The following is a 72,089-nucleotide window of genomic DNA, read 5'->3' as shown; positions in this document are numbered from 1 at the left end:
CCGTAACAGCAGCAGCCAATAGACGGCCCAGTATCGCGGAGGAAAGCGACGGTGGATCCCAACCCGTCGCCTTGACCAGTCGTGTCGTCCTGTGTACGGGCCCCTTTTCATCTCTCCGCTGTCAGTCTTTTTATATCCAGTCCAATTGGGGCTCCACCAATCTGGGTTGGCCACTCAATCTTGCTGACAGTCTGCAGCCGTGTCCGATTAATTGGTCCTCGCACAGCAATCGCGGAGTGTCTATTAGCAAGCGGATAAAAGAGCAGAGCAGCGGAAAGCCCGAACCCGTGCCGGCATTGCACAGTTTGCTCCACAACACAACCATTCCCATCCCCATCACAGATCATCCACATGCATAGCCCACCCCTCAAAAACAAGACAAAACCCACACGACATTTGTACCTAAATTTCATTCCACAGGAAGGTTTCTAACCTATCTCAAGATTAAAACTTCACTTCTAAATCTATTTAACATTTGCATTGTTATCAATGAAACAGTTACATCTTTACTTCTCCTTGTTTCTCAAAGTCCAATTTGCTGAAACGGATGCCATGATTGTGTGCATGATGATTGTGTAATCTTCTCATAGAAAATGTAGTGTAGTTGATCAAAACGGCAACCTCAACGCACTGTACTATAGGCACAGCGCAGAGTTTTTCTTAAATTTGACTTCAAACAAAATGCACGCTTGACTCACATGTACCATGCCATCCTCTCTGAAACTAGCCAGGAATGACCTTGTTCACCTTGGGTCATTTTCCAGGACTTAACGTGTCAAATCTGTCACCACAATCCAGTCTCCTTAGGTCAGGGACCTCTCACTGGATTGAGACAGCATCACTCTCCTGTCTGCAAATTTCAGAACAAAATAGACTACACAACAATTAAAATTACATTCTCACAGAGGTCAGTTGAAAGCAACTGACTCGTCATCAGCCCATTCCTGAATCTTTACAACATTTCTTTAGCTCAATAAAGTTCATGCATATCTTGTTCTCACTCAAATCGGGTATGCTAAAAAAGTTTTTTCTTAAAGTTTTCTTGAATAGTTTGCAAATCCATATGCTGTGAACACTCTTTCGTTATCACTCCCTCCTGTTGAGACATGATTAATCTCATGGCTCAATATTATATCATAACGAAATAGATTCTTCAGTAACATAAGTTCCTCCAGTGAATTTACATAACCTACAATTTTGGTGACACTACTTGCACATCTCTCAAGACAGTCTCATCCACATTATGCCTTTCCTAGTGTTAAGAAATCCCGTATGGCTGCCTCTTTTGCTGCCACATCTGCTTTAGCATTGCCAGAAAAATAAAATCAATGTTATCAGTATGAACTTCAAGTTGAGCAAACAAATTCTTCATAATCAATATCTTTCCTTGTAGATAGTCACTGAGGTTAAAACATTGCATCTTTTAACCATAGCAAACAGTAATGAGATGCTATTTCATTGTTCAGTAAACAAAAAACTATTGTTATAATGTTGAAGCACACATAATACCCTGTGTAATCTATTTAATAAGCCGGAATAGCACTGTGCCTAGTTGAGGTTTAGCTTGGCGCATGCAAGACAGTTGGACCTTTTTTGCGAGTTTAAACATTATCCATTCCAACCACTAATTTTCTGTCAGTAAATCCAGTTCTTACTACTAGTGTGTTCTGCTCGTCTCAGCGGTGTTGTCTTTATCTGTCCTATTGTTTCCACTAGGGATCATACAGGAGCAATCACCTTTTCAAACCATAGTATAGGGAAGACTATTATGAATATTAGCAACAGTAAGCTAAATATGGTACCACGGATGTCACAATACTACGGACAAGGAAATGGGTGATCTTTTCTACCTTTCCCTGCTTACTGTCTCCTATCTTTTTAGCCTATTTAGTCTACACCCTATGTCTCTGTTGGCCGTTGGTTTCTTCACTGAGGTTGAGACGCGCCTTTCTTTAAGAGAATGACTCCCCTTTGTAGTCAGACTTGTGCCTCAAGATTGTGGTGCGTAACTAATCAGTCCCTGTATCAATGTCCCTTACTTTCTTACAATGTGACAAGCATATCCAAAGTGTCCTCTCTGCTATTTTGACTGCAGTGGGTGTGGTGAGCAGTACCTGTTATGGTCCCTCCCACCTGGGCTGGACCAGTTCTTTCTTTTAATAACTTTAATCAATACCCAATCTCCTGGTTTGACTCATCCACGCTTTGGTTTACTGCTTCACCTGGAACAGAATTTAGCAGAAGATATCTCTTTTCTAGTTAGCATTTTGTATAAAATCGGTTAACTTTTTGATCCACCTCTTCAGGAATTCGGACTAGTTCTAGTAAAACCAACACAAGTTCTTCAGAATTCTTATCTTTCCAAGTGATCATTGCCCTATTTATCCATTGTTGAGCAAACATATATACAAGACAATACCTCATCATTTGATATTCAACTTCTAATACTTATGTCTAGAATTATGTTTCTTTGTTCCCTTTTAAACAAAATCAACTGTTAGTCTAATTTCTTTCAGTCCAAAAACCTTTCTTTGTTTAAAACCTGTTAAGTTTAAGACCTATATCATTTTAGATTCTCTGTTTAACCAAATCACACCTCTTTTTGTCAAGATATGATAAAAACCATTGTCATCCCAAACCAGAATTTATTCTATATGTTACTCAAATGAAAATATAAACCACATAATATTCCCAATGTAGCTTTTAACAAAAAAAAATTCCAACTATATTTTCCATAAAGGTCAGATAGGTAGAACTTCATAACCTGCTTTGGCTGCAGTCCAAAACAAGCTAATTAGCACAAACCATCATAAGCACAATTTATCAGACTTAATGAGTCTTTCCAAAAGATTTTAGAACAAAGGTTATAATAACCCTCCTTATGCACTAATACCATTCAATAATACAATCTCACCACAGACTAACTGTTTATCCCAACCATTGTGTCATGCTCTTGACAATACATAAAAATAAAACTTAGAGCCAAATGACAATCAAACTCAAAATAAAAGTTATTTTAGTTATTTTCTCTTTCTCATTTGTAACCAAATTGCATCCAATACCTTTATCAAAACTCTTAAAAATCCTAGATTTTACTATTTTGACTTAAAATGTTTTCCCATATACCTAAAGTATAGGCGATATAGTTCCCTTTTCAGAACATCAGTGTTTAAACCAATCATCTCTTCACAACCACAAAACGTTCTCTTGTTTCATTTCATAACCTTCCATGATACTCTTAAACCAATCTTTTATGTAACTTTCTAATTGCTTTTATACTCAAATTTCCTTAAACCAAATAAAATATTTGTAGAAACACAGCTTCAAAATAACCCAACTGAAAAAGTGCGATCAATTGATTCCATGTCAATGGATATTTGTGGTGCACGTGGTTATTAAAACCAGATAATAAAGTTACAATTTCAAATCAAATCCTTAAACAAAACACATTCCTTCGCCAAATAAAAACAACCTGCCTGTCTGAACACAAACTTCCCATACGTTCCCATAACACACAAGGTTTCCATTATTGACTTAATTTCACCTTTGATTTCAAAATTAGCCTTCCACTAATTCTCTGAGCCACATTTTAATTTGCTTTAAACTATTGTTATCATAATGTTGTTTCATCAAATCAATGTTCGGACAGTTAAAACTGCTCCCAGACTTAAAGTCACTCATGCCAGTATTACGCTCCGTAATCACGTCAACCAAACAATGCCCTTAAGACAAAATAAAATATAAATTCTCCCCTTTTCTGTTTCAAACCTTTAAATTCACAATTTGACAAGAGTAACATAAGCCCGTAAAACAAAACCGTATTCTTTAACTTCTCAAAAGTCTTATCAAAGCATGTAATACAGAGTACTCCTTTGAATATTCTTATATTTACCAGCCATTGTGCCCTCGGCATGCGTAATGCACAGACAATTCTTCAAATCTCAATTTTGCGGACCAAAAACCCTAAATGAAAATATTGAATTAGAATATTTTATAGTTTGTATTAAGATTTAATGCAACACTCTTGTTACTTTCTCAATTACTCTTAATCTTGAATAACTCAAATCTATCACATTGTTTCCATCAGCGCCCGCTTCAAACTCGAATCAATCAAACAGCGCGCTCTGGAATAAAGCAAAAACCTTTTTTTTCTTCGAACAACACACGCTCTCATAACGCGCACTACGCGCTGTGCGTAGGGCACCCAGTCTTGGGGGGGCACCAAAAAATTGCCAACTGAACAATTATCATAGTTATAATAATTATAATGCCAATATTATTTCAGTATAGAAATATTAGGCACCTTTTAGGCATGTATATCACAACATAGGCAGAACAAGAGATATATTTAACCTTTAGAGGAGTGAGTTCTAAATATTACCAACGCTGCCACCAGAATGAGTTATTTTTTCAAAACGAAAGCTAGCTAGCTTTAGTTAGCTTCCGTTACCTAGCAACCTAGCATTATACTCGTAGCAATGCTACTAACTGCTAGTTTTACTTGTTAGCCTCCTAATTGTAAATTTTGAAGCCATACTATAGCGTTTGTCATATAGTTTTTGTCTATCGGAAAATAGTCGGTTGTAATGTTCAGAATCACATATGTGTGACGGTACTCTGTGGGGCCCGCTTTCGAACGATCACATATACGTGACGCTACTAATTAACGGGTTAATTGCTCAAAAAAAGTTACGATGGTGCCCCCCCCCCCCAAAAAAATAACTTCCCAAGCTCACCGTGGGTGCCCTTTCCTATCTCAGTGGCCTGACGAACTTTGACAATAGGCTAGGTCAACTATTCGAAAATTGCCTCAAAAAGACAAGAGGAGTCAGGGGCAGAAAAAAGAAAGATAAAGAAACTGCGAGATGATGCCCATGCATCACTTTCAGGTAAGTCCATGTTTATTGATTGTTAAATATGGGAAATGTGCTGCTAATTTAATGGTTAGCCTATGCATACACCTCGAACTAGCTGACGTTATTGCAATGTTAGCACACTCAAATATGTTAGGTGCAAGCTAAATTGAGATTTTACTGTTAAACATTATCTATACGTTTTACAAGTAACTGACGCCAGCTAGCTGTTACTTTACTTTACATTCTATGATGCTTTTATATTAAATATATCAAATAGTTTTAAAATTAGTAATAAAGGTGGAGAGCTCCTTGGCTGCTTTCAGTTGTAAATGTTTTGGAAAACCAGGCTGAGAAATGTAAGGGTGGGGCTGAAAAGTTAAAGCCGCTTGCACACTGCCCCGACAAACGCCGACCAACTCCAACCAACGCCAACTGTCGGATCAGTGTGCGCCGTCAGTCGGTGTTAATCGGTGTTAGTTGGTATTGGTCGGATGGAGTTTTTCGAGTTTGACATGTCCAGTCGGGTCTGGTGGAGTCGTGGAAAGTCTGACCAGTGTGCGCTGTTTTCCAACTAACTGCAACATTCTGAGAGTATATTCCCTTGACAACTAGCCCATATTCGCGTGCGCAACGTCAGCGTGCACAATTTTCTTTGATGTCAAAAACTGTAGAGCCAACTGTCTATTACTGATACTGTTCGTTTGGTCAAATATTTTATATTTAAAATGGCTGGGTTTTGGACACAGGAACGAGAAGAACGCTTGATTGAGTTGTGGGAAGAAAAACCCCAACTGTATAATATTAGCTCACAGGCATTTTCCAACCGCGACAGCAAGATCAACGCTGTGAAATCCATCGCGGAGAAACTGGGGACCTCTGGTGAGTAGCTAAAGTCATCTAAAGTCAGGGGCGGTTTTAGGCACGGGCAGACCGGGCATTTTCTCATGTCACGTGGGGGGCGCACGAGCATGAAAAAAAAAGAAATCTCTGCGCGGTTTTCTCTTATTGATCATTTCAATTTGTGGGGAATTGGCATATTGGCGCCCCCTTCAGGCAGCTGCAGGCACCCCTGCTTGCCATGCAGCAGTTTCGTTTACGTTTGTCGCAGCCAGGTAGTAGCGGTGCTCGTTCTGAGGGCCCTTGCCCTGGGCGCACAATGTGCTAGAACCGCCACTGTCTAAAGTAACAGCTGTTATCTTAGCTAGCTAGGGCTAACAACATTGTATTGTAAAAACAGTTTACGCTTTAATTAGCGTTACGAATGTCTCAATTAATATGTCATTACGTTTATTTTAGTCACGGGAGGGAGGAGGAGGGGGGCACTCTGAGATGTAGCTCGGCCTAGTCTAAACTGTATCCGATCCCAGATGGTTATTTGTAACATTCACACCCAGGCTACTTGGAAATTCAGTTGAATATTTAATGGTCAAAATGTAGCTATGTACCTGGCTATATTTGATATACTAGCTACTAACTACTGATAGAAAGTAAAGAAAAAAGACATCTTCTGTTGCTTCGTCTGCTGCCATGTAGTATGGTAACTCCTTTTCTGTTTCAAGCAGAGGAGCAGGTAGGGGGATGTTGGCTGTTTGCCGCTCCAGGGACTCTGAAGTGTGCATCCCCTGAACACTCCTCCGTCTGACACTCTGCCATTACATCCAATGTCCACATATATACATTTATAGTTGCTGTCGACCAGGGCCATGAGTACTATCGAGTTAAATTGCTTGTAATTATAAAAAACTGAGCCACTATTTGGTGGGGGTCGAATTGCCACATGTTTTCCATCCAAAGCACCCAGACAGTGGGGGAACTGCCACTTTTTCTGGAACCCATCAGCAACCTCCAGCCATTCAGATGTTGTGTTTGGGCACTAAATGGAAAAAGTATATTAACATTAATATTTTTTTTACAGGACACTTCATCTAACACAGAAACAGAAAATGAGAATGAAGAGGACAACCGTTCTAACGATTCTGCCAACAGTGATGATATGACAAACAGGGGAGAGGAGGAACCAGCCCCATGTGACAAGACACCGCCATTGATTATGTGCAAGAGGAAGTCCCCAGACACACAAGCGCAAGATAAAGATATCCAAGTGCTGGAGATGGTTAATGCTACTCTGCACACACTTACTGGGAGTGCAGTTGCCAAACGTTCTGACAACATAACAGCATACTGTCAATATTTAGAGCATGAATTTAGAGCCATTCAAGAGTCCGACCCACGTTATTTTAGATATGTACAAGCTCAGATAGGTCAGCTCATCTATAATGTGCCAAGCCCTCAAAACCATTTGTCGCAGCATGACAACCCTTTTGCATTTAATTAATCCTTTCTTCTTGCAATAATATCTGCTTACTCTATAAATTATAGGCTACCATTCATATGTTAATATATTTATTCATAACCTTTTTCTGTTTATTAAACTGACACTGTCAAGTATATTTTCATGGCTTTGTGTGTTTATGCATCATTTACATTATTTTGATTACATATTTTGCTGAACGGTGCCTCAAGGGTGTTTCTCAACCCTGGTCTTGGTGACCAACTGCTCTGCATTTTGTAGTTGTTTCACTCTTCCAACACACCTGATTCAAATGAATAAGCAGTTATCAGACATAGTATATGAGATAATAATATGAAAAATTGTTAATGCTTACCTTGAGATATTTTTCACAGAGAACTTGATAGATGGCCACACAGGTTTCAGGAACAAACAAACGAATTGTTGAGCAACCAATACGAAATTGGTATGAAAGGCTCTGGAAGGTTTCACCTTGTAAAACAAAGCCATGTTAGGCATTCATGTTTTCCTATTTAAAGTGTATTGTAATTTGTACAAATAAATTAGCCTATATTGACACTTTGTAGCCCCTCACCTGTTGCCAAGAATCTTAAAGTAGCCATAAGGCGTTCACCAGGAGAAATGCAGTCTCTGAAATTTGTATTTTTTCTAGCAATGAGTGGAGTAACCATGGTTAGTAGATGCTTAAAAGCTGGAGGCGCAAAACGGGCAAAGTTTGCAAAAGCTGGGGCATCTTCTGAGTTGAGCTCTTTGCATAAATTAGGATATGCCCCGTTTTTCACGTCGCATTAGCCATGGTTTACTCCACAGTCTCCTCCTGGCTCGTCTTGATCGCTGTCTCTCCTGTACACGCCCAACAGCTTTGAAAGTCAGGTAGACCATGACTACTTTAACAACATTGATTAATCCCTCTACTTCGTCCATGTCAAACAAGGCAACCTGTTAACTTGTCTTTAAAAAAAATAGGCAACAAAAGTGTCTTGTTGTTTACAATTGGATACAGTCTGGGCAGTGTGGAACTGGCAGTTGGTTTTCTGAACATTCTAAAGACTGCAACCAACTACTGCCAACTTAGAATGTTGGGGCTAGTTGGGGATTGTCTGAGCAGTGTGCAAGCGGCTTAAGAGACAAAAATACATCAACTTTACTAGACAAGGTTTTACCAATTGAAAATCGGCTGTTTATTTTACATGAAGCTCAAAAAACTATTTTGCGCTGAAATAAAGGCCAACGCTTGCGCGTGTTGCGCGCTCGCATTAAGTCGGGAACTCCGTAACTAGCATCATCAAACACAGAATGTGGATGCATTGGCAGCAGGGTTGCCAGGTCTGTGTGACAAAACCAGCCCAATGGCCAATCAAAACCAGCCAAATATCAGAACTCAAAATATGCCCCTGCTAAACCATATACACTGCTTTTAAAGTCCAACAGCATTACTTTCATTGCCAAATCTATTGTAATATCTACAAAGTAACACCAAATGTTTAGTATGCCAGCATTAAAACCAGTTTTTAGAAGATCTCAGAAGACTGAGTGCATAAGGCACGTCTGCACACGCAGAGTGCGTGTGTGCATGTGTGCGTGCCCCATGTCCATGTGTGTATGTGCTGATCTGGAGTCAGTTTGGTAGGATTAAATAAATAAATTATTTCATTTAAAATATACATTTCTAGTTAAAGATATTAATGTAATTTGCATGCAAAATATGTGTACCCAAACCAGTGGACAAAAAACTCAACCCGCGTCAACACTTCAAAAGTAGCCCAATTCCGCGGGAAAACCGCAGACCTGGCAACACTGATTGGCAGGGCAGCTGTGGTGGCGTATACGGGGCCGGTTCTGGGGGGCCGGTTCTGGATCAAAGTCCAGGGCCTATTTTTACTCCCAGTCCGTCCCTGCCAAGCCCTGATGAACCACCCTCTACCAGCTGTTTATGGACAGATACACAGCAGAGAACCACCACCTCTCAATAGGTGTTACATTGTGATGCAGCTGTTGTGTTAGGCTATTGGTATTGAGGTATTTGTATAGTAATAAAAAGTTAAACTGGCAAAAACAATCGTTTTTTCGGAGGGTGGGGGTGGGGGCATCATAAAGGAATTATGCTTAGGGCACCAAAATGGCTAGCAGCGGCACTGACAACACAGATGGTTGTCGTTTACCTTCTATTCACTTAATTTAGCTCTATAACTCTTCTGATTGTAGGTATTAGAACCAATTCATAAACCAGGGGTGTAATTTCTGCATTCTTATTGAATACCTTCACACAGATATGCCGCTTATAAATACAAGTTCTGGTCGAAAAGGTTTCAAAAACCTCCCTGTTTGGCTAGGAATTACAACAAATGTTGATCACGCATTTGTTAACCACCAAACTTCGAATTCATCCAACGAACACATCTTTCAGCATTAATACTCACATAATTATGCAGAATTACCCTCTGGGATCACCTTTCCTCGGAATTTCGGAAACTCATGTACAATGTACTCAAACAACCAAAAACCTTGTTAGCAAATATTTCAAAATACTCATCACGTAACATATTTTAAAAAGAAACCAAGTTAATATCAAATTCGCCTATTTCTCTAAATGTGCGTCTTTTCAATCTCTCAATTTCTCAATTAATCTGTGCATGCGTCATGCGGTTACTCATCCTTGATCTCATATGTCAAGCTGCTATTCCTTTACTAGCCTGTACCCGCCACCATCGCTGTTGATTCTGTCTGTAAACTATGACAAATGCTTTTGCCATTTTTCCTGTCTCTCTGGACACTCACGAAACCACAGCCTCGATCTTTCCGATCCAAACGCTGTCTTTCTGCCAATTTTTTCTGACATTATTCAACAGACAGCGGACTGGCAAATTCCTAGAATCACGTCAGCCTTCTTTGAGATTCATTTGAGACAAATTACCACATTCTCCTCACTCTTTAACCTAAAAAACGGAATTCAAACTTCAATTTCACCATTGAACCCGAATTTTGGTTTCCATATTTCTAAGCATTTCACACTTCCACTGTACAACTTTTAAAACAAGTAACCATGGCTATATTTACATAGAACCTCGATATTTACAATTCTATCAACTCTTAGTACTATTTTAATAACAACATAAAAATTAGGCCTTAACAACAATCGCAAATTATTTATCCTTGTATACACTACAGTCCTTCAGACTGGATCTATTTTACGGGTGCACGGAGATATCTTTTACCTGTAGCCTTCTCACAGGCTGTGGACAGCCTATACCCGCTTCACTGGTATTCTACAGAACTTAGTAAAATAGGTTACTAACGCTGCTTCCCGGACTCCGGCACCACATCTTAGCGAGTATGACTCTGTGATTAGTCTTCACTATCTCACAACTGGATTTGAATTAAGCAAATGTAGGTGATAGAACTGCACGTCTAATTTAACTTTAACTTAAAAATCGAGAGTTCAAATTACACTGAAAAGTCCTATCTTTTGCTCACACATATATCTGAGTCCTGGTCGCCCAGGCCTCAACCTGTTCGTTTGTCTAGGATTTAATAACACATGTTTGTAAGGCACGTGTCTACCACCAGACCCAGATCTATCAAAACAAACACATCTCAGCATTAATGAACGCACAAATGCAGAACTCTACCCTCCAATGGGATTCAACCCTTTTTAACATGTGTAAATTACAATTCCCAATTCATCAGTAATAACAATCAGTTATTATGTCAATTTCAACCAATATACATTTACAGGTCAGGATCCATTTAGAGTTTTAGTGTACAACTTCACAGTGGAGTATTTCATCCCTCAGTTTTACTGCAATGGCATTCCCACATAAATCAGCAATAATCTTTCCATTTGGTTAGGTATTTAACTACCACCAAACTCAGATATGTTTCAAATATCTCAATTCTGGTCGGTCAGGCCGTAACTGATTCTGTTTCCCGGATCTCCCGGCGCCATATTCTTAGCAAAACCTACAGTCTATTTACTTCACCGATCTTTCTTCTCCTAATACATCACAGATCACGGGTCTCAGTAAATATGACGCCCTACTCGCTGCACTGGGCTTTAACCAGATCTTAGCTGATAGGGACCAGAGTGCACCTTTAACGACTACACTATGGAATTTGTCTCAACATAGGCCTAAAATAAAACAAAGTCAACTATATATATACAATGTATTCTTACCTTGTCCATCAAAAGCTGTGCCTCTTAGCTAGTCCAGAATTCTGTCACCTTTCCACCATCCCCTCCCACCCCAAAAAAATTGGCCTCTTTTTAAACAGCCATATTTGCTGCGAGGTTCTCCATCGTCATGCATGTCTGCACAATTTTAATTCTTGGTTCTTGGGTTCTGGATGGTGGAATGGATGTTGGAAACCGGCTCTCGAAGGACCATTGTGTCAGAAATATTAATCTATCATGCATTGCACAGTTAGTCGATGAACAAGTTTAAGAAAGCTTTATTGCTTGCGGCCGGCCCACAAGGAGACAAAAACATCACACGCCATTGTGCTACAAAGTTTGTCCGCTAGCATGTTGTGCTAGCTAGCTATTTAAGCAGAACCGCTCTTTACAGTCATTGGTTAAGACAAAGGCATGCAAATGTTCCATTGCTCTTCTTCATTGGCTCCTTGCATAGACCTGGCACAGGCGTGTGTGCGTGCGTGTTTGAGTGTGTGTGCCTTTTGACCCCTGTAAGCTTGATCACATGATTCACCCAACACAGGTAAGGCCAGACATCTTTTATGGCCTCTCCAGTAAGAGAGAGTGGTCAGCCCAGGTCACCTTGTTTACATATGCCTCGTGTTCCCCAAAGTTCAGATTTGGGGGTAGGCATCTCTCTACACACAAGGAATGCTTAACACAGAATCATTCTTATACAGGATAAATGTGTTACATCTTCAATTTTCCCAACACCCTACATCAATATAAATAAATTTCAGGTCTGCATCTACGAGAGCCATGAGAACTATTGAATTAAAACCTTTGTAGTTATAGTAATGAGACCCTGAATTAGGTGGTGGAAGGATGTTGACATGCTTGCCATCTAAGGCCCCAATGCAATGCGGAAAGTTCCACCTCTCCTCAAATCTGGTGGAAATGTGTTTCCACTCCTCTTCTGTGGATGGCACTTTGAGGTAATCCTGTTGTAATGCCTTGTATAGAGTCTCACAGGTCTTGACTACTATCTTGGAAATGCTGTGCCTACTAACCTGGAATGTGTATTCCAGAGAGGAGAAGGTCTGTCCTGTGGCCAAGTACCTCAATGTTATTGCCAGTCTCTCCCCAACAGGTATTGCCTCCCTCATCACTGTGTCTTGCCTTCTTAATGATGGTTCCACCAGGCTCACCAGACTATTAAATGTGTTTGGCGCCATTCTTAAACAGTTTCTGTAACCAGGAGCATCTTCGTCAGCCAGCTCCCTCAGTAGTTGGCTGAACACCCCCTCTTCCTCCTGAGCAGCCATCTTCTGGTCCATGTCCTTTTTTCTGTTTTGCTGAGATTAATTAAGTTGAAAGGTTACCCGATATATGCTATATATACACACACACGACATTTAAGCAAAAGAAAATAAGAAAAGATGGTATGTATGTATTTGTAATATGAATTAATTAATTTAATAAAATTGCAAACGTTTTGTGTTATAAGTGATACTTACTTTAGTAAAATTATTGTTGAAGAAGCCAAGACAACAGTGACAGCTGCAAAAGTTTCAGCATCCATCTTTGTGGTGTCTCCATGGCAATAGATTTGCTCCTCTTAAAAATAAAGAAAGACATGTCTAATGAGTAAATTCAATATTATATAGCTAATAGAATATTGAATCTGCAAAAAAATGTGGAAGAAAAAAATCTACGTTGTCTAAAGTTAGCTGATAGGCTACGTATTTCCAGCTGGGCGCAAGTTACTTGCGCCAGAGAATGTCTAATATAGAGAGAACTGCCACTCTCGGGAAACTTCCGGGTTCTGAACTGGTTGAAGTTCCATGTGAGGGCGCTAACGAGCGAGTGTAGAATAATTGGAGGTCTATGGAGCTATACCCCTCAAAATCCACTTTTCTCAGGATATAATTTTTTGTCTATTAATTTGAATTCTGAATTTGAAAGGGGAGGCAAAAAAAATACACACTGCTGGCTGTTAGATTGTTTTAAAGTCGCCTTTCTGTTCTAAAAAGCTTTTGAAAATGTAATTGACGTCATACACATCGTACGACCAGAGCTACTGCTTTACGGCAAGCTCTGGTCACTTACATTTTTCTCTCAGGGCATCGACAACACAGCTGACAGGTTAGGCTCTTCCTGTCAATACACATGCTAGAAAGAGTTTTGGCTTGCTATTGTTGTTGCTAATGTTGCTAATGCTCTGACATTCTGATTCTGCTTCGGATGCCATCATGCAAGAGCTGTGGTCGTATCAGTCCTTCACTAACCAATCAGCATTCATTAGCAGAATGCTAGCGTGTTATAGGCAACAACGACTCACCCTGTAAGAAATCAAAAGGACATAAGTACTCGTTCATTCAACTTTCGACCTATAATCCATGTTGGACATGCAAAAACTACAATCAAATCAGAGATTTCTCAACGACAATCAGGCAAAAGAGACAATTTTAGCCTTTTAGCTCCATAGACTCCCATTCAACATGCACTCGCTCGCGATCACTCCCAGTGGAACTCTGGTGGAACTGCAACCAAATTCGGTACAATGGGGCTTAATAGTATGGAAGTTTATTAGACTCTTTATTCAAATGGCAATGCATTTGTCAAATGGCAATTCAATGCGCAAAGTGACAATGCAATCCGCAATTCAAATGGTAAAGCAGTTGTCAAATGGCAATTCAATGTGCAAATGACAATGCAATCCGCAATTTAGTTTGTATTATTTTGAATAACAATTTGAATTAACGCTTATTGCATTGCATTTCATATTGACACGGTCTTTTCGACTCTTTATTCAAATGGAGATTCAATGTGGTAGCTAAACAGCACCCCCAGTCTACTGCATTAGCATTTACTTGTCATCACGCTCTTTTTGTTGCAAAATTCAAATGGCAATGCAATCTGTCAGTCCCCCCATCAAGGCGGGTCCCCACCCCTATTGAGGGTAAGACCCAACTCTACTCTGCTTCTGAGTGGCTACCTCTAACACTGACAACCCAGTAAAACAGACAGATAAACTTCGTTGCTACTGTAATCAGTGTTGACAGGTCCGCGGTTTTCCCGCGGAATTGGGCTACTTTTGAAGTGTTCCCGCGGGTTGAATTTCTTGTCCGCTGGTTCGGGTAGACCTATTTTGCATGCAAATTATATAAATGTCTATATAAAAATCCATATTTTAAATGAAATAATGTATTTATACCCAAATTCTACCAGACTGACTCCAGATCAGCACGTACATGGGACACGCCCACATACACACACGCACTGTGCGTGTGCACACGTGTCTAATGCTCTCAGTCTCCTGAGAAAACTGGTTTTAATGCTGGCATACTAAACATTTGGTGTTACTTTGTATATATTACAATACATTTGGCAATGATAGCTATGCTGTTGGACTTTAAAAGCAGTGTATATGGTTTGACAGGGGCATAATTTGAGTTCTGGCTGGTTTTTGGGCTGGTTTAATTGGCCATTGGGCTGGTTTTGATTGGCCATTGGGCTGGTTTTGTCACACTGACCTGGCAACCCTGACTGTAACGCTAACAACAATATGGCGACAGAAGGAATTGTTGCAACGCTCACTGCCTTAGCAGACAATGTAGGTAGAAATCGAGTGTTAGCTTAACTGATATGTTGCGGATTGAATTGCCACTTTGCACATTGAATTTCCATTTGAATAAAGAGTTTAAAAAAACGTGTCAATATGAAATGCAATGCAGTTAGCGTTCATTCAAATTGTTATTCAAAATAATACAAACTGAATTGCGGATTGCATTGTCATTTGCACATTGAATTGCCATTTGACAACTGCTTTGCCATTTGAATTGCGGATTGCATTGTCACTTTGCGCATTGAATTGCCATTTGACAAATGCATTTTGCAAAAATGCAAAAATAAAGAGTCGAAAAAACCTTGTAAATATGAAATGCAATGCAATAAGCGTTCATTCAAATTTGTATTCAAAATAATACAAACTGAATTGCGGATTGCATTGTCATTTGCACATTGAATTGCCATTTGACAACTGCTTCCCATTTGAATTGCGGATTGCATTGTCACTTTGCACATTGAATTGCCATTTGACAAATGCATTGCCTTTTGAATAAAGAGTCTAATAAACTTCCATATAATAGGGAGTGGCAAGGCTCTCCTTAAACAGGCTCTGGTTTCATTCAATCAACTACAGTGGCCCACAGGTGCACACCACATCAGCGGTGTTCTCGGCAGATGTTGGTGGTGTGAACCAATGCTGTTGTGTTGTAAGTCGTAGATTGTTTTTGAAATGTAGCGTTTTTATAAATGTTTCGTTTTTGTTAATGTCGTTGTGTTGTGTGTTAATGTTGTTGTGTTTTCAACTTTTGTTTGCTTCACTAATGTTGCTGTGGTGTGCACCCGTGGGCCACCGTAAACAACACATTGGATCCTACTAAGAAAGCCGAGCAAACGCACTCAATGATAGGCTACATCTGCTACTGATATTACTATCACAACTAATTTCAGCTGTTAAAACTATAATATTCTTGTTACGACAAACTAGCATATAGGCCTACTTCTTCTTCTGTTTAACAGCTTTCAGCCCTTCCCGCATTGTATGTTACTTAAGCTATTGTTAGATGATGCAGTTCAGCTTCCACACTGCCTCTGGAAATTCAACTATTTCTTCGATTGCTTCACAATATTCAAACTTGTGCTACACACTTTTTTATTTACATTTAGGCTACATTTATTTAGCAGGCTGGTTTTCAAGGAACGTAAATTATCCTATTGTTTCGTAATTAAGCATTACCTGTTCTAAAATTAGCGCAACCATGGACTTGCGGGGCTTATTGCTTTTCTAAAACTGCTACTACAAATATTTGATATGGTTTTATAAATAAAAACAATCAGAAACAAAATAGTTTAATAATAAACCGTAATTCTTCCACAAATACAACGTATAGTTCCTACATACAGTGGCGGTTCTAGCACATTATGCGCCCATAATGAGAAAAAAAAATGCCGCCCTGGGCGGCTGCCCGGTCTGCCCGTGCCCAAAACCGCCCCTGCCCACATACATCGTTGCCACGCAACAGCCAATGGACACCTTTGCAGTGTTTTTTTATTAGAAATATTTGATGCGCAGTAATATGGAATGTTACAGAATGTTATGAGGACAACCTGTAAGGTTATGCTGGATTTTACAACGGCATGGAACGCGATATAGCCAATCACAATCAAAGATGGGAACAACCAGTTTTAGAATATGTATTTGAAACGTATTTGAGACATCCCAACCTAGCTCTATACCTAGAAAATCTTCCACCAGACGGATAAGACGCATCTACTGAAAATAAGTCACATGCAGCATTTAAAATGAACAATTATGTTTTCATGAAACAATGCACAACATTACTAAGATTGAATATTTATTGCAACAAATAGGCCCAAGCTACCAATTCAGAGCTGTAAAAAACCCAACTGAATAAATAACTATAAACATAATTACAATGAACATTGAACATGTATTTATGCCAAAAAATAACTATATACACAATTCCTATAACTATATACACAATTGAACATATCGATAAAATAAATCAAAGAAATCAAAATAAAATATTTAAATTTTCGCTATTTCTTGCATCGTGTTCCCAATTAACTTAATTTTGATTTTCATTCAGTTTCAAGTGCACTTTCATTTAATGTATGTACGTCAACAAGTAAACTTCTAAATGTAATTTTACTATTATTTACTAATGTTGAAATGTTAATGGGCCCCTCAGATCTTGGCGAGAACAGGGACCTCGTAACAATTTACTGCAGATTCGTAGCTCTTCACTACATACTCCAAAACGTTTGTCGAATCCAGCTCTTCTTACCAAATGTAACAGTCATTTAACTCATGGTTACAATGGTAAACCAGCACAACAATGACAATTACCACGCAACAAAACTCTACATTCTAAGCAGACACATTTAAAAAACGAAATTCATGAAGTTACATTTGTATTTCGAACAAACGGCAAACTTATCAGCAAATCTTAACACTATTTACCGCCTTGCATCATGGGAATTGACTAGCCAATGAGCCACACTATCTTCATTATTTTACATCGTTATTTCGTTCTTCAGTCAGTTTGACAGTATAACCTTCAAATTCTCAAGTAGCTTTTTCGTTTTTTTCCAGTAGTAATTAAGGTTACAGCTTCAGTAACAAAAAAAGATTCAATTTGCAATGCATTAGATTTTCATAGACATGAATAATTAGAATGAGATGGATCTAAAAAATGTAACCTGTAATGTACTTTAAAATTATTTTGACTGTTTTTGCTGTATAATAACAGAAAACATACATCCTACTCCAGAAAAAATGTATACCATTTTCTGTTTCTAAGCATACTTCTTAAAAGTATGTTATTGAGTACGTAGTGAAGAGCTACGAATCTGCAGTAAACTATTATTAGGGCCCTGTTCTCGCCAAGTGAGTCAAGATCTGAGGCATTTGAGGGGCCCATAAGCATTTTAATACATTAGTAAATAATAGTAAAATTACATTTAGAAGTTTACTTGTTGACGTACTTACATTAAAGTAAAGTGCACTTGAAAGTATTGCAAAGTATACTTTGAGGTTCTTTAGGAAGTATACTTGATGAACTGAAAGTGCACTACACAGGCTACTTTAGAGTATTCCAAAGTATACTTTGAAGTACTTGAGGAAGTATACTTGATGAACTGAAAGTGCACTACACAGGCTACTTTGCAGTATTCAAAAGTGAACTCTTCAAAGCATACTTAAAAGTATATTAAAAATAAACTATGTTCTAAGTATACTTCTTAAAAGTATATTAAAAGTGAACTATTTTCTAAGCATACTTCTTAAAAGTATATCAAAAGTGAACTAAAAGTGTACTATCCATATTTTAGTATACTTATAGTATACTTTAATATACTTCTTTTTTGTAAGGGTAGTACTATTTGGATCGCGATTCCATCTGAGATAGCTACTGCTGGTAACGTGGTTGTTAAAATAAGCTTCAAAAGTTTTTTTTTATTCATGAATGAATGCAATATGAGTAGGCTAAATGCCTGAAAATATCACGAGAAGGGAAAAACTTACAATGACGTTTAAGTCATAGAGATTAGGTCAATTTTCTCACCGGTCTGCCAAATGTATTAGTTTTGATTAAACTATGAGGTTGCTGATCACCATTCCCTCTTGCAGGGGAAATGAAAAGACAACTATTTCATTCTACTCTTCACTCTTAGTATTTTGAGTTGTAAATTAGCAGAAAAAAATATGCTTATAAATATATGTAATCTTTATAAATAAGTAGGCTATGCATTTTTATATTAAATATACAGAAATATCAGTTGTAAACCCCGTGTTCACACTGCAGCGACGCAAATCGCTTGCCATCGCTTGCCTTCCCACAGTTCATCGCGCTGGGGGGACATTTCAAACTGATTATGTAGAATGTAGTTCTCTAAAATCACTGTTGTAGTTGTCATGGCCAATTGTGCAGACTTGGGTTTACGTACTCGCAAAATCGATCAAAGTACAACTTATACTCAAAATACAAAACTGTTTCATAAACATACACGTTGACATGTGTAAAAATGTTTTATTATATTACTCAAAGTCTCTGCTAATCTGTCGATACGACTAGGGAGTTCCAGCCGGGCTACTACTGTACAGTAACTAGCTAGAACAAAGTTACGTACTGTGACGAGAGACTGAATGTACAGAAAACCCACCAGGAGCACCAACAAAATTATTTTTATTCATGTCTTTGTACAAATACAGGGACATATCGTACAGGACTGGATATGCAGGCACACAGGCGATTAGCTTCTCCATCTTCAAAACTGAAAGCTAGAAATGTTTACCATGGTTGCTACGTTAGGAGAAACAAAAAAACACTGCGATTGGCCATCGCTAGCGAAAATCGCTCCTCATTTGCATAACATTGAGAAAATCTCAACTCTCTCGTCGCTACCCACAATGCACCACGCAAGCGATTCGCCTGGCTCCATAGAAAATTAATGGAAAACATGTTGTCGCTTGCATCGCGTCGCTGCACTGTGAACACACTGTAATTTAGATACGGACCCCTGCAACCAACGCAAGCAAGCACACCCTACAATTTCCCCAGAAATCCAATTTTCCCCAGAAATTGTACTCTCTCTAGTTAAGCTTGTTTTGCCGTCCGAGCTAGAACAACAACGGAGCCAGATATTCAAGTTTACAGTTTGTTTAATCTGACACAATGCTTAAGCAGTCAAACAAAAAACACGTGGCAAATAGAACAACGTATAGGCAGTGCACCTATAGCTAATACTACAGTACTAATAGTATTCATTTTCGTAAAGTTCACATGTATCTGCTTCTTGATCGTTTTCTGCAATGCCTTAGCTCCAGCTCACGAGCTCGCGACTGGTTGTCTCAAAGTATGACGTGTACAGCTAGTTGCAAGCATGCACCAGTTTCGGAGGTAGGAACAAGCTTCTGCGCAAGACCGGACGAGTCGGTGTGGAAAGATGGCGCGGTCCATTTGGCGCTCTCGCTTGCCTCACTGCGCCACTGAGCACTTTTCATAGAAATGAATGGGGACGCCATCTTGGAAGACAGAAGTAGCTGTCTCTAGTTATATTAAGTGCGTTCGACATGGACTGCGGCTGCATGAAACGACCGGCGAGAGTAGCCGCTTGCAGTCGAGGAGGAGTTGAAAACGGCTCTGTGAAGTCGGACATTTCAGCTTCTCATGGTTTTCTGCGTTGACGTCAGTCACGGCCGATTAAGCGCTGTTTGGTTACTTTACTCTATTTATAATTAAACGTAGTCTTTCTGTTAGTGAAGAGGCGGAGTAAAACCCTTTCTTCCATAAATGTTTAATTCAATTCAACTGTTTGGCCTGGATTTGAGCATTGGCGAAACTGAAGGTGTCCGAATATTACAAAACACGCGTCAAAGTTGTCGTGTGTGAGTCTGGCCAATCATGAAATAGCTGTGTCGTCACTTGAACCCGTGCAGTTGCTCTTGAGAAAATGCGCTCGGCAACACAGCCGGCAGTTCTCAGATCGATCTCACGGTACTTTGATGGCGACGTCACAGTGACATATCCTCGGCGCCGTCTCAAGTTGGACAAAAAGTCTAAAATAAAATTAAAAAATATATAAATATATATAAAATATTTTCCATTTAACTTAGGCATAGTAATGTAATAACCTTGAGAACATCTGCTTTTTAACGGCCTAGGCTGGAGAGCCTTTCCAGGCCTTTGCGAAAGGCTAAATTCATGGCCTTGATGTTAGCTAGAGCTAGCTAGCAAAACACAATTTCAGGCATTCTTCATCAGGTCATGCTCTGGATTCAAAGTTATATTATGAACATAAAGGTAGTGCCAATTGGTTTAGTTTTTAAAACGTGACCGCAATATTCATTTTTATTTACGCCACCGAAACTCGACACCACCCACCGAAGACGATGTAGGTAGTCTAGCTCTAGCTCATTTCAATAGTATGAACCTGCAGAGCCGGAGGCCCCGGAGAGCCGGAGAGTGCAGTTTCAGGACCGCAGTTCTAGGACCCTGACAGCGTCACCTAGCGAATTGAAAGGCAGTGTCACTTGATCAAGGGAAACTCATGTGATGACGTTTGATGACACAATTATATAGAAAGGTATAATATTTGAAAATATGTTCTAATAATATAGAAAGATAAAATATTTGAAAACATGTTCGAATAATAAATATTGGATAATTAAAGAAATTAAAATCACATCAAATTTGAAAGAAAAAAACATATTTCATAGATGTCAAGATCCAGTTGATAAAATGAAGTAAGCAAATTAAGGAAGATAAAATAGTCTAAAGAAAAGGTGGAAAATATATCAATGTGATAAAATGTAGGCCTAAGCAAATTAAGGAAGATAAAATAGCCTAAAGAAAAATATATCAATGTGGACAGATGTGTGATGTCTGGAGTGGCCTTAAAAGTTTTCTGGGACTACAGAGAACCGATGTACACCCTGCATCATGAGCCTTAAGGATTGTGGCACCTTTGCAGATACTCTGAACTTGTTCTATAGGGCTTAACTTCACCAAATATCCAAAGCCAACAAAGCATTATGTCCGATAACATCAGTAATAACAAGCTCCTGGAGACCTGCTACAAACAACTGGCCCTGTCTTCTGTGAACTGTTCAACTGGTCCTTGGAGGAGCTGGAACACACAGTTCCAGGTCTTTGGAAGACCTCTGCCATCTGCCTTGTTCCAAAGAAGAGCAGACCCAGGCTTCCCAATTACTTCCAACATGTAGCTCTTACATCAGTGGTGATGAAGAGTTTTGAATGTGTGATACTTTTGTAACTGCAAGAGACAATCCAGAACCTGGCAGATCAACTCCAGTTTGCCTACATGAAATGTATAAGTCTCGATGATGCTGCCCTTACTTTCCTGCATCATGCACTCCCATCTGGAAAAACTAAAAGCACATGCTAGGCTTGTGTTTGTGGAATATCTCTAGTGCCTTTAACAGAATGTAACCACATCTGTTGGGAATACAACTACTAAACATGACTAAATCCTTGATTCATTCAGCAGGTAATCAAATTCCACACACACACAGGGTTCTGTCAAAATACTTATGCAATGTAAGTATTCTGTGATTCGTTTCATTATTTGATGCTCTATTACACATACATATCAAAGTTATCTGAGGAAATACAAGTTTAAATCTAATCTGTTATACTTTAATTATTTAATGTCATCACAAAAAAAACATCTTCTTTGAGTAATGTGGGATGGTGGTGCAGTGGAGGATCCACCGCTTCCTTCTCTGCTGCTGGTGGTGAACCTCTATGGGCTGCATGAGTCAGCTTCCTTTGGTGTGGATGGGCATGCTAGATGATGTTTTGTATTGGACATGACTCAAAACATTGATCACATTAGTGGATCAGATCATCTTTCATATTCCTGTAAATACTGCACATGCCTGTGTGCATGCTGTATTTTGGATGTGTCTGACACCACAAGGTCCTGGAAAAGTGAAGTTCTATTATATTTGCTATGGCTTTTGCAGTCACTCAATCTCAACCACAAATGCATAATGTTAGAGAGGCAAGACACAAGGTTGACTCTCAGGGCAGATTCAAGATATACATAGTTTATTTTGAATAATTGTCAAACAATGACAATCACCCCTCCATATCACTCCATCCCCTCCATATCACTCCATCAAGACCCCCATACAACTTGAATGATAAAAGCAAGAAAAAAAAGTATTAAAAAAAAAAACATTATGGAGATTTGACTTTTCCTGACCTTTCAATATTCAAACCCCATATTGTGAAGTCGGTAACAGCACTACTTACTAGTTGAATGGTCTCCCTTCAATGCGCAATTGTTTAGATATCCCCCTATCAAACTCCCACACTTCACTGAAATAGTACAGACAATATTACTTCTAGGTAAGCATAAATATCAGTTACCCTAACAAAGTAGTGTACATTAATTAGCATTACTTAAGTGGTTGATAATAGAGGTATTAATAGTAGATTATAAAGTTTTAAGGCATTGTGCAGAAAATGTATATTCTCTACTTAACTCTGATTATAAACTGGTCCAGAGATGAAGACCTTTTCTATGGAAGCAAATCGTGACCGAAATTCAAATGAAAATGCATTTCCAGAAATGCATTTTCATTTTAAGAATGTGGCTGCATTATTTGAGTCATTAATGAAATTAGTAATCAATCATCCTATTTGCATTTTAATTTTCTTCTTTAAGACTGCTCGTTCTTTCACTTAATTAAAATGAGAAAAAAAAAAACATTTGAAATTTAATTTTCAAAATGTGCCCCAGCAAATAGATACCAAAATTCAATTTGAAATGTAAAATTTGAAAATGAATTTCCAGAAATGCATTTTCATTTTAAGAATGTGGCTGCATTATTGGACTCATAAATGAAATTAGTAATCAATCATCCTATTGGCATTAGCATTTTCTTCTTCAAGACTGCACATTTTATGCCATAATCAAAAAGAAAACAGAGCGAACATTGCATTTTCATGATCTGCCCGCAAAGAACTGCCCACAATTTGAAAATGCATTCTGAGCGGCGCAGCAGAGTAACATCAGTAGCCGCTCTTCTTCAGCTCATAGGCTTCAGCTCCCTGCTGACCGAGCTACCCATCTTGTTCGGTACGGGGCGGTGGCATACGCCGAACAGCTCCGCTATTTCCTTTATTTTTAAACCATTTAATAAATGGCTTTCAATGGACTCGAATGGGATGTTGATGGTTGGTCGGGTTAGGGTTAGGCTCCACAGCCTCAAACAATGGAAACCTCATTAATGTGTAAATATGTGATGAGTATGTAGCCAAGCTCTCTATGACTTGTTCTTCTCGCATCAGACTCAGATATATTATTAGATTCTACCTGCTTAGCTAATTCTAACAGTGTTAGCACAATTTGAGGAAGCGCCATGATCTGTGATGCGTCCTCTAAAGACCCGGCAATTCAATCAATTTCCCGGCACATTTGCAATGTATTTTTAGGTTAGATTGTAAATTATGGCTACTTTATATGTTATTTTTTATTCTAAAGCCCCTTAGTATTAGCTAGACTTTGCTCATTTTGTATAGTTAGTCCACATATTTAAGTTTTAAGATTCCTATATGTTTAATGTATGCACCTTCCGCCAAAGTAAATTCCTTGTCTGAGCAAACTTTGCAATGCAGATGTGCACACCGCCCTCTACCGAACAAGATGGGTAGCTCGGTCAGCAGTGAGCTGAAGAAGAGCGGCTACTGACGTCACTCTGCTGCGCCGCTCAGAATGCATTTTCATTTTCAAATTGTGGGCAGTTCTTTGCTAGCCTGGTCCTAACCAGACCCTCGTACATTTCATTTGTACAGAGGGTCTGGCATCGCTCCATTGACAAACGTTAACTTTCTTGAAGGTGGGTCCTCTGTTGAAGTTTAAAACTATTGGATCTTCCCAGAGCCACTCTGATTTGCCATAACCAATCGCAAGCGTTCGCCTTAGCCAACTCCTTCACCACTACTGTAACCAGGCTAGCTACCATAGCTGGAAAATCAAACTTTTCCTGAACCCCATGGGGAGGAGGGCCACAACAACATCATGGACACCAACAAAACTCAGCAAGGAATGTTCTTGCTCCGGCTTTAACCTACGGATATTCGGCAGCGTTGCCACAACCGCAGAATAGTTTCGCTCGCATCTTTCGCCGCCGCCATAACTGAACTACTCAAACTAGTGCACGACATTAACGTCATCGTTCTCAGCCACTCCCTCTGTTCGCTGATTGGACCTACAAAAAAATGTGTTTCTGGAAACCAACTTCAGAGCCGAGCTCCCAGACCTAGTACAGAAACAAAATCCAAATTGAGCGGAAGTACGTAGGACGGCAGAGCCAGGCTAGTTCTTTGCGGGCAGAATACGAAAATGAAAATGCAATGTCCGCTCTGTTTTCTTTTTGATTATGGCATAAAATGTGCAGTCTTGAAGAAGAAAATGCAAATAGGATGATTGATTACTAATTTCATTTATGAGTCAAATAATGCAGCCACATTCTTAAAATGAAAATGCATTTCTGGAAATGCATTTTCATTTGAATTTTGGTCACGATTTGCTTCCATACTTTTCTGCATCCTGCAGGGACAGATTCCTCAGCATACTCAGGCCGTAACCTATATGATGGCCTACAAAAGTTATATGGTTAATTTTTAAGACAATAGGCTGCAGATTTCGTTTAGCTGACAGATCGAATCCACTTGCTTTTAACCTATCCTTTTTTTAACGTTTTATCAATGTGCTAGCTTTATCATAAGACACCTACAGTAGTTGGGCTTGCCAAAATTGCACTATGGTTTCAATAAAACAAAACAACAATCATCATCAACAAAACAAATAGTATCAAAGTTCGTATTTCCTAAAATTATCATAAGTGAACAGATAATTGTACCAGAATAGTTTTGAACGTTTAGCTAACTTAAATATGTTGAACAATACTTGATTTACATAACCTACGTCGCGCTACTAGCCTGACGTTGTCATACTCATAATTCTAGTCAGAATATGAGTCTGAAAACTCTGTTGGGCTGTGACTGTGGGGCGTGTTTCAACCGAACTCGTAAAACAGATGCCTCTTCGCTCAATTGGATAGACCTACAACCAATCAGAGCAACGTAATATGTTGTTTGTTGAAAACAAATCCAACCCAAGGGCTCTTTTGTGACGTTGTTGATTACGTTACTGTTGATCATCTGTCCATCATCGTATAAAGCCCGCCCTGGCAATTTCATTGGTCCGCCCAGATCCTGGTTTTATATAGTTGTTCCCAATACGAGACCCTCCAGACCCAATTTCCCGACCAAATTTTTTTGTGGGCGGGGTGAAGTTGGGCTGGCAGCCAGGCTATCGCGCTACTGTTTCATTAAACAAACAGAGAAACAATTTACAGTTTGTTTTTAAGGAAGTTATCTGTGTAGAGCTAGCTAGCTAGTGCTATAACTACTGAATGTTAGAGCCTCTAGCTAATCAAGTAGTTTGTTTGACGTTGAAAACCACTCCAGTGTCTTGAAATGATTTCGACAGCAAAGTTGAAGGTAGCTAGCTAACGTCCAATTCAAGACACCAGAATTGTTTTATACATAACCATACGCAATCCACATTAGCTACTTACACTCTGATTCTAGTCCATCTTGTTCTGAGCCGTAATCCTACAATGTTCACTACTGCAGGAAAATATTATCTTGTTCCGATCCATGTTTATCCCATTCGCTACGTGGCGCTGTCAGATAAAACGAGGGTCCCAGAACTGCGGTCCTGAAACTGCAGCTCTCCGGCTCTCCAGGTACCCCCTACTCGCTCAATTGGCATTAGTTATGGTCGCTACAGTAGCATTAGTTATAGCTATGGTAGCATTAGTTATAGCTAACTAATACTACTATAACTAGCTAATGCTATAGCGTGTTCGGTGGGTGGTGTCGCGTTTCGGTGGCGTATGAAATAAAAAACGAATATTTTATAGTATTTAATATATATATTTTTGTCAATGATTCCTTACCTAGAAGTGGTAGAAGTTACTTAGTTTGTTATTCGAACTGTTAAGTAATGGATGCTTTTCTGTTATTTTACAGGTGTCCTGCTGTCCAGCATCTCCCCTCCGCTGACATTCCACCTGAACTGTGTGACCTCAATATATTGGAGAGACATCTCATAGCTAAGTGCTAAACTAGCGCAGGCGCTGCATAAACTCAAACGCATTCATCCACAATATCAGGACATAACTATCAGAGATTAAGCTGAGCTGTGTGACCCAACACTTCCTGATGAAGATGAGGATGATGAGGATGCCACTATGGATGAGAACGACTATGATGATGCTGATTTGAAGGAAATTGATTTGTGTGAGAAAAGTGCACTGTGTGAGACAGAAACTGAGCTTGATTGAGAGCAGGATGTTGACATGTTGTCTTGTAATGGTGAACAACCAGAGGAGCAAAGAGATGATGAAGAACAGGAAGGTTACATGCCGCCTAACGGTGGTTTTGCTCGAGAATCATGTCTTCAGCCACGGGATGTTTCAGAGGAGATTTTATGTTTCAGTGAAGGAATCTACTCTGTTGCCCCTGCAGAAAGTAACAGTCCAGTTGGTTTCTTCAAAACTCCTAAACTTGAGGCGATGGCTTTCCCTGTGCAGTTCCCTACAGGCCAAAACACACTGGATGAAGGGAGACGTATGAAAGTAACACCCAGCAGTTATTTCAAAGTAAGGCTTTTCTGCATTGATTATCGTTTTGCCAGAGACACAAACTATTTGTTCTTTGCACAGTTTGTGACTGAAATACACTTGGCCACATCCAGCAAGAAAGCCAATGACTCGAAATGGACGAAAAATAACTTCTGGTATGCTGCAAAATAAACGAGAGGTAGATAAACTGGTGAAGAACAAAGATGCAGTCAGATTCATGCAGCCGCTGAGAGGAACACCAGCCTACTGGGAGAAAATCCCACAAGATCTTTTTGCCATGATCAGACAGTTGGGAACTCCCACATTCTTTTGTACGTTTTCTGCAGCTGAGATGCGTTGGCCTGAAGTGATTGAAGCAATAAAAAGACAGCAAGGTGAAGAGGTACATTTTGAAGGGCTTGACTGGTCAGCAAAGTGTGACATTCTGAGAAGCAATCCTCTGACAACAATGCGCATGTTTGATAAACGTGTTGAGGCCTTATTCAGAGATTTGCTCTTATCTCCTGCACAGCCTCTTGGCAAAGTTGTTGACTACTTTTACCGAGTTGAGTTTCAGCACAGAGGAAGCCCACACATTCACTGTCTCATATGGGTAGAAGGTGCACCTGGGTTTGAGGAGGATGAAGATCAGACTGTGTCAGATTTTGTGTCCAAATACATCACAGCTCAGCTGCCTGACCCACGCACACAACCTGAACTACACAAGAAGGTCACAGAAGTTCAAATACACAGCAAAAAACACTCAATGATATGTTTCAGAAGTCCCAGCTCTGATTGCAGATTTGGATTTCCTAAACCACCTTCCACAAAGATAATCAAGACCTGGTTAGGGTGTTGATCCGCTGCAAGTGCAAATAGCAAAGTCAAAGCTCCAACCACTGAACTTGTTGCTGAATTAACCTGAAACCGCCTCACTCAGTTTGCAGCAGCTCCTAGCTCAATGCAACTTAACACTCTAAGAGTATGAAGGATGCCCCAATGTTATCAACAAATCCAGTGCGGTGATCCTGAAACGTGAGCCAAAAGACTGCTCGGTAAATGGATACAATGGACATCTTCTTGAAGCCTGGGATGCCAATATTGATGTTAGTTATCTTCTCAATGCATACTCATGCATCTTGTATCTCACCAGCTACATAACCAAAAAGGAAGCTGGACTTTCTGAGTACCTCAAAACAGTCATTGAGAACTCCACCAAGACCACGTCAATGAATGTGATGAAATGAGGGAAGTCATGCAGGCTTACTCTAAAAAGAGAGAGGTCAGTGCTCAGGAGTGTGTGACTCGTGCATGTGGAATAAACATGAAGTGTTCACGTGGTGTCATATTCGTATCAACAGATGACAACGCACTGAAAATGAGTCGCCCCATATCTTACCTGGAGAACACAACATCAGAAAGTGTAAATGTGTGGATGACATCTTTGACTGACAAATACAAAGCCAGACCAGAAACACCAAAGTTTGAGGAGATGTGTTAGGCTGATTTTGTAGCTACTTACAGAATTGTCTATGGCCGGCAGAAAAAAGGTAGAGATGTGTTGCCCCTCCTCAATGAGATGGGATTTGTGCAAAAGCGTAAAAACGATAAACCTGCTATCATCAGATTTTACCGCTGCTCACAGGAAAAATATCCTGAGAAGTTCTATGGAACATTACTGAAACTGTACATTCCTCAACGATCAGACAAGGAACTTAAAAGACCGCATTTCCCCACATACGAGTCCTTCTATAAATGTTGTTGTGTTCAACTACCAGGTTCTAACCATCATGAGTATGTCAAACACATTGTGAAACGAAACAAAGACAATGAGAGAAACAGCGAGGAGATTGAGAAAGCAGTCAAAGAATTTGAACAGAACAGAGGAGTAATTGATGAATGGTGTAATCTTGCTCCATAATCTGAAGTGGAGAGGTTGGAATGTATCGAAGAACTGGAAGCAAGAGAGCCAGATCATGAAAATGTACAAGAAAATGTTCCAGAATACACTAATCAGGCTAATGTTGCAACAGAAGCCAGAGCCATCAGAGAGCCTCCTGCGTTTGACCCCACACTGTTACGGCAGATGTATCAGAACCTGAACCAGAAACAAGCATGTGTATTCTATGCAGTTAGAGATTGGTGCGTAAAGCTTGTTTATGGCCTAAATCCTGAGCAGTTTTTCTTTTACGTCAATGGTGGTGCCAGAACAGGAAAGTCCCATCTCATTAAATGCATCTACTCAGAGGCATCTAAGATACTGTGCAAACTGTCCAGCCATTCTGAGGAGGTTGACATATCAAACCCCACTGTCCTGTTGACAGCTTTCACTGGAACTGCAGCCTTTAATATATCAGGATCAACACTGCACTCTCTGCTCAAGCTTCCATGAAGTCTGAAACCTCCATTTCAAGGACTGTGTAACCAACTGGATGAAGTCCGATCAGACCTTTTAATTGCTGAAATCCTCATCATTGATGAAGTGTCCATGGTGTCAAAGCCCCTGTTTGCTTATGTGGATGCAAGACTGAACTGATCAAAAGGTAGCCCCAGATCCTTTGGAGGAATGTCAGTAATAGCTGTGTGAGACTTTTATCAGCTACCACCAGTTCGACAGTCCAAGACCCTCTGTGTGTACGAGCCGTGTGAGATTGATCTATGGAAGGAGCACTTTCAGACAATCACCCTGACTGAGATTATGCAGTAGAAGGATGATGTTGCCTTTGCAGAGATGTTGAACCGGATCCGTGTGAAAGGAAAGTCAGATGAGTTGTCTCAAGCAGACAGAGCCTTGTTGTCACAGACTATCACTGAACCATCACTTTGTCCACCTGATGTCCTGCACATCTTTGCAACTAATAAACAGGTTGATCCTCACAACTCAGTAACATTAGCTCTGCTCCATTCTAATATCACCAAGATTGATGCAGATGACTCTAAGAAGGACCCACGAACTGGAAGAATGGCTTGACAAGACAAAAGATACAAAGGAAACAGAAATGAGTTACCAGATACACTAAGCGTAGCCGAAGGTGCTCCAATCATGCTCACCAGAAACATAGACGTGTATCAAGGACTGGTGAATGGATCCTTTTCTACACTAGTCAGGGTAATAACCTCAGAACAAAGTGGTGCTGCACATGTCACTATGCTTGGGCTCAAGATGGATGATGAAACCGCTGGAAGGAATTACCGTAATAGAGCACCAGGCCACTCTGATGATGTAGTGTACATAGACAAAGCAGAGGACAATCTGAAACAGAAGGAGTGGTACTCAGACAGTTTCCTGTTAGACTTGCATTTGCCTGTACGATACACAAGGTTCAGGGTATGACAAGGACATCAGCTGTAGTGTCACTGAAACACATTTTTGAACCTGGCATGGCTTACGTAGCTATCAGTAGACTGACCTCTCTCAGTCGACTGCACATGCTGGATCTGGATGAGAGTAAAATCTATGCCAACCCAGAAATCACTGGAGCCCTCGAGACCATGAGACAAGTCAACTTGGATGACATGATGCCTCTTTTTCGTATCAAACAGACATCAAGCACACATGACACTCTGACCATTGTTCACCATAACACGGAAGGTTTGCCTTCTCACATCAATGATATCAGGAGCCGTCATGAACTGTGTCTTGCAGATGTTTTGTGTCTCACAGAAACTTACCTTCAAGGTTCCTTTGTTGCAGAGAGTCTCAATTTAGAGGGCTACAACATGTTCAAACGCAACAAACACCTTTCCTACACAAATGTTCAACAAATAACCAACAGAGGTGGTGGTGGAGTTACTGTTTATGTGAAAAGCATCATTCAAGTGTGTGAGAAACAGTACATACATAATGTAACTGATCTTGAGTTTGTGGCTCTGAAGGTAAAAGCCCCAGTGAGTGCCCTGATCGCAGCTGTGTACAGACCTCCAGACTACAGTGTGAGATCATTCCTGTTTAACCTGGGGAGCCTACTGGACTCATTGGAGATCATGGACTTGTAACCAGGTTCTAATCAGCCTCCATAAATGACTTGCAAAAATATCTCAAGGTCTGGGATCACTACTTAAATACCTGTAGTAATGTCCTGGTTCGAGAGAAAGATAAAATATATTGAATAACAAATTTATCTTTGGCTGTAGATGATTGATTTCACACAGAGAATGACAACAAACATATGGTAACTCTCTTCAAGAGAAAATTTGTATTATTGAAATTTTGTTCAACAATGCATGTCACATCTCACATATTAAAACACAAACTAATAAAATATATTCTGGCCAGAAAACTACCTTTTAAGTTTTGCTGCAGCAATAGTCAATTTGATTTTAGTTACCCAGTGCCTGTTTTGAGCTCAGTCTAAACAAATTATAAACAGGTAACCGACGATCCCCCGAATCCACAGAGAGGAAAGATCTTACTGGAGACACAATGAAATGGAAATCCGAACTCAGGCCTTAAATTCAGAATCCAGTCCGCTGTCCACCACGCTCACTCCCCACACCGCCGCTGGCCGACTGGAACACACCGCTCCTCCGTCGCATCCACACCGTCTCTCCCTTACAGTCCACCACACAGGCACACTATAACAACAGATGGTTTTGTGACACCACAAAATCAAAAGAAAAATAAAACACTTCAGGATATTTAAATCTTTAGTTTCTTTTCTCTGAGAGCTAAATGCTCACCGCTTCTCTTTCTGCAGCACGTTCAGAAAAAAAGAAGAAAAAGACCACACCTGCGCTGCGCCATCTTAATTACGTTAAGATCCCAGGTTAAAAAAAAAATATGCTAAGTATACTAAATCTTAGCATACTTGAGTATACTTTAAGAGTGATTAATCATCAGTATACTTCAAGTTATTGAATGATTAGTTAATTTGAAGTGTGCTATTTTGGAACAACTTATTTTGTACTTAATATATTTAAGTTGTAATTAAATTGTACTAAAGCACAATTTAAAGTATATTAAGTGCACTTTTACGTGCTAAAGTGGAACAACTTCAAGTATACTTAGTACACTTTAAGTATACGGCTATGTCCATATACTTAAAGTGTACTAAGTATACTTGAAGTTGTTCCACTTTAGCACGTAAAAGTGCACTTAATATACTTTAAATTGTGCTTTAGTACAATTTAATTACAACTTAAATATATTAATTACAAAATAAGTTGTTCCAAAATAGCACACTAAAAAAAGATACCACGTCCGTGTCTCATGGTCCACACAATCATATATAATTATATCTAAAACGAGCTTACAAAGAGCTTGTTTACACTACCAAAGTTGAATTACTAATGTTAGCGATGCTAGCGTTAGCTTGCTAGCTAGCCTATAACATTTCACTGGGTCTTGCAGCTGTTTGATTAACTGAAATTATTATGAAATGTTATGTTCTACTAGCCATTTGCCTACTTTAGCAAGTCACTGTATTTCCAAACCCTGATAGTGCAACTGAGACGATACCGAAAATAATTCCTCAAGTAATAAGCCCCTGTTCAAGTGTTGAACATTTCAGCATATTAAAATGTTTCTTTTTAAAGTAAGCTTTAAGTGCATTGTTACAAAGATATTTAGTGACATTGACATTTAGTGTAGCAGATGCACATCAGAAAGTGTGTTCTAGATGTAACACATACTTTCTGATGTACCTACCAGCTGAAACCCCACACTTCCATCCCCATAAATTTAATTTGAATTATCCTGTGTTCTCTGTAGTGTTAAGTTTCCTTTGTACCTCACAGGAGACACAGTCCCCCTGTGTCCTCTGTAACGTTAAGTTTCCTTTCTGATGGACAGAACACACTGTCCTCATGTGTCCTTTGTAGTGTTAAGTTTCCTTTGTACTGGACAGGAGACACAGTTCTCATGTGTCCTTTGTAGTGTTAAGTTTCCTTTCTGATTGACAGGAGACACAGTTCTGTGTCCTCTTTAAAGACACTTTCCATTTTGGCCTCACCTCCTTCCACACTGTTAGGATCAGCTCACAGCATCTGCGAGATGCCAACGAGTGCAGCACCAACTGAACTGTCAATCAACTGAGGACCCATCACTGTTAGACCTCATAGGGACACGTTTTACTTCTTGCCTGTCCCGATCATTCTTCAAAGCAAAGGACAAGAAAACACCTGCCTGTCCTTGCCTCACTTCCTGTCTGGCTCTGAGATTCTGAATCAGCTCATACCGACCAAGACATCATGCCACCACAGAGCAGATGTTGAAGCACCATCTCAACTGTTCATCATCAGTGGACACAACACTGAGACACGTGTTCTCCCTGCCAGTGTTGAGGTTTCTTCACAACAGATAATAAGGTATTGTCTTCTTATTTCATATGTGATTTCAAATGTTTTGTTCTAATTCTGTTACATTCGTGTATTCATTTTGTATAAATGCAATATTCTTAACAGTAGTTGTACATCCAATATAACATTAATTTATATCAATTTCTTCCTTCAGGTCTTCCTTCTTTGTGAGTCCTCCACCTCACAGTGAAGACACTCAGGGCAGAGAGGGCAAAGCACGTGAAAGAAGATGAACATCATGAAGCGTATTCAGGTGCACTGGACGTACATGTTGATCTGCCCTGCAGCAGAGTTCAAGGCATTTCATTACTGTGAATTATAAACCCTTTAGAAAGTTTAGTTTGTTTTTAGTCTATAACAATAACTTCCTGTTTTCTTCTGTCAGCATTAGGTGTGCGACTGCAAGGAAGCATACTGCTGCAGATGAGTCATCAGTCAGTCGTCACTGTCCTAGTGACAGCCCCACCTTTATGAAGCATCAAGCTCCTCCCTAAACCAGTTGTAAAGGTAACAATTGTTATGAGGTCTTTTTTTAAATATATCTCTGACCACAAAAAAACATCCCATGGCGGTCTTACTACTTGCATGTGCTATTTACATTTTTAAATACATGAATACATTTTCTTCTGTTTCTATCCTAACACTATCCTTACACCAGACCCTGAAGTGATGACTGAGCAGTGGTTCTACAGCCACTGCACAGATCAAAGGTCCTAATGTTACAGGTCTTTAAAGCATAAACTATTAACTCACAAATAGTATGAATGTCTCTAAAAACTGCAGGTCTATTTTGTTTGTTTCATCTCTACCGTATTTGATCTAACAATGTATGTTTTCTTTATGATTCATCACATTTCATTTTTTTAGTTGACCGTATTTATTTATTTATTAATGTCATCCATCCCCTTTTCAGTCAGTTTTCTAACAGATATGAGAAAATTAAGGATGGAAATGTTTGTTTGATTGCCTTGTGCATACAAACAAATTAACCTTGAAGAAATTGCATATTTGTATCACAATGAGTCATTAGTATGGGGTTTCAGCTGGTAGCTATATTCAAGGTTTTTCACACGTGTACACCGATCCTTAGCGTAACCTAAACTCGACTGAGAAAATGAATATTCAAGGCCAGTGTTAAATTGTACAGCTGTGAAATCCATCTAGATGTGTCATCTTCAGATTGGCCAAAGCATGACTTGTCAAAAGATTTAACATTGAAACAAATCCTACAAAGCTTGTGTCCTGACCTTGAGTCAACAAGTGACTCTAACTCAATGTTCCATCAAAGTAAAGAGAACTCAGTGTTTTAGTGAGCCTGGGATAGTGTAAATGACAATGGCCGGGTTCCCCAGATTTGTTAAGAAGCCCTTGACGCTCAAAGCTTCTTAGGAGCGTTCTAAGAACGCTCTAGAACGCTCTTAGAACGCTCTTAACCCTTGTGCTGCCTTCGGGTCACATGACCAAAAGATTCATAACGAACCATCGTTGTGTTTACCCAATTTTACCCAATACAAAAGGAATTTTTTTCTTTTTTTCTTTTAACCTTCGCAATGTGGGGGGTCTGAGACAGCCCAACGGTTAAAAGAAAATGCTTCACTTTGTTTTTGTATGCGGTAAAGTTGTCGCAAACAACGGTGGGTCACAATGACTGATGGGTCAGAATGACCAGAGGAGAACACAAGGGTTAAGAAGCTCTTAGCGGCAAGAGCTTCTTAACAAATCTGGGAAACCCGGCCAATGTTGACAAGACTTATCCGTTCGGGGCTACTGGACCTTGAAGTCTTGAACTTCTGTGAGTATTAACCTAGGTCTGGAAATGATGTGAAAATCCTTTGATTGTGGGAAATTAACCATATTGTTAACTATTGAAAGTATATTTATTCTTGAATATTAAAGGGTCCAATGTTCACAAAACTCTGTTGATAAATTTGTCAAGTTTTTTATTTTGCATGAAATTGTGCACTGTACTTATCTATATTATTTTATTATATTTAAATAGAAGAAAATTGCTCAAAAAAGGATGTAAAGACAGGATATAAATGCATCTTTTGAAATATAGCACACACCTCACACTACTGAAAAATAACAACACAAAATAATAATGAACGAATAACGTTCTGCCTGGTCTGTGGTATACGTCTTTTACAAACTTTTGCTTCTTAGGCACTATGGGTATATCTTGTGGGATCTTTGTGGAAAACCCAAAGGCTTAATTGTGTTAAGTGTTAATTTTTTATTTATTTCAAATTCTATGCTTTAATTCACTTGAGAGCACCTAAATTATGATGTGTTAATTTAACTGTAACTTATTTCAGATTAATGCAGTTTGATAAACAAGGCATCCTTACTTGGACAATTAAATATACAAAAGAGAAAACAATTTTCACTTTGCCAGTTTTTCATTTGCACGTGTACAGAGAATTTGTATTTACATTTTTTATAATTGCTATTGTTTTCCTCAATAAAATGTAGTGATTTATATTTTATATAAAGCAATATATTAGGCTTTTCTTTGTTAGTTTTGACATGCTAATACAAATTACTGTTTTAATTATTTTGAAATTGATGGTTGGCAAAATTGTATTCTAAATGTTTATAAATATGTTTGCAATGTGGTCATTGTCTGCTTTATACTTAATACAACATTGAGAATACTACTGATTTTTACGACTACACCTGTTGCTTCTGTTGATACGCAAATGCTGCTACTACTGCAGCTGTGAATACTACTACCAGTACTTTTGCTATGACTGTTATTTCTGCAGATTCTGATGCTAGACTTCAGATGGTGCTACTATTGGTTGTTTTCTACTACACCACCGATACTACTGTATGTGCTACTGCTATTACTATCCCAGCTATAATTTCAGCTACTAAAACTAATATTATATGATGTATTATAATATGTTTACTGCTTCTTCAAGTATTTCTACAGTTTAACAGTGCAGATTTTGGCTTCTTTTGCATTGTATTTCAGCTCTTAGCTTTGTTAAATGCTGCAGTTCATCTTCCACACTGCCATTTTTATATTTTCCTGCTGTGCTGGTCTTGACTTTTTGGCATCGACACTTTTTCAGCAAAGCCATTGGAATATTGAATATTTTCAGCAATTTAACTTAATTTCATCTTTGCGCTTGCTGGTACATATTCGGATTTCTGTATTCTCAGCAGTTATTTCAATTATTGTCGGCTTTTCTCATTTCTGTGTTTTTACCATAAAAATATATATATATTTTCAGCTTATTATTTCAGTTTTTTCAGCAATTTTCTGAAATTAATTTCACCCTTCAGCATTCCAACGCATTTTCAGAAGGAAATGCCTTTTCTATTTTTTTCTTTCTATTACATTTTGCAAATTGTTTAATACTTATCCAGAACCAATCTGAATAGTTACACCGTTCGGACGGACATTCCTGACATCACAGCTGACAACTACCAACTGGTTTACTTCACAAGGAAAAAATTTCAGATTAAGGCTGTAATATTTAGAGTTGCCATTCTGAAATGTATAAACTAAGCTGACTGAGAGGAGACCAGATAGTACAATGCATGTATCTGCAATGCATGTGCCTGCACATCAAGGCACAATAAGTTACAAATCTTGGCTTATTCCTAAATAAATGTACTTCACACCTTTTTCAATGGATATCGATTAGAACATAGAAATGTATGCTTATTTATTTACATATGAAGTGTTTGTCTTAAAGAGAAGAAAGAACCAAGACCTCACATCCGTTCTGTTAATCTGTTGATCTATTAAGTGTAATTTATTGAATACAAATGACTTTATAAAATGCTGGCATTTTAATCAAGTACCCCTTCATAATCTTAACATGCACGTTCAATTTAAAACAAAGAGGAAGAACATGAGTGAAATCTTAAACAGAAATGATCTTTTGTATGGTTATAGTCCGCCTCACAGACAAATGAGATCCCAGCCTAGACTAATCTAGGCCACGGTCACATGAAATACAACCTTTTGTCTTTCCATGGGTATATATCACTGATCTGACATGAGGAGATATAAGTAACAGCTAGGTACCTTTTCAACCATCATGAATGCAATACCATGGAAGCTTAGCGGTTACAGCATGTTATGAGAATTAAATCAGGTCACATGTCCAGGATTGAGTCTAAGTATCAGAATAGGCTTCATTTGAGTCTTGTAAATAAAATCCAATGCTAGTCATATATTAACAGTCTTGCCAATGTGTTTAAGTGTAACTATGCCCCCCCCCCCCCCACAAAAAAAACCTAACCTTAACAATGGGAATAATAATCATTTAAAAAGCCATGTACAGAAAAATGTCCAGTCAATACACCGATTAAGCTCCTGATTTTCTTCTATCTATTAATCTATGAGTTGCTGACAGTCAGCTATACTGTACAACTCTAGCTGCATACCATAATTTGTATGCACATCTGTGTTTATTTTGATAAATGACTAAATACGATGTCAAACTAAGAATTCATTCTAAAATAACTTACATTTAAATGGTCCACGTCTATAGTCAAAAGTATGGTGATTACTTTTAAACATTAAACAATTGTTTATTTTTTTGAAATATAAATATATTTCACACTGTCGAAATATAAATATAATTCTGTAACAAAAATGTATTTTGTTGAGACAGTGAAAAGCTATCACCATTTCTTATTGCTGTTTGGCACAGTTTCCATTGCACCACAACATCACAATTCTACAAATCGACAGTAATCTTGACGGTAACATCAAAGTAACCGAAAGGCACAATATAATGGCACAATATAATCAGTATCTGTAAATGCAACAGTTTCAAGTAGTTTGTTTTGCAAGTATTTATATGGATCTTGTAGGTCAGGTCAAACAAAGTAAACATTCAGTTTGTAAAAGATACATTTACATTTTGTCATTTAGCAGACGCTCTTATCCAGCGACTTACAGTAAATACAGGGACATTCCCCCCAAGGCAAGTAGGGTGAAGTGCCTTGCCCAAGGACACAACGTCATTTGTCACAGCCGGGAATCGAACCAGCGACCTTCTGATTACTAGCCCGATTCCCTAACCACTCAGCCATCTGACTCCTTGTCCCCCCCTCAAGGTTTAAGGAGTGTACTGTAAACATGAAACCAAAATAAACTTATTGCATGCTACACAATAATGTATATCTGTGTCAAATATTTGATTTGTGTATGAAGTAGATAAATGTTCTTGTCCGTCTTTTGATTGATAGGCTTTTTAAAATAAATTGTCTTTTAAAAAGTTTAGTGAGTTGACCACTAAAGAAATGTACGGAATGAAACGTCCCTTTTTTCTATATTAGACTTTGAAACAAACATTGGGTGCAAGTGTGGGTGGCCCCGACTCATTCATGACTTTAATTGCACTTGGGATTAGTTCATAAAACATGAACAAGGATTATAATATGACTAACTTTTTCTTGTTGTTTCTCACTTGCTGTTGTTTTAAGGTAGACGGGGCCTTGTGACAGAAGAAATCTAATCAAATGTATTTGTATAGCCCTTTTTAAACTCCAGCATTTCACAGAGGGCTTCACATATGCCCACTGAAAACACAGCTCAGTATGTCAGTCCTGCATATCTCTTTCCAGGTACTTCTGAAGACGCAAGCATCGCGGACACGAGAGTGACTGGGTCTTGCAAGCAGTGTGAAAGACAGCCTTGCACACCATACACCTGTGGTGAGAGAGTGTGGGTAACTTCAGATTCTTGAACCACAAATAAATTAAGTGTGCTTAGATAAGCATAATATGTATATTAAAAAAAACTCATGATTGGGTATAAAATAATATGTTGAGCATGCTGAAAACGACTGATTGGTAATACTAATAATAATGTCTACATTGTCTACAATGTCCATTGTCCATATAACTCTCAAGACCCTGTAAAAGTAGTCGCCAGGTGGTGGAGCCTCTTGGTACTAAATATATCTTCTCCAGTAGGTATGCCTCTCTTTAGTCCCTCTTTTCTAATGGTCAGTTACAGATTATCAATCTGTAACATTACTGGAGGAGGATGAGCACTTACCGGACTGTGGTCTCAAACTGAAAGGGGAAGATGATGTCATTGGCTTGACATATTTGACAGATGAATCCTCTCTGGGTGCAAAGGTCACATTGGTGAACATGGCTAGACGCAAACTGGATCAGGGTGTTTAGGTAGGCAGCATACTGGCCATTGGCTATCTGAACAGACAAGTGAACATACACAAACAAAAACACATACAGGGACACACACTGAATGACAGGTGTTTTTTCTGATCAAACCATCTTATTTATGACATAATTTTGCACTTATTAAAAGACATGAGGAGCAATACCTGTTGTAAGTCCAAGACACTGTAAAGATTACTTGATTCTAACAGATAAGTGCGTTGATCCAGTCTTCGGAGAATAGGAGAAAATAAGTAATTAATTTAGTGCAGTGAACACACAGATAAGCCTACTCCAATCTGAGCTGTGTGTACACAATCTGTTCAGAGACAGTATCAGAGGTGGACAGGTCTGGGAATGAATGAGGAAGTCATATAGACAAATAATTTGATATGGTTTGATTTCACAAGCCCTTTTTGTTTAGAATTTCAGAGGATACTTGAACACACCAAAAAAAAACATGCTATTGTTCCAGGTCTGGTGACTAGTTTAGTTTAGTTTGTGGCAAGTTTAGCTGGACCCATACTGGTTTTGCTAATTCACTAAATGCCTTAGTAAACGGAGGGACAAACTTGCTGTGTCCTAAATTGTTTGATCATTGAAACTGTGATGGTGATGCTGTAATTACACAAATGTAGTTAACAATAAAAGCCTATTTCATATAGGGAACTGTGACAGTGTGCTTGTAACTTAACGGAAGGGTGAACACACATGTACATAATCCCAAATGGGTGTTGCTTAATGACTTGGTGGTGAAATTTGCATGAAATGTGCTAGGGATGCACCAATATGGAATTTTTGGCTGATGTAATAACTCTTTATATTTAGAAGCCAATAAACGATACATGCCGATAAATAGAAAGCCTGAGTCTGATTACAAAAACAAAAGGCAAACAAATACAGTGGACAACTGTTTTTATTAAAAGCTTAACTGCATAAAACATCTAGATCTTTCTTTTACCAAAATTATTTTTAAAAATTAAGGGGTTCCAGAGGTGGAAATAATCCATAATTTATCAGCTTTAATTTTATGAGCAAATTTTCTTATCGGACCAATAACAATAAAACTAACAGTGCGTGTCCGCGATAGCGATGTGAGCGATGCAATGCTTTCCATTAATTTCCAATGGAGCCAGGCGTGGTGCATTGTGAGTAGGGACGCAACCCAAGCGATTCGAGTTGAGTTTCTCAACTTTATGTAAATGAGGAGCGTACCGTCGGCAGTACACAACCGGTTACCCTTAGTGTCCGGTAGCATATTGTAACGTTTAGTCTTTCACCCTGAATAAAATAAAATACAAATAGGGGAAGTAGTGGATAAGATCATGCTACATCTAGCTAGTGTACTGGATTTCTTGCATCATGTATGTAAAAGTTTTGTTTTATTGATATTGTGAGACTGCGTTGCACACTATTAGCGGCGTTTGCGTCCAATCGCGTACTGTAACATGTAATCTTTCACTCAGAATAAAATATGGCAAAAAAAGAACCAGAACTAGTTTGTATAGTAGATAACATCATGCAATATCTAGCAAGCATATCAGATTTTTGCTTCAGGTGTGTAAAAGTTGTATTTTGATCGATTGCGAGTATGTAAACCCAAGTCTGCACACTTTGCCATGACGTTATACAAACTACAACAGTGACTTTAGAGAACTACAATTCTGCATTCATCTGTCTGACACGCCCCCGAGCGTGGTGCACTGTGGGAAGGCAAGCGATGGCAAGCATGTTGCGTCGCTGTAGTGGACAAGCATTGTAAAAATAAACATTTATCTGCCAATAGACCAATTATCAACTGTCAGGCAGGCTCAACTGCTCGACTTTTTAGATGTAGAATTGCCTGTAAAACTGTAAAATTATGAACTTTGTGACATGAAGTGAAGACATGGCTGCCGCCCAACTATGCGGTCTGCTGGACAACATTCTCACTCAAATTTCAAGACTTTCTTGACCCAAACCAAAATTCTGATGTGATAGATCGATGGGGAATCGCTTTCTCTCTTTCGTCTCTGTCCTCCTCGACCTTTTTGGCCTTTTAAAATCTACTTTAAACTATTTGTATGATCCATGTGGTCCTGTTGCCGTTTTAAATGCTATCCTTTCCCGGTTTTCTGCAACCACATTGCGTGCGCATCCCGAATGTTTACAAACAAATAATGGTCTATACCGATACGGCCGCTGATATATTGTGCATCCCTAGAATTAGCATAGAATATGATTTGCTTTCATTGCATTTGCACCTTCTCCCCGTCACACATAGGCCATCAAGTGATTCCCATAAAAAATAAAGGAGGACAAAGTTTCGCCAGTTGAATTTCAAATCAGATTTGTTATAGTGGGAACTGCCCTTGAGAATTAATAAGCATGTTGGTTTAGGCCAGTTTGTGTGCTGGAAGCATGCACAGTTCTTGCATTCAGTTCACCTTTTAATGAATTCCCAATAGATTAGATTATTATTTTTGAGGTTTGTATTTTCCAATTTCATAAAGGTTTAATGTTATAAAATGTCACCTCTGCATAGTTTATGTACAATGACGAAAAAAAGAAAAAAAACTTTTTCTATTGAATGTTACCCTGGACATTTTCACCAAAAATCTCTAAACTGAAATTTACATCACTATACAACCCAACACAGTACACACAAGTTGCACGCAGACAGCAGATGCATACACGCACCTAGACTGGACTTTCTTGCCAACTCCACTGCGGCAGATGAGAACGTAATCTCCGAGGAGGCGCAGTTTCTGACGGAGGTTTCGGGCCTGGATCATGTCTTCAGTGTGGTCCCACAGGCTAGAGTTCAACAGGTCAAGGTGCAGCAGTGGTTCATGCTCAATCTGTCTTAGCAGCTTTAGGGCCTGTCTGGAAATCTACAGAAATAATGAGCAGCTAAACAACATGCCTGTGGAATACCTAAAATGGCAAAAGATGATGAAAAAGGCACAATTATTAACTAAACGGTGAGGTGCGCTTGCATCGGTTGCAGCTGGGCCATTATTTTATCACCTCCAAACGTATTGCTTAAACATTAAACATCGAAACATTCAAAGATTTTTCATGTGTACTTTCATTTTACAACTTATATTTGTTTCTTTTTAAAAAGTATGCATACTTATTTATGAAGATTGCATAGATTAAAAAGCATACATTTGTTGTTGCTCATTTAAGAATGCCAAGAGTGAAGTCTAGAATGAAACGGTTCTCTTCTCATTTTGCTTTGTGCAAGAGGGAATGGTGCTAAATGGCAGACTCACTGAGTTTATGGCAGACTCACTGAGTTTAAACAGTTGCATCAAAACGAAGAAATAGGCCAATCCTGTGTAAAATTGGTCCCAACCTGTAATGGCATTTTTTTGACATAGTTACAATATCAATGTTCCTTTAAGAGATAAAAAGTATGTTCCTTTGTTATAGACAGTCAAATGTAAGGAACTGAGGTTTTGTGGACTGAAACTCTGTAGAAGGGACACTCGGATGGTCTTAAGGTATTTGTGCTGTTGTTTTAGTTAGGTCTGGGGGTTGGGCAGAGCTGACCTGACCTTTTGGCCAAGGAAATGAAATCGCATCCCTTGACTATTCAGATCTACACAGTGCCACTCAAATTCTTCCATTACATAACCTATATGACTTAATGTCGCTTAAGTTTTATGTTTCTTTATGTATATTTGAGTCCACACATTTGTAAATATAGGCCTGTTTCAACTTAATGGAAATGGATTATGAGGTCGATCGGATTAAATGAGCAAAAACAAGGCACAATTTTCCCTCATTTGTCCTTATTTTTTGTTGTGCAGACAGGAGAAATGCCCATGGCAAGCTAACTAGCTAGATAGAGCGAAGGGCAGTTTATAACACTCAGAATGTATCTCTAAAACGGGCACTCGTCGGACATAAACTCAAATATCTCGAAACAAAAGTTCCAATTGGAAAATGTTCGCTGTTTTCACAGCCCTGTAGAGGAGAACTTCAAAAAGAGGTTGGCGTAAATTTTAGGCTGTGGCATTGAAGTGCAGGTTAGTAGTCAGATAGTTTCACCAATTGAAAAACAAATCTTGGACTTTTGATAAGGAGAGTGCCGAAAATGTTCTGTCGCCGTTTGACTTCCTAAACAGTGGTGGAATTAAACTTTTTTCTTTCCAGTGTCACGTACAGCATTACAGTGAGCTACACTGGTTTAAAAGTACAGGTATATAATGATAATTTCACCAACAAATCGTTGACTTGTTATTTAATGTCATAATAAATCCTAAAACTCACATTTATTCTTGAGGCATGTTTATTATTTTAACGATTGAAAACAGACCTCTGTCGTATGTGTCCAACAGAGGCTAATGTCATGATGCTAACGCCTCACTGAAATATCAGACAGCAGAAAGTAGATGAATAATATCAGCGTGTATCGTATTGTACATTACATTTCACAATTGTGTTTTGTGAAATGAGTTGTCATCACCCTGGCTTTTGCCTGTGGTGTTTCTGCAGCTTCCTTCCGTTTAAGGTTAATAGCTATCTCCCAGAAGTTTATTGTGGGCTCAAAAAACCCTGTATTGGGGTATGGGCCCTTGACGGGGTTAGTTCAGGACACTGGCCTCTTGTTAGGGACAAGCTATGGAAAAACCCCAGGCTGAGAGCGAGGAGCTAGCTGAGTTTTGTCCTGGGCAAAACATCCTCAGGGCGTTTCCTTTTATGGGCCTCTTCTGTGTTCCAGATAAAGTAATCTTTAATAGAATGCTCTGTTCCCGCCAAAAACTACTCTGTTGCTGTGTACCAAATAAAAGCCAGGTCAGGCTGACATAGGAAACAGCCGGCGGGAAAGAACTACCCCTTGAGAACTAGCAACAGGCCAAACAAACAGCCCCCATCTGTTGATCAGTGACCAAGACTGATTGCCAACAGGCAGTCTAAAATGATCTGTATGACGTGTATGAGCTGTATAAATGTCTGATGAATTCTCACAGCCAGTGGGACTTCTCTAGCTGAGATGTCTCACGAATGTAACTTCTAGTTCCTGGCACAAATAAAGCAAACCTTTGTAATCCAATCGATGACTTAAAGCCTATTTCTTGAAACTATTGAAGTAGACTTGGGACACTTTGAAAGTCCACCACAAGTTAGCAAGTGCACGGGTTTATGACGTTAGGGATGTTTGTGACTGTGGCTAGCTAGTTAGCTTCACCTTTAGCCACAAAAACTAAACCTAAACCTTGGAACAGAACGTAAAATCCAATACAAGTAACACTTTCGGGACCAAAACACACTTTGATACCAAAATTGTGTCTGTGGTGCAAAAAATTAGGAATGAGTTCAGATGGAAAAAATAATAAATATATATGACAGAGAACATAGGTTGTGCCTTGTTAGAGGCAAGCACAACCAATTGTAAATTAAACAGGTTCTTAAACTTATACAGATTGAGGAGTACAGTTGGCTCGCAAAGCTAAACCAGTGACAAGCACTAATTATGTATGTGTGTTGGTCCTGTGGGGCTCACCTCTCGTAGACTGAGGTCCCAATTGTGCACCATGCGGGATGGAATGATGCTGGTGTCACCAAGGTGACATGAGTCACAGAAATATTGTCCTGTAAACTCACAGAGTCTGGCTTTCCCGAGGGAAACACCAATCTGCTTAGGGCATCCTGCAAAGAAGTTAGCCATAAAGTAATCGCACACACACACAATTTCTATCAGTGTTACCATTACCGCATTATTGAATCCATCTTTTCAAATATTAAACTATATATTGTATGCAACTCAAAGTGGATCAAAAACTAAGTAGATCACCTGCACATTTGAAGCTCTGTGCATCCAACCCTTTCTCTATGGGCACAGCATATAGATGGGCTAACAACACCCCATCTCCCTTTAGTCTGTGCTGCACCAGTCTGTGAATGTTTCCTCCTATGCTTGAGGGCAGGCCTGGTTCCTCTGCCAACCCATCCTCCCCACTCTCCAGGTATGAATCCAGAGCACCCCTGATGAGAGTCCTCCATGAACACGCATCTTCAAGAGTCTCAGCCCTCAACTTGAGGATCTCTTTGGTGGTAAGGATTTTAAAAAATGCAGGCCCTCCAAGAGAAACATCAGGAACTATGTCTCGGATTTCCTTGATGGGCTGAGAAATGAGTGGCACCTTCCTCTTTTCCTGAACATTGAAGCCTTTTAGGGTTTCTAAGGAAAGAGAGAAGCCAGGGGGACCCAGGTGCGAGCCTCGGGATCGGTGGAAAGGTACAGCACTGCCTCCTTGATGGAGTCTGACTCCAAGTCAGTGGGCCTTGTCCAGTCCAGTTCAAGCAATGGTTTCTCCCCCCCAGCATCTAACAGCTCAGCGGCTGTTCCCATTCGTTCTGGGCTGGAAGGGACAGAGGAAGTGGATGACAGCAAGGAGCATGGAGGATCATCTTGGGCAAAGCCCATCTGTCTGGAGGTTGACTGCAGCACTTCCCATTGGTCATCCGAACGGGGTAGAGGGCGGCACTTGTTGACGGCTTCAATGATGCGGTCCACCCAGTCCTCTGCCTCATCTTGATTGGCTGCCCGGAGGTACAGTCTCTTCCCGGGAAAGGTGAGCTCAAAACGGCCCTCAGAGGAGGTGATGCGAGCGTCCTCACAGCGGAGTAAGGAGCAGTTATCGCAGCAGGTGCGCTCCTCTGCATTGAGGTAGAGGCGGAACTCAAAAGGCGAGAGCTCACAATAGTTGTCACGCCACATTCCCACAGTGCCACGACGCTCGAGGTGGCCCAGTTTTAGCAAACCTCGGAAAGGGTTTGACAAGCCTACAGGAGTAGCACAAATTGAGAAATGCTGCAAATAAATACACAGAGACTGATGAAGCAAATGCAAGTGTCTTGAGTTAACTTCAAATATGCAAGACATCTAAATCATACCAAAGTCAAAACAATAACAACACCTTTCGATTGAATCTTCTGTCACAGGGATTGTAAGTAGTCTTTTTTTACTACAGAAATAAAAAGGTAAACTTAACCTCACTGTAACACAGACTCAACCGACAACACAATGCCAATCTGATCACCTCAGTAAAACACAGTCAGCTTTTACTTTTACAGCTATTACATATTAACTATAGGTTTCCTTGGTTTCCTAAACCCAATATCAGGGTGGTGCTCCTTTAACTAAATATTTGATTATAAATTAAGTATATCTATTCTCAAACGACCACACCCCACTACATCACGCTGAAATTTCACTCATTAGGATCCCTCCATCCGGAGGAAACCTATTATTGTCAGTATCCTAATTATTCTTCTACCATGTTTCTGTTAATAACTCCCAAACTACTATGCTATAGTTTGGCATACTGATTATACTACTTATTACTAGACCACCTACAATGACCCCGATCCAACCATAGGAGGAGCTATTGTGCTATAGTGATATATCCTCTGCCAAATATGTCAGAAATATCTGAAACTTGGTGTGCATGCCTTATTTCTCATGGGAACCAAAAAAGCCTCAGGAGGTTTTAATGTCGGCCATCTAATTAAAATGTTGAATCTATCAGATTTTTCCGCACATTGAAAATATGGGAAAAACGACTGGAAAATCTTAACATTGGCCATGGGAACGAGTGCCAGCTGGTCATATGACATGAAATGTTTTGGACATCCTCAGAAGAGAAGAGGATCTTTTTGCTGAGATACGATCCAACTCTCCACTGCCAATTGCAATGGTGTTCCGGACAAACATTTCAAAAATCTGATAATGTGTGCCAATTCCAAGATTTTACAAATATTTGTAATTAGCCTGTGAGGAATGTGTAAGCTTTTATATAACACATATATATAGCAGAACATTTGATACGGCGGAAATTAACTCCATATAGTGGGTTCAAATTGTCTTGATCCAGGGAATCCAACGGCACCCAATTTTTCTGAGACATACAGTATGGTTTAAAAGTTACGTATGGGGACGCACCTCCAATTTTGACCCAATGGTGGTGCTTAAGTGCTCGAGGGGTAGACATGAAAGTTTGTTTGGGATCAGCTGACTGTCCCAATGAGCCAAAGTTCTAAACTAGGGGCTGCTACAAACTGTAACGGGAGAAAAGGAGGATGCATAATAATAATAATAGGAAAATATAGAAACACAATATGTTGCAAGCCCCCAATAATAATAATACTAACAAAAACAATATGTTTCCTCCTACCTTTAGGAATCCTCCTCCAAGAGAAATCCTAAATAATGTATTGCTAACGCTAAAATAATGCTTTACACATCTGGTTGTAATAAATTGATATTCTGGTTCAATCACCAGTTCATATTTACACACTTGACAGTGTTTAGTAACATATCTGATAAATGTGTGAATATAAGATGAATAATTTAGTTATTGTGAATATTTTAAATATGCATGTTAGTGCTTTCTGCTTATTCAAGTCTGCCTTGCTCCCATTTTTGTGCAAGCTCAAATCTCACTGACACAAGTTTGCACAAGTGCACAAGTTTGGAGTCAAGCACACACATTCAAGTATTTCTGGGGAGGGTAGTCTGTCTGTCTGTTTGTTAGGCAGACATTGTCTAAACTGGCCACAGCTAATGCTACTACTAACAAAATCAGTAAGTCCTCTTCTCCAGAATAATGAAGTTTAATGAATCAAAACCTGCTTAGTATTTTTTTCTTCTTCTTCTGCACACAAACTGGAGACTAGAGAGGTGGCAATACAGGCCCCACCTCGAAGTTGTCACTTTGAAAATTATGGCATTTTGACCCCATAGTGCAAAATGTCTGAAAGTTTGTATACTTGGTTGTTGCTCATGGGAAACAAAGTCTAAAGAACCATAGTGTTGGCATGATGGATTTCTCTCTCAAGTTATTTTTTCCTAAAAATCGACCATTGATCCAGTTGCCTGAAATGTTGTATACATGTGTGCGATACGTTTCTCTACTATGACAAGTTTTTCATGTTTTGCAATTTTCTGGAGGAATCCACCATTGCTGTTTGCTGCTACATTTTAAACTCAGTTTAAAACTAGACAAGCAGGATGTGCCATTCGTCACAAGATTCAAAGCCAACACATCAACAAACCAACAATAGAGGAAATGCGGTATGTTTAAATCAGGAACCTGGAACCCCCCCCCCCCCCCTTAGGTGCATGGCTGACGGTAAATACAGCAGGGTGTGACCCTTATGACACTGTGATACTTCTTTGAAAGTGATGTTTAAGAAAAACATTTTTTATGAGTTTTATGAATCTGTGGTTTGTGACCACACCCTTTTTCCTATTGAGATTTGAATACATAAAAATACCAACACAGTATAACTGGAACACAGTGTAAATGTTAAAGAAGCAACATTACTGTGACAAAATTAGTAATGCAAATAGATTCATTGATAGTCTTTTTCATTTGTGACACGGTCCAGTCAAAAGGGGACTGTCAGCAAGGTAATTTCTCAGTTTTTTACAGATTGTGAAAGTGCAGATTGTAAGCTTTCAAATGATGTGTGCATTGAAATCTTAAATAGTTTAAGAAGATACGTGTATTTGAATGTTGTTAAACCTGGAAAGTTCTAGCCCAGATAATCGGCTTCAAAGATTTGAGACCTTTTCACGCCTTCAGAGAGGAGTAGTTGTTTTGTCTTAATCATTGGAAGCATTGAGCGCCGGCCACAGTGAAGAAAAAAAAAAGAAAACAATATTCGCACTCGATCTTAGATATGCGTTTCATCACCCAGCACTGTACCTGGCCGATTATTGTTCAAGTCATGTGTTAAGTTGTTGGTGCAAACATCTTCCGAAAACAGCCAGACCCATATAGCCTATTCATGGTTTACCAGGGCAAACAAAGAAAAAAATCATCCTGTGCACAATGCAATGCCAGAGAATTGTATTTAGTCCATGGACGTAGGCCAAAACGAATGTAGGCCTATGGCAAAAATGTACGCCCAAACACAGAACGCATGATTGAAAATTGACAACTAGGCCTACTTGTGAAACATTATATTTAAGGGTACTTGACTCAAGACCAAATCTGCTGATTCACTACTTGATTAGGAGGGGGGATGGGATTGTACTTTGTAGACACAAACAGCCTACATACAAAACATTACAGCTAGTACCTAGCATAAGTAGCCCAGGGAAAAACAGTTGCACCATGATGCAAATCACATCACGCATTATGCGCCCCCAACTAAACTTGACGCTTAGGTAAACAAAAACAAAATATAGCTGCAAGCAACAATGGTAAATTCCTCCAAAACATTGCAAACCATTTAAAAATGAATATTCTTCACAAATTGACACTGTGTAGAACAGGGGTCACCAACCTTTTTGTAACTGAGAGCTACTTCATGGGTACTGAGTCATGCAAAGGGCTACCAGTTTGATACACTCTTCTGAAGTAACAAATTTGCTCAGTTTACCTTTAGTTATATATTATTATTGATTAATGATACTCATCCATGTGAAGACACTGATCACGTTAATGATTTCTCACAATAATTATCAACAATGACTTAACAAGGTGGGAAACAGATAATATCAATATTGAACACTTTATTTCTATTAATCTCAGCAATTGTTTTAATTTTCCAATCACTTCTACAACATTTAATTGGAAAATGTCCCATTTTCACTAACCACTGACAAACCCTTTTAACTAATCATAAGTAAAATATAAGTAATTTAACAGCATTAGTTTACAACATTGAAATAAAAACAACAAACAAAATGCAATATTAACTTAAATCTTAGAAAGGGGCTATACAAAGAAATTGGGCAATCCTGTGTAAAAATGGTCCCAACCTATATTAAACTTAAGGGGAGTTCAAGTTATTTTCCTTCAAATGATATTTTTAAGCATTTAATTATATTACATTTAATTAATAAAGAAACCCTTTTAAACCAAGCTGATTCTAACAATGTTGTCACTCTGGCAGAATCTGTCGCTCTGGCAGAATCTGTCACTCTGGCAGAATCTTAGCTGGGATCATGATTCAAACTGCCAACTAAAAATGCTCCCCCCAAAAATACGGTTTGACGAGTTTCCAATTGATTGTTGTCTAGCAAGTAATTAATTAATTCATACCTACAAGGTAGCCAGCAGGAAACTTGACGTGCTCGCTATCTATCAAAGTCAATTATGAATTAAATTAAAGGCAAAACCTCTCTTAAAAAAAAAAAAAATGCCAACAGTATATATAAATATTTTTTATATATTAAATATTTTTCAGATTTTAGTTTTAATTGGCTTGGTGGCCCACCCGATTACCCTCACGGACCACTAGTGGGCCACAGCCCCACAGGTTGGGAATCACTAGTCTACAGTATACTTATCGGTCAGATATTGAATGGCATCGATTGCTTGTGACCATTCGCGTGGTTTATTACTTTAATAATATATCAGTCCCACCACAATACTATTTCAACAGCGCAAATACAGGGAAAACAAAGCTTACAAACTGGTTGGTAGCTAGTACTGTAGCTGGCTACCAGCTGGTACATCCAATGCTTTTGAGAACTGCGTTTCAACTACAGAAGAGCACATCCTAGCAGGAATATTGAACCATTTTGCTCACCTGGAAAACCCGTCTGTGCTCCCTTTTGCTCCTAGCTTCAGACCTGACCCCCGGACCGGTAAGTAACTTGTACAGCTGAGCTAACTATTGCTGCTGCGTAGAGCTAACCAGCATGAAGGGTGAAAACACAGGGTGTTGAGTGTTTCCCCTATTATTTCCAGGGGGCCTTCCCATTCATTTTCAATGGAAGTCACGTGACATGCCCCGCAAGGCAGCCTAGCAAGAGAAGCCAACCCTATTCTATGTGTTTATTAGGGCATTTGTGGACAAGCAACGTTAGTATGTTGTAAATCAAAAAGAAACTAGCTAGCCTAACACAGCTAGCACTGTAGGCTATTTGCAACAAAATAAATTTGATTCCCAGCACCACACAGTCGCTTGTGGGGAGCAAATAGGCAAATTCACACAAATGTAGTCGCTGCCAGTGGATTTGGTGTACTCACCGACAGGCGATCAGGTATATAACAAGGGCAACGTTGCACGAACTTTAGTCGAAAATGAATGTACCTTTTGAGGCAAAGAGCAATAAGCGAATTGCCTGTATGTGTTAAAACAGCTTAATCTCACGCGTCAGTTTTTTTGTTTTTGTAATATATAGCCTAAGGCAAGCACACCCAATAACAACAGGTTTTCCTCCTGACGATGGAGAAATCCTAATTAAAGGCCATGTTGCAGGGTTCATTTTCCAACAAATTTGCTGGCTGGTAATAAACATTTAAACTGTTATCCATTGTATTTGATGTTGTTGGGTGGAATATAAATGGAATATATTACAAAAAAGTAGGTACTATTTTACAGCGGTTTGCAATGATTCTCCTTTCCCCCCACAATGCATTGCATTACGTCACGCTGGGGAGACAACAGACCAAAGCCCGCCTTAAGACCCTTGAGATCAACGAGAGAGAGTAACGAGAGACGAGTAAGAGTGTTCAGCAGTAGATGGCGCAGATTATGGATAAATACATATACATATACACACACACATACATACATACATACATACATACATACACATATATATATATATATATATATATATATATATATATATATATATACACACACACATATATATATACATATATATTAGGGCTGTGAAAAATAACCCGTTATGATTAAATTACAGGATTAATTCGTTATTTTTGTTTGACGCATTTAACGTAATATAACCACAATTCCACCCAATCTGTAACTTCTGGATGAGAAGTTCGTGTTCCAAAAAAACTAAGATGGAACATCCAATAAAACCAAAGTGATGCACACTCTGCGACAGGGCTCCAGATTGCGACCAAATGGTTGCATTTTGCGACCAGTTTTTGAGTCAGTGCAAGCATTTTTTACAAGCACTCGCGCATGTGCGACCTACAAATGTTAAATTAATTGGGTGTGCACAATGTCAGCACACGTTAGCAACAACGCAGATACGTCGTTCTAGTAAGAAAGCGATATCAGCTTTCCTTCTGCATTAGTAACGTAGCTTAAAGTCTAGGAAAGTTGAGGCTATTTTTCGCTAGGTACCTATAAACCTAGCTAAAAGTCTTGGAAAGTTTAGGATATTTTTCGCTAGGTTCCAACGAACATGTCTTAATCTGCCAGACAAGTGGGTGCCCCTTCGTTCTTTTGGTGAGCCGTTTCACAAGCCCGTCTTACCCGGCGTCATGGAGCCTAGCAGCTAAATACTTATTTAGCACTAGCGTTGCTACTGTATCCCTGCCTGTGTTTGAGCTGTTGCGCTGTTATACTCGGCAAGTATCGTGTTGTGGTGTTGGAGGACTGATCGAAGAGTGCATCATACATTTAAGTCATTTAGCTAAGACTTGCATGTACAGTACGTAATGTCACATTAAATAATGTATTTAAACTCGATCTTAAGTTATGGTGCGTTGCAGGGGCGATTCTAGGATCAGACCTATAGGGGTGCTCCGCCCCCAATGAGAATGTGACATGAATACAGTGCCTTGCAAAAGTGCTAAACGTAAACCCCCTTGCTAATATACATCCCTAATTTCACTGGATAACAGTTAATACATTTATGTATTATTATGCAAAATATTGAATGAAAAAACTAAGGATGTCCCTTTCTTCATGAACTACCGACATCAAATGATAATAAACAATATATTTAAGAAAATATAAAAAAAAATATTACACTACTAAAAAGGATCTAAAATTGCCACTGAATTGTACCCTCTCCAGTTACATTAATAAATGCATTGTAGGTCAATATAACGTGTGTGCCCCTTAATTTTCTGCTTGCACTCCTAAAATTTTCAGTCAGGGGCTAGTGTGCTCCTAGTAAAAAAAAGTCAGTCTGGAGCCCTGCTCTGCGGGAAGACGTTTTCGCTCTGGATAAGAGCGTCTGCTAAATGACTGAATGCTAAATGACTGAATGTTATCGTTTCACCGAAGCAATACCAGCCTAAAGTCACCTATAGCACCTCAACGCGAAGCATGCGTTGGTCGGCGAGGGGAGTTCAAGTAGAATGCGCCAAACCACCGAACAGCATAGGGCCCTCACTAAGTCTGTCTGTGACAAGGTGACTAGCACAGTTGCCAAATGTATTGCAAAAAGCTGTAGACCGATTGATATCGTTGAGGACGAGGGGTTCACCAAAGTTTTGTGAGAGGCAACGGGTGACTTGAACATCAAGGTACCGCAAAATCAAAGACGCACACTAATGACAAAAATTCGGAAAACCGGTAATATGTGATTAATCATGATTAATCCACAGAAACCTGTGATTAATTTGATTAAAAATGTTATTCATTTCACAGGCCTAATACATACCTACATACACACACATATATATACATATATATATACATATATATATATATACATATGCATATACATATACATATACATATATATATATATAAGAGAAAAAGACAGAAACAGAGAGCATAGCATAGATAGCTAGCTAGATAAATAGAAATATCTATAGGTAGGTAGGTCGGTAGATTGAGAATGGTGAACTACTGTGTTTGTGCTGGGTGTACTCACACCTGCCAAACACAGCGACACAGACACTAGGCTACCATCAAAACGTAGGCTATCTAATCGGAAATGTGTTTACAACGTCAGGGGAAAGATTTAATTAGGAATTATCTGAGGGGGGGGGGGGGGGACTGGCAAGTTAGCCGCTCATTGCTAAATGATAGCAACTCACCAGGACACTTCACCAACTCTCCACTCATTCTCCTCGCACCGTGCATTTAATTGGCTTTGATGGCCATCTGTTCTCGGCAATTCCTCATTCGCGCTCTCACGCCTGACAGGTTCTAAATGATACGGCTGTGGGTCATCATACATACTATTAGTGGTTCTTGCCACCTCTTCCCAGTCAGTAGCCATAGTTCTAGTACTAGAGAATCACCGAATTGCATACAAAATCCTGCTAATACCAAAAACAATAACACCATTTGGAGACATTTTTTAAATGATACACATATTTTGAGTGCTTTATGTACCCATTAATCAACAGCGGTGGTCAACCTGCAACATGGCCTTTAAACTAACAATGGCCGGGTTTCCCCGATTTGTTAAGAAGCTCTTAACGCTAAGAGCGTTCTAAGAACGCTCTAGAAAGCTTCTAGAACACTCCTAAGAAGCTCTTGGCGTTAAGAGCTTCTTAACGAATCTGGGAAACCCGGCCAATAACAATAGATTTCCTCCTACCGGAGGAATCCTAATAATAATAAGAAGAAGATAGAAAAATGTAGAAGCTTCGCTGCTTGACCCTCAAAAATGGCTTACTGAGACAAAATCAGTGGTTAGAGTGCAACATCTACCTCTGGTTTGGTCTGGAATTCTTACCTATTTGTCTTCGGTGAATCACTTTGGGGGGTGACTGGGGGGCCTTGGGCTCAAGAGGGGGTGAGGTTGAGCAGTTTACATGAGCAGGGGCTAAACCATGTAACTCGGCATGGTCAGACAGTATATCCAAGTGAGGCTTGTAGATGTCATCCTCAGATATCCAGGAGTAGGAATGCTGGACACAGAAAGAAGAGTTACTGCTGGGTCACCATAACAAAAGAATGCTGCTTCGGAAAGGCAAGGATACAAGTTAATCTCAAGATTAATAGTTTGTCAACTTTTGTGTTAGATGGTGAACATAGATTTTTTTTTTTTTTTTACATTGTTATTTTGTGAAAATGTAACAAAAATGTCTAACTACGTTTGTTGTTCTAGAGGGAGCTTGTTAGTAAAAAAAAAATAGAATATAGTTATGGAATGCAACAGGTCCTAGTATCATGTACTTGTGTTGAACAGTTTCAGTTTCATCACAAGCTTTATGATATACAGATTAGGGACAGTAGCCCCTTTGTTAAGAGATCCCGCAATTTTGCAACCTTTTGCAAAAGCCCCACTCGAAAACTCCCTAGACCAATCCTACCAAAGCAACCAGTCACTACTTGAAGGAGGTCCGTCAATCTTTTGGTTGTTAAGGCGCAAAAGGGCATACAGAAACTACAAATCCAAGTGTACTGCTCAAGAAAACCGTCTAATTTTCACATTGACAAAACTGTGATGACTTTATTCTATCGTGCTTTAATTGAATCTATTTTATTCATTTCTTTAGTGTCATGGTTCATAAATCTATCCTTAAAGAACCGGAATAGTTTGAGTCAAATGGTCTAGTAGCCTGATTGGGGAGTCACAACTTAACCCAGTTACAGCTGACTGGCTCAATATTTAATGATGACTCCCAACCTTTGCACAGTGAATTTCAGCTTCTTCCTTCTGAATGAAAGTTTATTGTTCCGAAGTGCAGAACAAAGCCGTGTATAAACAGTTTTGTTTCAGCAGCTACAATAAGTCCAAGCAACATTGCATCTATATTACTGTATTAGCAATGTCGATTTTATTGTTTATTTATGTTTGGTTGCAAACATGGAGTAGCAGTTTTATCATGTTTAGATTTTTAGGTCTATACTATGTGTTCTTGTAAATATGTCAAATGTACAAACTCACCCACTGCAGATCAAATTTACCTATGGGTATAAATTAAGTAAACCAAGCTACCCCGAAAAACAGTGTGGGAAAAAGAATCACTTACACTGACTGGCAGTATGCTAATAATAGCAGTTTACAGTAGTGCCCGCTATACAAAGCAAAGCTTGACGGGCTAGCAACAGTAACTAAGGGAAGCAGGGCTTTTGCGAAAGGTCAATTACCATAAAGACCCATCACTATGCCAACATCGCTTGTTCACCCTGAATCAAACAAATCCTGCATAATGCTGCCCCATGTGTGGTCTTGATTCAGAATCAGAGGCGTGACGAATGTAGCATCTAGAATGTAGTCCCGCCATGTCGGCAAATCTCCTTATTATCCATATTTTCGGCTCTGTCACTACCTTTGCTGCCAGATTTATGCCAGTACAACAATGACCCCCCCCCCCCCCGTTTCGTGTTTTTACATTTCATACAAAACTGCAAGGAGGCATACAGGTACAACATTCCCGCCGTAAACAAACAATGTACAAGTTTCATAAAGCGCTCAAAGATAAAAAGGTCAGGGCAATCATATGATGAGTCTTGACTCAGGACAGACAGAGGGAGGGGAGGCAGGCACTTTGCTTACAGAGAAATTAATGTCTGCAGACATTTTCCGGCTATGCATACAAGCAGATTGCCATAGATCCATTTTGCCTGAAGGCTCTGAGACACTCAATGAGGAATTCTCCGCCTTATTCTCTTGTCCATTATTCCTTATTTGCGGAGTCTCAGCAATTGCTAGGTCAGGCGTCTTTTCAACTTTTCCTACAAGCCCGATGAAGGAGGGTTTTATTGCCAAGGGCACAGATATCTCTGTTGGCAGCGACTCCTGGTCTCGGGTCTCAAGTTGAAGGTCAGAGAGGTCTGGGCAAAGTGCAGCATGGCCCTGGGTCTCACTGTCGGAGCCACTGATGGCAGTGGTTTCAGAGAAGAGGTTGGTACCAGAGATGGAGTCTTCACGCATGGAGTCTTGACTGGAGTGGCCACTCTTTCTGTAGTACACAAGCAAAAGAGGAACAGCACAAGATTTTATTCTATGTTTAACTTTTCAGTTCATTAAATTATGATGTTACTTAATTAAGATAGTATTCCGTGATATATTTTATACAGATACGATATATATATATATATATATATATATATATATATATAAAGAAACAGTACCCCCCAAATAGCTGGTGGTAGCTAGACCGTAAAAAAACACAATTTGCTAGTCCATTTCGTGCCTTCCCTAGAGACACCCCAAAAAAACATTTATTCTACTCCCTTTTTTATTGGACAACACATAACAGTCGGTCCCAAAAAATAATTTTACATATATTTCCATTTAAACAACCTAAAACAAAAATACATGTTCTTTTGTAAGTTTTTGTAATCGCTTTCCACTAACTTGGCCTCTAGCAATTGAGGTGGCTGCTGCTGTCAGTGGTAAGTAGCGTGGTTAGCCAGATGAACGTGTCCCGGATTGATTAGTTGGGATTAAACATGGCTGCTTATAATTGCAGTTTTTTTTTTTTTTTACGCAACTAGCTCAGTAAGAAAAACTTGTGTGTGTGTGTGGCCTACTATAGGTGGTCACAGCATATGCATGCTTTTTAAATGTACTTTCAACACTTTAGAGTAAAACACACATTCATAGTTTTTTTGTTTTGTTTTGGTGCACCTTTGCAAAAAGATTTAGGGAATGATGGGGTTACGGACAAACTACGGTCCATTTCCATCGCCAACTTCAAATTGCCAAATTCATTACTTCATTAAATTATGAAGTTACTTAACTCGTGAAGGAGTAGTGTCGCACATGTGATCGTTCGAATGCGGGTCTCACTGCGTAACGTCGCACATGTGCGATTTAGAACATTCCAACTATTTTCCAATAGACAAAAACTATGACAAACGCTATAGAAAATCTTCAAAATTTACAATTAGGAGGCTAACAAGTAACATTAGCAAGTAGTAGCATTGCTAGAAGTAGTCAGGTGGCTGAGCGGTTAGGGAATCGGGCTAGTAATCTGAAGGTTGCCAGTTTGATTCCCAGCTGTGCCAAATGACGTTGTGTCCTTGGGCAAGGCACTACACCCTACTTGCCTCAGGGGAATGTCCCTGTACTTACTGTAAGTTGCTCTGGATAAGAGTGTCTGCTAAATGACAAGTATTATGCTAGGTAACGGAAGCTGACTAAAGCTAGCTAGCTTCCGTTTCGGAAAAATAACTCACACGTCGGAAATATTTAGAATTCACGCAGGGTTAATTAAGATAGTATTCCGAGTATTCCGTCGACGATAGGAGCATATTCTCCAAACCCTATTGCATGACTTACTTACTGTATAAGAGGCCTCTTGGTGTTGTGTTCTAAAATTGAGGATATCTCAAGGTCACATGGCCAGGGCTCCTTGTCTGAGCTCCTGGGGTCATGACCCTGCAGCAGGCTGTCAGAGCTCAGGCTGGAAGAGAGTTGAGATGAACCTGTAGTGTCCAGGCTCAAATTGGATGAGTTCAGGGGGGACCGTCCTCCCACTACTGCACCCCTCCCCATCATTGCTCCCAACCCCACTTGCTGCACCTCTACTGTGTCCGACCCACAGGACGACTGGGATGCTGTATCCCAGGACTCCTTGCACTTAGAGTATGAGGAGCCACTGGCCCCATTAAGGAGAAGGTCAACGGTTTCACCTTGGGAGGCAGAGCAAAGGCCAGATAGAACCAGTGGGGTGATGGTCCACTCATTCAGCACAGAAGACTTGTAGGACAGGTTAAAGGTGAGGGATCCCAGGCCCTGGAGGTAGCTGAGCAGCACCTCACGCTCTTCTGGGTTCAAAAGCAGAGCGTTGGGTTGATAGTGGCCCTGCAGCTTGGAGCCCTCACGGAACAAGGCAGCCAAGTAACATTCCACCAGGCCATGGTTGAGGGCTAGCCGTACCCAAGCTCGGCAACGGCCCACGTCAGTACCCACGAAGCACAGCTTCTCCACCTCTGTAATCACGTCACTAAGGGGAGAGTGACATCATGGCATTTTATAATTTAAAGTACTTTACGTGTAATTGTGTACAGTATAGACAGTGTCCAAATGGTATCCATTTGCTGTAGGTTATTAACAGTGTTGGGAAGGATACTTTCAAAACATCATACAAATCATACCATGTATTTTGTAACGTATTCCGTTATGTTACTCAATCTGAGTAACATATTCTTAATAATTGGATTAACATTGAATTTCATTTTATCAGTGCAGGAATGCGGCCATTAATTCCTGCTTACTAAACTGTGTTTCCCGATAACGATGGATCTTAGTTGTTACGAGGGTTCTCTACAAGCAAAATAACAAACCATCGTTATTTCTTACGTGCGTTTCCCGAACATGCTCGTAAGGAGAACCCTTGTACATGTCTCTTAAGAACTACTCGAGAGTGGATGAGAGGCATGCTTTGGCCAACCATGGTACATGAGTTACTCCCCAACTCTTTATTAAACACATCACAATCCATTATTAAATATTCTCAGGTATTATCAAGTATTTATTCTGTCTTCTGTATTATCAGATATTGGTATAAAAGTGGATATTGCAGTTGGTGCACTGCTTTTGCTGCAGCTCACCGATGAGTGACGGTCTTGAGCAAACTCCAGAAGACCGGCTGAGGTAGCGGTCCCCGAGAGCCTTCTTTTTGGTTGCGGCCCCCAGCCTCAGAGCGGATATACTTGCTCTTAATCCCGTGGATGAAGACAGCCTCAAGGGCACAGCACAGGAGGTTGGCGTCCCTGTCCTCGCTGGTCACCATAGCATCGGTCGTCACATAACGCTTCTGCAGAACCTTGAGTGCCAGCGCCAACTTCTCTTTGATGCACTAAAGGACATAAAAGTGTCTGATTATTGAAATTCTCTCGCATAGGGTTCCAGAAATAACACTGAACGAAACATCCCAACTTTCCCACTCTACGACCAAGCCGTACCACTTTGAGTTGCACAATGCTGGAAGTAACTTTCTACTAGCGTGGAAACAATTCAAAGCAGGAAAAAACTAAATCATCTCAGTCTTGAGGTAAAGTTCAATACAAGGTCGATATTAAACTGATAGTATAACTAGAGAGGGTACAATGCCTTATTTCTCATGGGGAACAAAAAAGCCTCAAGGACCCATAAGGTCCACCATAATGGATTTTCCTGTACAGTGAAAACTTGGGGAAATCTTTAAAATTAATCTCCTCTTAAACCAACCTCTTGAAATGTTGTACAGATGTGTAGAATACATGTCTTTATATAGGGTGAAATGGAAAAAGAAATGCAATACAAAATGTCTGTCTGAAGGTCCTGTTGTTGAGGATTTTATTGCTTGGTGTGATAACTTTAAGGATGTGATTTTTGATTTCCGGAAGTCACAGCACAATCTTCCACACAGGGGCGTTTCTACATGGGGGGCCTACAGGGGCCGGTGCCCCTGTAAAAATCCCTGGCCCCCCCTGAGCTTTTTTTTTTTTTTTTTTTTTTACTACACGTTTTTCTTCTTCTAGTAGTCATCATGAACCGAGGAAGGGATATTGCAGCCTTTTTTGCCCCAGTAAATAAAGAAGTTTGAGAAACATATCAAGGTATTGAGAGAGCTGAGGAGCTGGAAGAGGGAGAGCCAGAGCATTTAGTATGATTTTAATGTAAAGCAAATTTAAGTATTTAATGTTTAAATATCATTTGTTTCCGTTTTTTAATGTGCCCCTCTGATTAAACACTGGCCCCCCCTTGGCTCCCCCAGTAAAATTAGTCTAGAACCGCTACTGCTTCCGCACACTGTTATTCATGACAAGAATGTTGACATTGTAGCTGAATATAAATATTTAGGAACCATCATTGACAACAAACTATCTTTTGAGAGCAATACTGAGGCTGTCTGTAAAAAGTCCCAACAGAGACTTTTCTTTTTGAGGAAGATGAAATCATTCAGGGTGTGCACGACTTTGATGACTTTGTTTTACCAGTGTTTTATTGAATCTGTCTTGACATTTGGCATTGTGGTGTGGTACAGTGGTCTTCCAATGATCAGCAAGCGTAAACTTACAAAGCTGGCTAATGTAGCATCTAAGGTGGTTGGGGTACAGTTAGCCCAGTTGCAAGATATATACGATAAATGGTTAAGGCTAAACACATTTTAAACTGCCCTGACCACCCACTTTTCGGAGAGTGTGACTTGCTCCCTTCTGGTTGTCGTTTTAGGCTACCTAGGTTAAGAACTGGTCGTGCCAGAGATTCTTTCATTCCTGTGGCTATTAGGAACCTAAATTCACTTGGCCGACATCATGATGTTTTTTAAAATTTAATTAAAAATGTATTTCCTGCCAATGGCCATTACTGTCCCAATTGGACCTTGTCATGGGGTTTGGGGGAAGGCGTGTCTGTATTGTGTGTTCTGTGTTGTGTAATGTTGTTGGCATTTGGTGCTGTTCTGTGTTTGTGTATGTGTTTCTGACCCCTGCTGCACACTAATTTCCTTTTGAAGGATAAATAAAGTTGAAAGGTGTATATTTATGTAAATGTCTGTGTCAATAAATCAAATATAATTTTGACTGATGGTTTTTCAAACCTGAATGTATGTTATGTTATGTATGTACTTGTGCATCATCTGTGGTATTGTGTATCCAATAGTCTGTACCACTATCCTTTCATGAATCATCGGCCCCCACCGATAAGCTTTCCTAGCTTCTTTGGGGGACCCTTTCACTCTACCCAATTAGTGTTGTACCACAACTGTATTATTATTGTAATATTTGAGGTGGTATTGTGAATAAATCAATCAATCAATAGGGTTCAAGATGACATCACTGAAGAACCATAAACAACTTCACCTTGGTGTGTCAAAATATGATTGAATTCAATTGAATTGCTCCACAGAGAGCGCACTCCAAATTCTCACAGACTCATCCTGCCCCTTGACACTAGGGTGTCCCGCTTGACACTACCTGTCCCGCTTTACGTTGTGTCACACAGCATTTTAACCCCTTGTCCCGCACGTCGCATATTGAAAATGCTGTGCAATACAACGCAAAGCGGGACAGGTGGTCACCCTACTTGACACACATGCGAGCTTGGGGAGATGCGGACACATCCTTTCTGGAAATTGTGGACAGCTCCTGTTCGGACATACTTTTTCCCCAACCAAGCTTCCCCAGACCCAACTTCCCGACCAAATTGTTTTGTGGGCGGGGCTAAATTGAGCACTTTTAGACTTTTAAATCATGAGTTTGAATTGACGGAAACCGACCTGAAAAGTAGGGTTTTTTTCCCTGTGTTTATAATTAGTGAATCATTCTGCATCTTGGCGAATTCTTCACGAAGAAGGTTGAGGAGGGCAGCCTTTAGGAGATGTGGGAACTGTGCTTTTAGCCAGATGATCCGATTATTTTTGTGATTTGTGGAGAACTTGCAATTGGAGTGAGACTGCGTCCCTGGGGTAGCCTAAAATGTTTTGACGTTAGCCTCAGTCAGACTCGGCTCGCTCACTGGCAGTGTGTAAACAATTCTGTATTTCACTCAATTCTACTCCAAACGTCAGGGAGGACTGCTTTATGTAGACAAGATCCTGCTAAAGATAGCCAGTATATCAGAATTTTTTTATGTTTTTTTATGCCCTGAGAAAGCGACCTACGTAGCCAGGCTAGTTTTGCCAATTTCACTAGGTCAAGCTATTTACATTACATTTACATTTATTCATTTAGCAGACGCTCTTATCCAGAGCGACTGACACAAAGTACAGGGACATTCCCCCCGAGGCAAGTAGGGTGAAGTTCCTTGCCCAAGGACACAACGTTATTTGGCACAACCGGGAATCAAACTGGCAACCTTCTGGTTACTAGCCCGATTCCCTAACCGCTCAGCCACTTGACTCACTATTTAAAGGTCTCTGACAGTAAGAATTACCGTTTACAGGCAAAGGTTGAGCTGGTCTTTGGTCAGATGTGTATATATTGACCAGTTTAGAGTTAAGTACTCTTGCCAGAGCCTGGAATCGAACCCGTGTTTTGAGTGACTTTGCATGGGTCTCCATCAGGTCAAAACATTTGGATTCAAGTTTGAACTAGTGCTACTGCATTTCACAGTCAAACTGTAGTTTTTATCCAGTGTAGATGGAAAAAGTTTAATTTTTCACTACTGACATGGACCCTTTCTTCACTTTTACAGGTCTAGAGGGTCATGCAGAGGTCTACTCAACAGAGTTAAACAGAGGGTGCTGAGAGCAACACAGGCCCCTTACTGGACTACCCCTTTCTAACTGGACAGCTTCTCTTCAGCCCTGACCCCAGGACAGCTTCATCCAGCTGGCCTGCCCTGCCTACCTGTCTGCCTGCCTGCAGGCCCTGCTTGCCCCTGCCTGCCAGCCCTCCAGAGACAGACAGTCACCCCACAAACACGGTAGCTCTGCAGACTGCTTTTTTGAGGACATTGATGAAAAACGACAAACCTGCTTCTTGAATGATTTGAGCTCCACATCAGTACATCTCACACATTTGTCTGTTTCCATGGAATTCGTTGAATTTCTAATTTCTGCTCCATCATTTTCTACCATAGTGTAAAAATAAATATTATTTAGGACAGCAATTACATTTTTGTGTCATACTTTCGGATTACACACATTTAGTCAATGTTCTTAAACTCAACCGATTATTGTCATTTTACCATACTGTTCATATTGAACAGACATCAGTGTTTACTTGGAAAGATCACTGTACATTTACACTTTTGATTTGTATTTCCATCGTAAGTTTGGTCTTTAATTTCATTTGGAAGTGGTATTAAAAGATCTTAAGTCTTAAATGTAACTTGTGTATACCTGTAGACACCCTGTGAAGCCCCCACCCCCCACTCCAGAGACAGTTGGTGACAGAGAGGTGCAGACATTAAGTTAAACATAGTCATGCCTTAAGAGTACAGAGTACAAATAGAGACGAAATGTGTAAATGGATGTTGAAACGCAGTTCTCTGAGTTAGTGCATGTCAGTTTAAGCAAAGGTAGCCTTTTAAACCTCTAGGTTTAAAAATAATTCAGATTTGATTGGAACTCTCTTTTATACATTTATAGTTGGATTTGACATTTAACAGACATTTAACTCATTTAGCAAATTGTTTAACTCAAACAACCATAACAGTACATATGGTATACAAAACTGCAGTCAGATTTGACGAAATTGTTATCTTGGATGTAATCTTTTGTTGATTTCTGTTGCTATGAAAACCAGTTTAGCCAAGCTAACTAACATTGTTTTTAGCTAGCTTGCATTACCATTCAATCGCTAACAAAACATTAGTAAAAATAGCTTGCTAATCAGGCAGAACTTGTTAATGCAGGAGACTCCGAGACCTTGCCAAACTGAAACTACTGAAGGAAACTAAATGTTTCTCTCCACTGGTATCCAATGAAGTTGCTCCCAGGGTTTTTCCTGCATAGAGAATATTTGGGCGTGCGCCTAAGCCATTTTTCCGAGCGCCTATGATTTTTTTTATTTATTATTAAGCTGTGTTCATCACGCGTGCAATTCATGTCCGCGAATATGTTCTCAATAGTATGTTTCAAGTAGGCTACAGCCGAATTCTCGTTCTGTTTGAATTAATAATCAAGTTGATAAGCGTGTCTTCTTGTCTGATCAATATGCAACTGTGAGGTGCGCGAATGGACAGAGTGGCCAGTAAACTGTCATTCTGCTTCGAGGGCCAGCCCAATGTCCACGAATACACCTGTACAAATGCAAACAAGCAGGCCGCTTGCTGTGGTGGCGTATACGGGACAGGTTCTGGTGGGCCGGTCTGGATCAAAGTACTAGTACTATCACTTTTCCTAAAACAGCTTACAGTCAACATGACAACCCCTACCAAATAAAGCATTGCTAGGAAAATACTTCCATGCCTGTAGCTTGGAAATACATAGTTACAAAGCTGTCAAATAACAAACATGCCATGACTACTGGTATACCTCAACAAACTTACAGTAGACACGACTGCCGCGCAGCACAATTGCAGGTGCTGTGATATTTCTAATGACATAATCTCGCAGCACCTCATATTCCGCGTCTTGTGCGGCATACAATCCTGAACTTGCACCAGTACTAGATACACCTTCAAAGTAGGGTGGCCGGACAGTCTGGATTTTCAATGCCCTGTCCGGACACATATTTGTACTCCTTTTTGGAGTTGCACCGGGCCCTAAAGTGCCGCGCAGTAGAATGTTTTGCTGGAACGCAGTCTAACAAATGATCGTCTTAAAGCGGTGTCTGATTAATATCTGATAGGCTTAAATTAGGTTCTAACCCTATATCATTGGTTGAAAACGTAAACAAGGCTTTATGTGCTGGCTACGTCATACATACGCTGCTGTCTATATTCACAGAACAACCGTTGACACATAGAAGAAACATGCCTAAACATCAGACGTCGTTCAACCCAGAGCGCTGGGCAATGGCACAGATAATGCTAGTTCTGCCGGGCACTCTTCCTTGACAACATTTTTTGCTCCAAACACAACAACAGCTGCTGAGCTGACCAAATTATATATTTTAATTTCTATTTGACCCAAGTGTCCTCCTTTTCAGGGTTATGCTTCTGGTCACTCTACTTCAAAGTATCACTGACACGACAGCAAAAGACTAAAGGTAAATGTCTTTTTTTACTTTACTTGAGTTATATATAAATTATATATATATAAAAAAGTAACTACCCTGGGATTTTTATTTGACGATGAGAGGCTCGTTGTCTATAGGTTGTGACTATCATGCTAGTGTGCTGAATGGGAACCGTTACGTGAGTGTACAGTGGCTAGAGCTAATGTCAGAGCCATAATGAGGCTCTCATTTACTAGCTTGCACTGACAACCTTCAGTTGGTAGCTAATGTTGTTAGCTAATGTAAGCTACTTGCCAGTAGTTAACTAGCTGAGTTAGCTAACGTTTTCACATCAAAGAATTCAAATGTATCTTCCCTTACAAAAAAAAATGCATGGAATTTTCTAAAATGATGTCTTGATTTTCAAATATAAAATAAACGTACCGTACAAAATAAGAACGGGTGGATTTTTTGGGTAAAAGAAATTAACTTACCGGTACGTTTATTGGGGTGAAAAGAGTAGCCACTCAGTGTATTTTTGTGGGCGTATACCATTTCTACGCAACTTCCTGTTGCATCACAGAAATTAAATGGACTGCTGTTCCTCAGGGTTTCCCATACAACTTTTCAGACAGGGCGACCGCCTAAAGCAACACACTCCGGCCGCCTTAACTCCGTCGTTGTCGTAAAAAAATATATAATATATGTATAGCGATATCCACCGTGTTACTCTGTCCTGTTTTCTCCCTTCCATTCCAAACCGTGTCCAAAGCCAGTCACCCTTCTCTGCAGAACGCATTACTCTATTGCCCCACCCCACCCTACCACCTTAACTAAAACATTTTCTGCGGAAAACCCTGCCATTCCTACTTATTCTCTATCGACATTATTGAAAGTGAATTAAGACTATGATATCTTTATTGAGGGAAGTCATTACTTCAATAATATTTTTTTTTTGATTTATCGTCCAGCCCTAGTTAAAAGTATGGTTTGGAGTTTGTTAGCACAAACAGCTCAACTTCTATTTTTAGTTTATAGCCTGTTCTCCCTTTTGAAAATTGCTGCAGGTTAGTAGAAAGCTGCAAGACACTGAATGCAAATGCCACGAGACACTGTTGCAAGAGACTGTTAAGACAGTTCCACTGCTGCGAGACACTGGTAAAATATGGATAGTTAAATGTTCCAAAACCCGAAATGTAACAGCCGTGTACATGTAACGGGGGTGTAACAGACGTGGTCTTGCTCTGTCAGAAGGCTTTAAGGACCATTTGTTCGTCCCTGCCTGGTCTCAAACACACCACCTCTGAACTGCCAAGCGCAACCACTACGTCAAAGAAAAGCTAGCTATTCCTTGACACGGGTGGCCTTACATACCTAAGGAGTGAGTTTCACCGATTCACACCGGTTACATACAGGCGACACATTTTGCTGTGGTGTTTTTAACGTTGACTGTATCGTCTGTACACAGACTTTAAATTTGGGGTTTTGGCACATTTGGCTTTCCCCTAGTAAGATGTTGGCAGTGCTGTCATGTGTCAGAGAGCACTGGTACGGTGTGGTCAAGCACACCTCTCTAATTTGAATAATAACTCACTAGTAGGCTAAGTAACTCAGTAAACTATTCAGTACATTTTGTAGGTATTTTGATAACCTCATAAAACACTAACCTTCGACTTAATGTTTTTGACATGCTTTTCTGCATGTCCGTAAACTTTCCAAAAACTATTTACAACAAATACACTGTACAACTTGTAGTACAGAAGTAAGTTGTCATAAATTCTCAGTGTGAAAAGTCAAATTTACCAGTTTGACATCTTTCGCCTCTGGCCCCGTATCTAGGGTTTGTGTGGCTAGCATTGTGTCTCCAGAAATCTTCTAGTCCCGCATTGCAAACTGTAACAAACAAAATAAAGTCAATTATCAGACAACTCCACAAAACAAAAACTCTTACTACGTAAAACTTTCCACTCACGTTACAACAATGTTCAGCATAACCCGTAGCGTACACGAAACAAAATATTTGACTTCGCTGGAAAACCTAAACTCATAAAAATGTAAAACTGGATTAACTGGATTTGTTGCCCCCTGTCATCAATATACAGCTTGTTCCGTGATATTACTTTGGGTTATTGTCAGTGACAAAATCAGTCACGCGAAGTAGGCTACTGAACGTTTTTTGGTCGACTGTAAAAGGAAGTTGCTAGGCATATACTTCCTGGAACATGGGTACAGTGACTACTTATCATGGTTTAACACACACACACACTGTTCCCAAGGCAGACATCTGTGTGACTCAAAATTGGAAAATGTTATGTCTGGTAACCTCCGTGCATGATAGAGTTGTAAGACTGAAGATAACTCGAAATCTCTTTCAGCAACTGTCTGTTGCGCAATTTAAACTGTTCACGGCATATTGTCACATGAGACTGCATCACGGGATTCTCAATAGACCACAAACATGCATTTAACACTGAGATGGCTGAGAAGATAAGCTGACGTTAGCTAGCAAACTTCGTGTTTGTGAAATTAAAAGGCTTTCTTAAAGGTCGAACACAAACAACCAGGCCATGCATGCGCTTACCGTTTTGTGACAGCACCATCAAAATGGCTCGCCAGTTAGCTTGCAAGCTAGTTGCATTGGATTTTAGTCACGCAGCGGGCAGTTTTCGATAAGTCTCTTCAAGACTGCAGACCTGTAGTCTAGAACACACAATTCGGAATTCAACTACAGAAATAGTACATTATGCCCCAGTACAAGCAGGTAAACTGTTCCAACACTCACAGCTTGGCTGATGCATTATGGGATAAGAATATTGTAGTAAACCTGCGCCACCTACAGCTTTCCGGTGTAATGTCACGACAGTGTGGTGAAAGTTACAAAAGTAACACTAGTATCAGGAATCTTAATCAGTGGCAACCAGACTTTTAAATATGGGGTGGCCAAGGGGTGGCCAGGGCTACTTCAGGGGGTCCACAGACCATGACTGAAAATGTGTGTGTAACCTTAGCCTGGCATCTAACCTTAGCCTGGCATCTAAGCAATTATTCATGATTGCTGATGAGAAATTCAAATTCATTTTAGCCTGAGTTCTTCAGTGTGGCTTAGTATGGTCCACTAGGGTTACTTTAATCAAATTCTACAGGACTGTCTCAGAAAATTAGAATATTGTGATAAAGTTCTTTATTTCCTGTAATGCAATTAAAAAAACAAAAATGTCATGCATTCTGGATTCATTACAAATCAACTGAAATATAGCAAGCCTTTTATTCTTTTAATATTGCGGATTATGGCTTACAGTTTAAGAAAACTCAAATATCCTATCTCTAAATATTAGAATATCATGAAAAAGTATACTAGTAGGGTATTCAACTAATCACTTGAATCGTCTAATTAACTCGAAACACCTGCAAGGGTTTCCTGAGCCTTGAAAAACACTCAGCTTGGTTCAGTAAACTAAATCACAAGTATGGGGAAGACTGCTGATCTGACTGCTGTCCAGAGGACCATCATTGACACCCTCCATCAGGAGGGTAAGACTAGTGATGGGGGAAACTAAGCTTTCCGAAGCAACGTGCTATTTGACACAATTATCTTGAAAATGTATCACTTTTTCGAAGCGTTCGATACATCTTCTCCATAGGGACATCTGCTGGTCAGTTCATTGTATGGCGACTGTATCTAGCGATGGAAGGAATCAAGTGACGTCAAGTCACAATCGTCATTGACAACTTGATAAATAAAGGTTATGTGACAAATGTTTCGATTTGCAAGTGTCAAAAATATGTTATCATATATCTTGTTGTATTATAAGCAACGTAACGTCTTTACTACTTTACGTTTATAACATTTATTTTTAGTTTCTTATAACGTTAGTTTCACAAAGTTCAACAGAGTATGGCCTCGTGGTAAGAGCGCAGACCCTCACTCAGACATAGTGAGACCGCATCCGCTCACCCTGTTTTAGTGGAAGTATAGGCTATGCTAAATGAATACATAATTATATGATAATGTAAGCTAGCGGTTAAGGTTTTGGAACATGCTTTTGCAACTGGAAAAGGGATGGCCACATTTGAAGGCTGGTAAAACTAGAGAAAGATGTAGGCTATGTGCTTGTGTACACCTACTATCTCATATCTGTATCTATCTCTGTCTATCTAGCTCTGGCAATCTATCTGTATTTCTGGCTCTGTCAATGAATGTATTCTTGTAGCTTCGGACGTCACTTCGACACTATGACTCTGATCACGTGGTTTTTGCCCATCTGAAGCCACGCTCGACACGTTTGTGTCGGTAGCAATTGTTTCGAAAGGTCGATACCGCTTTGTGAGCACGGTATCGAGCTTAACATCACTAGGTAAGACACAAAAATAAATTTCTCAAAGAGCAAGCTGTTCACAGAGTGCAGTGTCAAAGCACATCCACAAAGTCTGTTGGAAGGGGAAATGTGGCAGGAAACGCTGCACAACCAAGAGAGATGACCGCAGCCTTAGCAGCTTTGTGAAGAAGAGTCGCTTCCAGAATTTGGGGGAGCTTCAAAGACAGTGGACTGAAGCTGGAGTCCAGGTATCAAAAGCCACTGTTTACAGACGTGTCCGGGAAATGGGCTACAATAGTAAGCAAGTGTGGTATTTCGTTTGGAAGTCAAGGCGCCAGAGTCTGGAGAAAGGCTGGAGAGGAGCAAAATCCAAGTTGCTTGAAATCCAGTGTGAAGTTCCCACAGTCAGTGATGGTTTGGGGAGCCATGTCAGCTGCTGGTGTTGGCCCACTGTGTTTCATCAAGTCCAGAGTAAACGCAACTGTGTACCAATAGATTTTAGAGCACTACATGCTTCCGTCTGCTGAAAAGCTCTATGGAGATGAGGATTTCATTTTCCAGCATGATCTGGCACCTGCCCACAGTGCCAGAACCACCAGTAACTGGTGTACTGACCATGGCATTACTGTCCTCGATTGGCCTGCCAATTCCCCTGACCTGAACCCCATAGAGAATTTGTGGGGTATTGTGAAGAGGAAGCTGAAAGACACCAGACCCAACAATGCAAATGAGCTAAAGGCCGCTATTGAAGCATCCTGGGCATCCATAACACCTCAGCAATGCCACAGGCTGATTGCCTCCATGCCACGCCGCATTGATGCAGTAATCCGTGCAAAAGGATTCCCAACCAAGTATTGAGTGCATTAATGGACATTTTCAAATGTTTGATTTTGTTTTGCTGTTATAAATCTTTTTTTTTACTTGGTCTGAGGAAATATTCTAATATTTAGAGATAAGATATTTGAGTTTTCTTAAGCTGTAAGCCATAATCAGCCATATTAAAAGAATAAAATATTTCAGTTGATTTGTAATGAATCCAGAATGCATGACATTTTTGTTTTTTTAATTGCATTACAGAAAATAAAGAACTTTATCACAATATTCGAATTTTCTGAGACAGTCCTGTACATTTACTATGAATAGACTGTGTCTCTACATCTGAATTGCAACTCATTTCTTTCTTACACACCGTGGGCATCGTTAGACCCTTTTTACTGGGGCACATGCCCCAGTATAAATCTGCTGTGCCCCAGTAAAATCTAAAGTTTGTAAAATTTACTTTATTAGTCAGTGCATTAATTTAGATTGATAATCCCGGAAACGCAGTATCCAAATCAACACTTGTAAAAGCCGATGCATGCAGAATTCCATGTCAGCACGCTCTTCTGAGCTTGCCAAATAGCCACTGCAGCACGCACACAGAAGTCCAGGTGTCGGACTCAGCACACAAGTCAGAATTTAGGTAGGCTAAGAAAACATTACAGAACTAAAGATAATTTCTAAATGAGAGGCCTACCGATCATCTTATTTTGATTAAAACCAAAACATTATTAAATGAAGCTCAAAAACAGTATTTGCGCTCAAATTAATGTGCAAATAATGCGCGCATTGCATTAACTATTGTTGTTGCTGCCAAAGCTGATATCAAACTTGCAGCCCTGAACTGTTGTATAGTGGGTTAAGCAATGGGAGTTTCTATTGCCTCGTAGTGCATTGTGCGCAGCAAGCTTGAAAGAAAAAAAGGGATATGAATAGGGGCCTGTGCCCCAGTAGAGTTTTATGTCTAAAGGCCGATTTATACTTCTGCGTTTTTACGCACGTGCACACAGGGAACGCCCTCTCCGTCAAGGAACTCTCTCTCCGTGTCCTCTACGAGCCCCTCGCAGATCTCTGCGTGCACCTCCTGATTTTCCTGAAGGCCGATTTATACTTCCGCATCTCGATTAACGGACAGACGCACACACGGAGTCGGACGGAGTCAGACTGATTGGTTGAATTCATACTACTTGATGGCGCTGCACTGCAATGCTCGCTAGGTTATCGAAAAGTCGGAGCAAATTTACTAATTAGCCGCTTCATCAATAAAATAAGCAAATTCTTAGCAACTACACTGCCCATTTCTCGTCACATTTTAATTCAGATGCCGATTTACATGTACTGT

General features: G+C 39.7%; 1 protein-coding gene across 1 annotated transcript; it reads right to left on the bottom strand.

Moving 5' to 3' along the window:
* Positions 1 to 37,085: 37,085 nt before the first annotated feature.
* On the bottom strand, positions 37,086 to 68,465 carry plekhm1 (pleckstrin homology domain containing, family M (with RUN domain) member 1). Its single transcript, XM_084669749.1, is given in 14 exon segments — positions 37,086 to 39,027; positions 39,379 to 39,536; positions 39,671 to 39,734; positions 42,183 to 42,376; positions 44,998 to 45,143; positions 45,289 to 45,693; positions 45,696 to 46,280; positions 54,859 to 55,033; positions 56,629 to 57,034; positions 58,364 to 59,026; positions 59,634 to 59,881; positions 67,416 to 67,505; positions 68,194 to 68,312; positions 68,395 to 68,465. Coding segments are annotated over 12 exon segments (3,207 nt in total). The 5' UTR covers positions 67,470 to 67,505; positions 68,194 to 68,312; positions 68,395 to 68,465; the 3' UTR covers positions 37,086 to 38,918.
* Between the last annotated feature and the right edge of the window lie 3,624 nt (positions 68,466 to 72,089).

The sequence above is a fragment of the Hypomesus nipponensis genome, chromosome 13 (assembly GCF_054491055.1).
Source record: "Hypomesus nipponensis isolate SF chromosome 13, ASM5449105v1, whole genome shotgun sequence".
In the NCBI taxonomy this organism is placed as follows: domain Eukaryota; kingdom Metazoa; phylum Chordata; class Actinopteri; order Osmeriformes; family Osmeridae; genus Hypomesus; species Hypomesus nipponensis.
Note: the sequence above shows the minus strand (reverse complement) of the source record. Positions and strands in the feature narration are given on the sequence as shown.